This window comes from Eleginops maclovinus, chromosome 23 (assembly GCF_036324505.1).
Source record: "Eleginops maclovinus isolate JMC-PN-2008 ecotype Puerto Natales chromosome 23, JC_Emac_rtc_rv5, whole genome shotgun sequence".
NCBI classification, from domain to species: Eukaryota; Metazoa; Chordata; class Actinopteri; order Perciformes; family Eleginopidae; genus Eleginops; species Eleginops maclovinus.
This window is the reverse complement of record NC_086371.1, coordinates 15,454,046-15,525,729: the sequence shown is the minus strand read 5'-3', so window position 1 is coordinate 15,525,729 and position 71,684 is coordinate 15,454,046. Positions and strand designations below refer to the sequence as shown.

The following is a 71,684-nucleotide window of genomic DNA, read 5'->3' as shown; positions in this document are numbered from 1 at the left end:
ACAATTCTTGATGAATTAAAGAAAATGGGGTCTGTGTTTAACAACAGCAAAATCTCACAGAACTCTTGCAGTATAATCCAGGTATATTTTATCCGATCATATACTCTTAATCTCCCAAACAGTTTAATTTTTACTAAAATGTATTTAAAACAATTCCACATGCTACTTTCCATGCCAGTACTGTTTATGCATGCACGATTGATTTGACTTTTGATTACATTTAACAGTTGTTCTTCATGAAGTGATTGCTATGCCATTTTGAAGTCTGGATTTGGAAAGACTGTTTTTATGAACAGCAACCGTCATTTACATATACAAAGAAAGGCTCTTCAGGGTATCCAGGTGATATATTTGCAATGTATTTTGGAATGTATCACACCAAGCCTGTAGGGTCAATTTGAAACAGTATTTTTACAATGAAATCCCAAAACTTAACAACAAACTGTGGGCTTCACTCAAATTAATCCCCAGACAGTATAAGGGTAAAAAGCAAAATGTTGCTTCAAATATTTTTCAGTGTGGAAAGTGAAGCTACAGGCTTACGGGGAGCTTTGTTGATTAAAATCGTGACATTAAGACCATGAAATGTGAATTCTACTGCACAAGTTGTGTGACAGTCTGTTAGTTGATGTTTTGATATAGTTTTGCTGTTGTTAAACACGTCTCCAATTCATTTCAATTCAACCAGATATTTCTCTGTTTGGGTCTTCATTGACCAATGTTTTCTTCGAAAATTAAATGTAACCCGGGGAGAGTAATAGCTTATAAATGATATTCACCTTGGCCATACTATTACAGTTTTGCAATATGTTTTTGATATCTGTGTCCCAATGTTTTTTTTGCTTTTTTATATTCTTCCAGAAGAGGAGCTTGCCAGAGTGAGGCCTGAACTTGTGCGGAACATGTCGAGAGAACTGATCAATCAGCTGCTGGATGAACTTTTAATGGATCGAATGTTGAATGACGGGGAGAAAGACTCCATTCTTCAGAAGAACAGCACCAGGCCAAACAGGGCCCGCTGCCTCATTGACATGGTGAGGAGGAAAGATATTTTGTCACATTCAAAGCAGAGATCCTACACTCTCTGCTGATCTGGGGCTGCCGCCTGGCATGCCTGTTTAGCCACGTGAACCTTACACACATCAAATGTCAAAGTGTAGAGCTCATTTTGATTTTCTCTGAAGCCAAATCTTAACATTGAGGTCTGTGAATTATTTTGGTTTAGGGCTGCAGGAAAGATTCAAAGGCCATGTTTTATTGAGTGTTGGCAAACCAAAAAAGTATTACCGTACAATATTTATCTTTACATTCTGTTCTTGTATATATCATATTCTATTACGTGAATATCGATTTCTGCCTGCACTATTTATTATTCTTATTTTATTTTGTATCTTTTTTTCATTTTTGAATTAGATTTTTTTTTATTGTTTTATGTCTTATATAACTATGTTGCATTGTTGGAGATGCTCGGGACTTAAGATTTTCATTCATCATATGTGTTACTAAGGCAATAAACCTGTTTCTGATTCTGATTCTAACGGTACACATTCTATTTACATTTAATAAAGGAAGCGTTACAGACCAGCATTTGAATAACATTCTATGTTTATTCAAATCAACAATCACATTTTTAATCACCATATTCAATACTTTTCTCAAACAACAAACAAACAAACAAGATGATATCTGATAATTGTGCGCACAGCAGATAAACCAGGTTATACTTTATTTTCACAACATACCAACAAGTGACTGCAGCAGAAAGGTGATACATTTTCTTATCACACTTTTCACATGAGAAATTCTGTCAGTCTTTTTAGGGCTGAAAGGAGTTTTTATTTACAGCGAAGGCAGTGTTGGGTTACTGAAAATGTGTCCTTTTTCTTTCAAATGTCTTCCCTGTTCTCCTCCCAAAATGAATGCACTGGTGTCTTTCCTGTACCAAACAGGGTGGAGAACAGTGATTTTGATTAACTGTTTGAACCCCTTACTGTCCGTTGAGCGAAACTCTCTTGTCTATGTCGAAAACACAGATAAATAGGACAAAATACCTCTGATACAGCAGCATAGTCAATACTCAATTACCTTCACCTCACATTGACCACTAACGACAACAAAAAATCCATTGATTGATGAATGATCATTTACAGTGAATAGCGCAAAACTGGGAAATTCTACGCTCCAGCACTGCTATCGACTATAATCCCTGTGAGGAAAGAGTGGGCCAGACGTCAGCGACACTCAGTCAAACCTTGTCATCAGGCAACATGTCCTTGTTGATCTCTCGCTTATCTCTGTTTCTCCCAAATGAGAAAGAGAATATACCCCCAGTAGTCTCCTCAGATGGTTTCCCTCCTCTTACCTCCCCTCTCAGATCTCCCAGCTGGCAGTTTGCAGGGCTGCCGGGCAAAAGGTTGGGGGTGGAGGGAGTTGGGGTGGACCCCCCCCAGATGTATAACGTTTCCCCCTCCGGGCAAGGTGGGAGACCCTTGCTCAAGTAACTGGGGCTAGGGCTGGCTGAGGACGGCAGAGTACGCTGGCTGCCGTTTAAGCAGCTGGAGTTGTGATCCGTTGATCCTTTGCGCGAGTTTCCGGAGGAGCTGATGTTCGAGGAGCGGTAATTGTAGGCCCTCCAGCCGGGGTGTTTACGCTGGTGACACTGGCATCGAAGGATGCGGATGAAGGCCAGTTTGAACTCACGGTTGTAGCAAGGGTATATGATGGGGTTCAGGCAGCTGTTAAAGTAGCCCAGCCAGAAGATCACTTTGAAGACGACTTCAGGTGCGCGCAAGTGCCCATTGAAAGCACCTGGAGACATGGAGAAAGAAAATGGAAATAAAGTAATGCCAATAGCATTGGGTTTATCTAGCTCTTGACAAGAAATAGTGTATTTCCTAAAATGTCAAACTTGACATTTTCCCAACATGGACCTGCTACTAGCTTGTCATTGCAAACAAGTTCTAGTGGAAGTCCCACACATCATATACTGTATATCACACTAAATTGATAAATCATGCCACATATATATCTGCTATTAAAAGAGGGAGGGGGAATAGATGGGATCACTTATCTAGACTTTTCTCCTGATACCAATGCCTGAGTGATGCTGATGCAATATCAATGCTCTTCTTTCTTGAACTTAAACTGTGTACCTCTTACTGTGTGGAAATCATCAGAATAACTTTAATTTGTGGTGACATGAAAATACTCTGATGAAGAAAATGTATTACATTTCGCACATTGCATGTCACATCATAGCCATGATCTGTTTATATACAGAATCAGTAGATAATAACACTGTAGGTCTTGCAGGTTATTTTTAATCCAGTAGGGGGCAGCATTGATTGGGAACAACATCAGACTACGTGCTGATATACTGTATGTGAATCACAGAAGTCCCAAAGTGGAAAGCCTGTTCCACATGATTATAGAAAGACGTTGGATATAGAAAGGCCTTCAGAAGCTAATGAAGTGCTCCCTTTTCTAAAATCAACTTACAGTTCATGTTGGGAAATGTAATGAGAATACAGAAAGAGTGGGATGCCCTTAAATTCCTTTTTAGATAAATACACTGCGGAAGACACACTTTGCTTTGAGCAAAGGGTAAAAAGTTGAGATTAAGTTGCACCTTCTCGGTGTTAATGGAAGTTTCACCAGCAGAACAGTACAAAGAGATATGTGACACTAGAGGCAATTGTTCTGTTATAAACCCCAATTTGTTGAAAGGTTTTCATGCATGCTAATGAGTTGAGTTTAGCTGGTGTTTAAATTCATTAAAGTGGTGCATTTTCTCCTCTTGTGGCCAAGATTAACAGAGGAAGAATACCTTACACTTTAATGAGGTGAGAGGGGGAAGCCTGAACATAATAACACAGCAAGTGAGACATCAGTGTGAAAGCAAGACAGACTTTGTGTGTTTTTGTGTGTGGGCAGATTTGAGCAAAACTGTGCTTCTTTACACCAGCCCACATTCTTAAATTAATATCACATTCCTGAAAAGAAAAGAGGATGCACCATAATCTGAGACTTTCAAGTGTGAAATGACCTCTGGTTAGATATTATAGGCACACCTCAGCTAGCTGCCTCATGAATCACATCAAAACCTTTAACACTTATTTTAAGCGGCACAACATACATCATGTAATACATAGCAAAAGTTTTGTTACCTGAATCGTGTCTAACTGTTTTTAGGTTGAATTTATTTTTAAACAAACACATACTCTGCGCTTGTGAATTTGTTAACCTGGAAGAAAGTGATCGTGCATGATGAGGTGTCACTTCCAACTTTCATTTAGTGGCTCTTAATAACAGCACGAATGTGTGTGTGTGCATGTCTGTACGTGTGTATTAGTGTGTGCGTGTGTGTACGTGTGTACGTGTGTGTGTGTGTGTGTGTGTGTGTTTGTGTGAGACAAAACTAGAGACATCCAAATGTGCCTGGGCCTCCTGCACTTTAGATGAATGGTTTCTTCTTAGTGGCTGGTATTTTCACATGCTATTTTGGCTTCTGGACATCCACTTAGATGTGATTATATAACCGTGTGAGTTATGCTTGTGATTGGGATACATAGGGCGCAGTGGAATTAATACCATCTGTCTTTGATAGTAGTTGGTGTAAGTATTGATTAATGGTATCTTTTCTTTTCTTTTGGTCGATTAGATTACAAATGTAGAAAACCTAATGAATTACAGATGAAGCTGAGCATAGCATTTGTAACATAGGCCTAGGCGATATGTCTTAAATCTTCTTTCCCAATATACGTAATTTCATATTTGGATAACGATATATAAAAATGATATAAGTGAAACTATATAGAAAATGTATGTATAAATACTTCCAGCTATACACTGCCTATGATTATGCATTTGCACCAATTAAGGGGACTATTAATAAGACAATAGTTTGATTTAAGTTAAGTTTGATCAGTTTTTATGAAGAAGTTGAGTGAGTATGTGCTTATTATCAACAATTTAGACAATTTAAACATCATATTGAATTATCACGCGGCTCCACTGTAACGATGACAAATGACCGTCAGTTAAATTAAGCTAATTGTTAGTTTGCTTTATGTTAATCAATCAGTGATCAACTATTTATTACATCACTGGATAATTGTGTTACTTTTAAATAGTGCATTTTAAATGTAATGGTAATGCTTTTGAGTAAAAGTTGTGTACGCCTACTATGATCCCAAATGAACCAGTTTGTTTTTCTACCTGTTGGTTAATTTACAAACTTCTCAATGTATCCTTTTAAAATAGGGAACTAAATACGACCAGCCCCAAGGTCACATTGTTTGTGTTGTCCAACCAACAGTTGAAAAAACATCACAATCAATCAACTCACCTCAACAGACAAATCTTTACAATGTAGAGGCAGATACCAGGCAAGGTTTTAGCCTCTTTAAGCGCCTATAAATACTACATCTAAACATCTACAGGCGCCAACAGAGACCAGAAGGTACACAATACTAGCATGTTCCTGTGCGTCCTTTATACTCACAGAATAAAAGAGTAGGAAACACAGAAATAAATCTGGTTGTCAACAGACCTTCCTGTAGCCAGATGTGGTGCATGTTTGTATGTTTAAGTTTTGTGTGAACACGGACCATTTTTGTCCCCTGAAGAGTGTTTATGTTGTGAGGTTATAGTATAAGCTGCAGAGGATGCGAAACAATGGTATGGTGATAACTGTGGGAGGGTTGTTGTTGGTGGTCTCTGCCCTTCTGTTAAGAGAAACGTTTGCACCTCCTTCCTGAGGACAGGCACACACAAAAACATCTCAACATGAAACACAGGAACATCTTAACAAAAGAAAGCGTCCTGTTATTCTAACTAATTGGAAGAAGCATTGCCAATTCTGTGCCATGTAGTGCTCACAACACAGAATCTGCTCTCCAAAAACTCAAGCGTCCGGTTTCATAACACACCCATAACTGTGATTAATTTGTCTTGATCTAAAAGGACAGAAGTTATTGCCCTGGCAAATTGCTTTCAATGAAACCATAGCATGGAGCTATTTTGGGAAAATTGGGTTGACATACAAAGGTAAACCCCCCCACCCCCCGCTGCCCTGTGGCCCCTGCAGCTCAGCCCAGCCCCCTCCTTTCTTCTTCAAGGCTTTGACACTTAGCACTCTCATTATTTTTCTCCTTCAAAACCATTTCAATTACCCCCTAGTGCAGGGGCAAGCCAGCTCATGTGACAAAAAAAACAAACACATACACACTTGTGTGAGCTGCACACATGCACAGTATCCTTTCCAAAAAACACTTCTACATGGAAACAATTGGGTAACACCTCAAAGTGTTGGTTTTTCTCACACATGGGCACACTGCTTGTGCCAGTTGCTAAATGCAAGGCCTTCACAAGACATTAGTGCCTGTTCTGGGTGTTAAAGAGCCTTGGGACTACGTGTGCGATTAATAAGAGGCACACATCACTGAGGACTTGTGATAATATTTCCAGCAGAGTTGGGGGATTGGATAGAAAGAAACAGCTCATGGAAACATCAGAAAGTGGAGTACCTCAAATGAATCTTCATATTTTAGAAGTTAAAACAAAACATTTCCTAAACTTGAATGAATAATTATTTGTTTATGTTTCCTTTTCTTGGTTTAGCTATGTTGATTCTTTTACTTGTACATTGTTTTTATACTGATTAATCCATGACAAACGAACTGGCAACAGTTTTGATAGTTAACCAATAGCAATTGAGCGTAATTTTAAAGTGTGTTAACATTTCACTGGTTCAAGCTTTTAAAAAGAATTGATGCTTTTCCTTGTTTTACATTGATTCTATTTACTTGTTGCGGGATTTTTTCTGATGTGTCTTTGAGGAAATGTGGTGCTTATATAGAAAGTATTATAAATAAATCAAGAATTAGTTATTAAAAAGGAACTGAGCAAGCTAATCATTAATTACTGCTCAGAAATATCTTGTGAATCATTCCCATACAAATAGCCCTGTCCGTCAGAACTACTTTGCCATCAGGACTAGATTTGATAAAATTGTTCTCTGTTTCTAAACAATGTTTGTCCGCTGAACATACTGTATTATAATAGAGACTTTGTGTACCCTATTTATTTTCTGTCTGGCTCCTGTGATAAAAGAATATGTCTTCTTTAATACCAAACAAAGTTAAGTTAGGCTGTGTGTGAAATGTTGGTGCTGCTTTTTGTCCAAGGAAGCTTGCATGGACTCATGCTAACTTTAATGTCATGTTTATAATCCTGAAGTCTGAATACCTTTCTTTGCTCCAAGTTAAAGGCGTAAAAGGAGAAACGATGATTCAGGACCTGAAAAAGGAATTACTCAAACTCTGGGACTGGTAGCTACAGGCTTGGGCAAAAACAAAAAACATGGCATTTACAGAATTTGGATCAAATAATTTATGAAAGAAAGGGTTGACATATTTCTTTAAACTGCACATGTTTTTGGGTTGAGACTTCAGGGGTCAGAGGTCACAGTGACTCTTTCTGACAGCATCCAGTTTCACCTTTCATCCTGGCTGTAACAATGGTTTTACACTCTGCCACCACATTGATGCAATCAATCCAAAAACACATATAGTTTCATACATCTACATAAACACTCCTTTTTTTTTTAGCACTTTTCCTCACACATATAAACAAAACACACAAGTCATTCACTACTGGCACACACCTACACCCCCGATAGGTTACATATCAGTGACAGTGAGCAGAGGAAGGATCAGGCTAGTGTGAGACAGGAAATCCCACTCTGTGAGGCCATGGATGGAGCTAATGAATACTCAAGAGAGCAACATGGGGAAGGCCCTTTCACACTTTGAGTATTTAGGTTCAAACAAAAGTCACACAAAAGAACGGTAACAAACTTAAATTGAAAAACAATGATGTTACCTATAAACGGAAACACACTGCTGTTTCAATGTCCTGCCGTATAGGTCCACCATATATGAACTCCAGAAGATGAATCATGTGTTGCCCACTAAAAGACTGGTGGACTTTTTTGTAGGCTTTTCCTGCATGACAATCTGAAATAAAATTACTTTGTCATAGTGTATCAGCATGCTACACTAAAGGGATTGTACAAAGAAACACACCCTCGGGGGTCTCTCAGCAGTTTGTTGATTACATAAACAGGCCCCTCCTGATCCTCATGTCCCCCCTGCTCTGAGGCCGCTCAGATCTGTCAATCGGAACTTTGGAAAACTATATTTGTGACATGCTTTTCACACCAAGAACCCCCCCCCCCCCCTTTTGTGACCATGCAGAGCCTCAGGTAGTGATGTGTGTGTCCATGTGAGGATGGGCTGAGCTGCAGATTAAAGCCTTGGGCATCAACACATTCCTATTTGACACCATTAAAAGTATACACACGCAGGCACATGACAATACACACACTCATATACTATGACTTACAGTGGCATATGGGGATCAATGCATTGCCAGTCTGGGGAACAACAATCTAAAAACAGCCGCCATGTTTGTAGTTTACTCCTTTTTGATTGAGTCCTTTTGTCTAGACTCTATCACCAAATACTGACTAAATGTTACCTTAACCTCTTTGCCACAACACAGCCTGCAGCACAAGCATTCCACCACAGAATATATTGTTCAATATCCTCTGCAGGTTTTTAAACAGCCATGACAGCGGGGTGTTAAATGCTTGCCAGTCTCGGCGAGCCCCGGTAGGCCCCACAGGCCTCTGAATAAACCGACCAGAACAGAGGGAGGCCACCTACTCTCTTCTTGGCACACTTGAAGAGTGTATTTGTTTCACCGGCGGATTAACTGACACTCAGGGAAAAATTCAAAGAAAACACTAATAATGTTTGATAAGCTTGTGAAGAATTCCTTTACAGTCTAGGAAAAACACAATGTGTCCCATATTAAGAGCCCTGAGTTTAGAGACCAAAACATCAGTGTTAGCTTTGGCTTTGTGTTGGAAAAATGTTAAAGTTGGCCCAAATAAAAAGTTGTGTCATAAAATACGATGCAATCTAACTTTATTATCTAAATCGAGGCTGTGAGGTCAGAGAACTGTTATGTAGATCCACCCCTTCTGCACTATTTATATTGAAAGCTGCAATACCGGTGATTTTTTATTCCTGCAGCATGAAATACCTCTATGGGTTTGGTGTCAATTCAAAGCAGTTGCTTCCCAGGAGATTTCCCTAGTGCCAGCTATAGATATGGTTTACAAGGCCTGCAGCGTCCTACAGATATTAAGATGGCTGTAACATATTATCTGCAGGTTTCATTAGCTAATTGAAGAGCATGTCTTTTATAAATTGGAGAGGAGGGGGAGATGTGGCTTTTATTTTTGTAAATGTTTCATTTCTGACAGTGTAACAGAGCACAGTATAAAGGACCTATTGAACCTACCTATGGGTAAGGCGAGGAAGAAGGGCAGCCAACAAAGCGTAAACATGCCGACCACAACTCCCAAAGTTTTTGCCGCTTTCTTCTCCCGGGAGAATTTCAGAAGTTTCACCGTAAGGGAACTTCTCGCTTGATTCGCTCGGCCTTTACCCGCGCCTGCACCGCAGGGCTCTTCGTGCACCTGAGAGCCCTTGTGGATCCGGAGGGTCAGCTCACCGGAGTTCATCCTCTCGCGCATCACACCGGCCTCAAGGTTCTTAGTGGTGCGTTTGGCAACTATGTACACGCGGCAGTACATGACCAGAATAACGATGAGAGGGATGTAGAAGGAGCCGAGGGAGGAGAAGAGCGCGTAATACGGCTCCTCCGTGATAGGGCACATCGTGTCGTCTGGCGACGGCGGCTGCTTCCAGCCTAACAAAGGTCCGATGGAAATGACCACCGACAGCACCCACACCCCGAGCATGGCCAGAAGTGCTCGCTTCTCGGTCACGATGCCAGGGTACTGCAGTGGATGGCTCACTCCGATGTAACGATCGATGGATATTACGCACAGGCTCATGATGGACGCGGTGCAGCACAGCACGTCCACCGCCGCCCAAATGTCACAGAAGATCCTGCCAAACACCCAGTAGTTTAAGATCTCCAAAGTGGCGGACACTGGCAGCACAGTGGTACTCAGCAGCAGGTCCGCCATGGCTAGGTTGATGATGAAGTAGTTCGTCGGTGTCCGCAGGTGCCTGTTGCACACAACCGCGAGGATGACGAGGATGTTGCCCGCGATAGCGAACACGATGAAAGCCCCCAGCACCATGCCGAGCGGGATGGCTTTGGTGAGGTCCACCTCCGTGTAGTTCCCACCAGAGCTGTGGGTCAAATTGACCGGGGAGGACGCGCCCGAAGTCCCGCCGAGTTCCGAAGAACCCTTTTTCCACAAGTTTGTGACATTGTCAGTGCTCAGACTCATTTTGATTCAAGAGGTCCCCCATAGCAGGCTTCAGATCACTTGTAAATGCAACTCACGAAAGAGCTTTACTAAACAAAAAGAAAAACTAAATATCCAAAGTCTGCATGGTTAAACTGCGGGTTTGCAATTGCATTTCCAAATCTCTGCTGAGATGTTTTGTCAGAAAGAAGCGATCAGTACGCAGCAGTCCCCATGCAGTCCTCACTCCACTCTCCTGAGAGCTCAGTGGAGAAGTGAGTGGGGCAGCAGTCATCTCCTGCCTCCTCAGCACCACACACAGCTCTCCCATGTCGCCTACTGACCAAACATACCTAATCACGAGTCTATAAGTATACGCATGACGCATTGTTACATGAAAACCAGTTACTTCACAGAAAACAGGCTAAAATTGCATAATTTTACGCAGCTGCGCGCAATGAAACTGTTTGCTGTCTTTGTCTTTCCTCACTGTGGGAGGGCACTTAACTGGTCATTTATAAGCGAAAGACTTTTGTAGCAAAACCACCTGATCTTTATTGTCTGCCTTTACAGGGCACTATGATTTAATCAGTTGAACACATTATAATTGAGCTTAAAACACAAAAACGTGATTTATGTACTCTTAGTCCTTGTATAAATAAGGAACATTTACTCAGTTTCCAATGTGTGGTCATTGAAAATGAATTAGGATGTTTAGGCAGGCAACTCAAAAGGTTAAGTCTTAAAGGTCAAATTGATAAGGTTCAAATAGATACCAATATCCTCTCTTCTATCGCAGGCATTTTTTGCTAAATAGTTTCCTATTTGGGTCATATTCAGGAGTTCCTCAAAGGAACATCACATAAGATCTGAGTTTTGTTAGTGAGGAATGACTGATTTAAGGGGCTGAGTTCAGACACAAGCACATTCCTAATACTGAGGGTCCGTCTGTTTAAGAGCTTTTCCCCTTCATCGTGATGTTACACTGGTGGAGGACGGAGCAACGTTTTTTCTTTAAGATAAACTGTCTGAATTGCAATGATCAAATACATTCTTACAACATATTTAAGGCTTAGTGAAGGTGATTTGTATTGCAATTTATAGTCTTTATCTGCATTTACTTTATTGGCTTTTCCCTAGGAATGTTTAAAGGTTAATTTGGAACAAAGTCATGACAAAAGTATGGAATGTTGTAAAAATAAGAAATACATTTATTATAAATCAGCATGTGATGGTTGTTTGTATTTGGTTTTCAGTCCTTATGTAATTTTACACCTCTCTAAAGAATTATTTTGAATTACAAGTGGGCTTTTTTTTCCAATGAAGATGTTTTCTTTTTTTACATAATTTCTCACCTGCACTGTGACCTTACGGCTGCTCTTAAAGTATCTCCGCGTGTCATTTGAGATATTGCCTGATAACTGATGCTACTTTATATTTAATTCGACACACATTAAATGATGAATGAAAGGTAATGCACTAATAACTTAAATACAAATAATGTAATATTATCTGGTACTTCAAATGGCTAAATACAATTTGGAATTCAGGACTTTCACTTGTAACCAGTGATGTCGTTACTCTAATCTGACCACTTTTTTTCATTACGAATAATCTAACGCGTTACTATTTCCAAACCAGTAATCAGATTAAAGTTACTTATCCAAGTCACTGTGCGTTACTATTTTTGTTTTCCTTAGTGAAAATATGTATTTTTGCTTTCTTCTTGCGTCTCGGGGAGTGACGTCTATTTTTTCAGCATGAGGATAACTCGACACAAACGTAAACAACAAAGGGAGGAGACAGATGCGCGTTTTCTAGCTGGAAATACAGTCACTATTTTGAGTTTGTGTCAGTTTAAGATGACAACATTAAGGTTCGTTGTACACTGTGCTGGCAACAAAGTGCTATCTAGCTTCAAAAACACTGCGTCAAATTTGAAGAAACATTTGGAGTCGCAGCACGGCACAGTCAAACTTACAGAACAGGTCCCAACAGGTGGTGCAAGGCAGAGAGCTGCGACTAATGCAGGAGGTCCCCCACCACCCAAAGAACAAAAGCTGGATTTCGGTGCAAAACCAGTAGGCTAAGTGGGGGAGAGAAGTTGGTCGGGCAGTATGTTGGACTAATTTTTATGTTGAGGCGGCGGGGTTGTTGTCGGCAGCTGCTGAAAGTAACTAATAAAGTAACTTGTAGGCCTAATCTAATTTAGTTACTTTTAAAAATCAAGTAATCAGTAAAGTAACTAAATTAGCCTAATTTTTGAAGGAGTAATCAGTAATCGGATTACTTTTTCAAGGTAACTGTGGAACAACTGCTTGTAACTGAGTATTTTTACACCGTACTATTGCTACGTTTATTTAAGTGCATAATCTGAGTACTTCTTCCACCTCTGCCGGTGACACAAATCAAACACATCCAGGATTTTGTGGCCGACAGGTGCATGCCGGGTGGCGTGTGCAGCTAGCTACTAGCTAAACATCCTCGTGGGGAATCGTCCAGCGGGGACTTCTTCATGGACAGCAAACATTTACCTTCAGAGAGGCCTTTCTGCTGCCTGTGACATTGCAGAGGAAAGAGAGGCTCGGATGGTCTATTCTGGATTCAGCATGAACAAACTAAGACGATGGTGGAGCAGTTGGAGGAAGACTTCGTTGACGTGCAAATTGATTTCCAAGCAGGTGAGTGCAAAATCAAAACTCACTCATAAACAAAGGTGTAATAACTAGGCTACTTAGATATTGTACTTAACTAAAAGTAGAAGTACTAGACTGTAGGAATACTCGGTTAAAAGTACAAATCCTGCATTCAGAATGTTACTCAAGGAAAAGTAAATCAGTATTAGCATCACAATATTTAAAGAACCAACAATGTAAATACTTATCATGCAGATTGGCCCATTTCAGTATAATATAAATGACTGGTTTTGATTATAATAATTGATGTGTTTATGAAAGCAGGTAAGGCTAATACCTATATGCTTCAAGTCTTGTTGTTGATTATATCTTACATCATTAAACAAAATCTGCAAAGTAACTAAAGGTACAAGATAAATGTAGTGGAGTGAAAGTACACGATTTACCTCCGAATTGTAGTGGGGTAACAATCCAAATACTTAAGTATAGTACAAGTCCCTCAAATTGTACTTAAGTACAGTACTTGAGGAAATCTACTGCTGTATCACCCTGTACGGACAAAAACTGAACAACAATTGTGAAACATATCGTCAGTGTGTTGTAACCCAGGTTACTAACATTGTCCATAAACTTGGCAACCATGTTTGTGCTTTAACATGTGTGTGGATGCCATTCATGTCAAATACTTTAATTTCTGTGGCCTAATATTTATTGTTGCGTCTGCCGTGGTGCCCAAGGCTGTTTTTGTTTATTGTTGGTCCTTGAAGGCAAACTATTTGAGGTTTTCCTCTTTTTTTTCTTGTTGTAAGGCTGCTCTAAGGTGTCTTTGAATTGATTTTTGTGTATTGGATCTTTGGCTGTGAGGTAAGAGTGTTTGTCTACTGTTCTTGGGCAATATACTTGACCCAAAGTTGCCTCCGATGGCGTGGCCAGTGCGGTGTGACTGTTAGTTTCCCTGAGCAGGTGACCCCATGTATTGCAGATTCCTGAAAGAAGAATCTTTGCACAAATAAATTGTAAGTCAAATATCTTGTTCTTCTTTGTGTCATTGTAAAGGTACAGGTTGTTATGAGTTTATACAGTAGGCTATAACAAATGTTAGTAAATCCTTAAGAGATCCCTACATTTTTTGCATTCCTTTCAAAGAGTATCCGTCATTAGACACACACTCTGTCTTTCAACCCTTCAACAGACGCCAGGGTATGAGGGTATTATGAGAATATTTCTTAAAAGATAATCGCCAGGAATTATATCATGTCATATCTGAGACAGATTTTACTGCTGGGATGAAGTACATTTCATTGCTCATTTCACTTGATTGAATACACTGAGCTTCCACATAACATGAAGCTCTCTGCTTCTGTGCAGCTGAGCTCTCTGGACCAGTTGCATATCATTCGGCGTGCTGCAGTCGGAGCGTCCTCCGTCTCTCTGTGTGCTTCAGTGGTGAGAATTTTCTTTGAATTCAAAAAGATCAACTTCTTCTTTGCAGGAATATAAATATTGAATTCCATAAAATGAGACAATTTTTTTATTTTTTTAATAGGGCTCCTAGTTTCTATTTAACATGAATCAAATGAGATTGAAAAAAGGAGTTGGTTTGTTTAGCCTGCAGATATAGAGTTCATTTAGAAACATTTGTTTTGTCAGATACGTATTTATTCTGTTGAAATATTTATATTTTAAGGGTTGCTTTAAACTCAGGGAACTGAAGGAGATTTTTAGTTCGACATGGCTGATTGTGGTGGAAAGCAATAGTTTATTTTATTTCAAAGTCCAGATCTTGTGAATTACCTGTTTGGCTTCAGCCGTTTTGTTTGAATGTTTCTCCTGCTGTGAAGAGTTAAAGGTCTTCTATTGTGCAAAATGCACTTTTTTCTGTCTTTTATACATAAATATGATTGTGTCCCTGGTGTGCAAGGAGACTGACAAAGTGTCAGAAAATAAAACCCTCTCTCTTTTCCTCCTTACCCACATCTCTAAAACAAATGGTTGGGTTACAAATGAGCTGATCAAGATTTGCTTCGGTTATGACGTCATATCGGAAATGTGGGCTGGTTGTACACTGAACCATGGCAACGTCCCGCCCACGTGACACGCCCCGACCTATCGTCCCCAATATACAGTCGCGAGCCGAATCCCCTCGCGCAGCTCTGTGTGTCTGTGTATTCAGCAGGGTGTCTGCAGGAGGGACCTAGAATTTTTGTATAATACATATAATGTCACTGTTCTAGTGGTAAACACTGAGAAGTGTTTCAGAAATAATGCTTGATGTGGTTTGGAACATAATATGGGGTTTAATCACGGCAGCGTTTAGCTAAGTTTCTCCTTTGGAAACTTCTCTCTTTAGAGAGAGATCATGCATGACGGCGTGGCCAGCTTCAGCTCAGCTCAAATTTACAGCGACAGTCACAGAATCAGCACTTCAGGAACAGGGTTGAAATATGCCCCTTTTCCACCAAACCAGATTCGGTTCAACATCCGATCTTTTGCTTTTCTGGTTCTAGCCTGTAGCACCCCTTGTGTTTCCACCACTCAGAGGCTGAGTGGAGCTCAAGTGAAGCTGCGTCATTGCGTCATGATGTAACCATTTACATGCCCTTTCATGACTGATTCATATTCAATGTCTGACTGTCACACAAGCAGCTGTTGCATACCCCCCCTCCCCATAAGTGAATGTGTTTCAGTCTGAATTGACGCTGTTTGGCATCACAACGCTGTTATGAAAGTGTCTCTGGCATTAGACAGGTGATGTTAGCATAGCAAGCGAGGCTACTCTGACTATATTGACTACTTTGCTATCCCTTTGCGGCGTAAGCCGTTTTCTACAGGCATATTTTACTTCTGATGGCAACCTGTGTAGCCCATATATTGATTCCATCCGATAGCTGCAATAAGACAAAACAACAGGAACACGTCTGCCTGCTCTTCCCAATGATCAATAACACTGAACGATGGTGATTAAAGTAAGTTAAAAATAAGTTTATTGTTGCCTGACTTTGTAAAGTGTGTGATAGCGTTGTAGTCACTTTGCTCAGCGCTACTGCTTGTTACAACTTGTACTCGCCATGAACTGCTATTGCTCAGGTTAATTTCCCCCCTTCAAAGTAAGCGTGACGTGTTGGATCTAGGATCTTAACGGGCAGTGGAGTCGGGCCAGAAAGATCTGGTTTTTCGGCGCTTAAAGCCGGCGCCGCTGCGGTGGAAACACAAAAAAACAGATCTTTATAGACTCCAGCTACGGCTCCGGGTTGGTGGAAAAGCGGCAATAGAGGGATATGAGACATGGCTACAATGGGTGATCTGTTTTGTATTTTGAGCAAAACATTTCACAGACATGTTTTGTATAGATATTGCCCTACAATATATTGTTGAAATATAGCATAATAGGAGTTCACAGTTTCCCTTTTGACCTTTTACTCCTGTTCAAACTGCCAGGTCACGCCAGCGCTGTGGTAACCGACCCCACATGTTCAGCATTATCCAGTTCAACAGGAGACAAACATCCTTATATCATCACACTAAACTCACAGGACTGATTTAGGAGCACTATGGTCTGGGATGAACTGTGCTGCAGAGGTGATTTACTAGTATCACAAGTTTGAAGCAGATGATGATGAACCCGATCTTGTGTAAGTTAAATTAAGTAAAAGTACTAACTTTTATTTATGTAAAAATACTCTTTTGGGACTAAAAGAGTCAATACTAACAGTCCTGCTCTTAAAATCACACTTAAGTAAAAATTAAATAAAGTATAATCAACAAAATGTTGACTAATTAAAGTAGCAAAAGTAAAAAACATTCTTATTTATAATTGGTGGTGCTTTTTTATAGTCAAATCCGTGTTATAAATAATAGATAATACACTTTTTGGCCTCAAACCGCTATTTAAGTGAAAACATCTGTTTAGAAGTAATGTCTTCTTGTTGGAACATTGAACTGGTACATCTGAAATGTGGCTTCAACTAGAAACTACTTTTTCTTTATCATATTTTTGTCACTGCCATTAAAGGCCAAGATTAAAAAATAATAATAATTACCTCAAATATTTTATTCATGTAATCACTTGTCTTTAGCGTTTGACAACTAATCGAGTACCTGTGATGCAAAAGTGTGGAAGATGTTCACCATGAGCATTTATATAAGCCAGCGTTTCTCGTTTTAGGGCAAACTCCTCTAATGTTGATGTTTTTATCTCATCGATAGGCATACAGATGCCAGCTGCTAGTGAAGCCCACACAGACCGAATCTATAGCGGCCCACCTGAATGCGTGGGCTCGAGCTGCCTGGTCGTGTAGTCTCTCCAACTCCATATATGGATGATGTTGTGTAATATGCTCAGAAGTAGAAAATACTTTTGGTTGTATAACTGTTTTTTAGGATTAGTAATATGATTTTGTAAGGACCATAAATAGACTCAAGGAGCCAAACTACAAAGATAGAGAGCACGATTGGCTCTTCCACTTTTTTTGAAACATTTATCTCAAAGGGAAATGTTGGCCCTTCGAAACCATGAATAACATGATACACTGCGTCATGCTGCCTAATGAAAGGGCTGAAGCTTGCACGTTTTGGAAGTTTTATTTTTAGCATCTTCAATGTTCTGTTGATGAAAATTACATTTATGTGTGTACCTTTGTTGAAAACAAATCTTTTAATAGCAATACCTTTTTTCAGCATTTCCTCATACTGTTGCTCTTTCTCTAAAACATTGAAGTAAAAAAAATTCACTGAATCACAACTTTTCAACTTGCATACATCTTGTAACTTAACTTAATACATTTTGGTTACCCTCATCTTCATTTAGGTATGACCTTATAACAGAAGGCCCTTCATTCAAGAGGAATGATCTCAAAATGTTTTTATTGCTTATCACCAACATCAGAAGTCTCACCGTTTGAGCTGGTGTGTAGAGTTTTGGTGGTTTTGATATATCTCATACCGAGGACAAAGAACATGAGAACAAGACCTGAGCTAAAATACATTGGTAAAGGAAGTCCCCATTAGCACACTCGAACACTAAAAGAGCACCACACAATAACAGGCATACACACTCATTCAAACAGATGCACACACACGCAAACACCGTTTGTCTCCTTAATTGACCCAGGCCGAGGTGATCCGTCACACTGAGCCATGATGAGACCAAACCCCACCTCGCTGACCCTGGTTTAAAATCTGTTTTCATCCTCCCCGCTCCTTGCTCATCTCCCTGGACAGAGGTCAAAAGGGGAATAATATCTTTGAAGCATGGCTTAATGTATGTTTGGCGTGTGGTTAGGATGTACTACTAATGATCATAGGAACATAATACAAAAAGAAAAGCTGCGATAGACCTATTGTACACAACCTGCCCAACGTACAAAACATCAGACCGACACAGGTGACTGAATTTAGATGGTAAACTTATCAATCATGAAGATCAAAAACGGCAGTAAAAGTGGCAGAATAATTCACAGAATGCTCTTTTAGGTAATGGTCACAACTTGAGATTTTTTTTGTTCTATTAATTCCATGCCACTTTTATTCCATAGAGCCTCCCATAGATATTATACTTTGGCTGCACAGTAATATTCTGTCTTTCAACATCTTAACTCGTCCTCAGAAAAACAAGGCAGATCCCATCTGGTTTCCATCGAGGCAGCAGAGGATTCACACCTCAGCCCATGGATGGGACAGTCATAGCCACCTGGTAGCACATTTCCCACAAACCACAACACAGAAACCAGATCAGCAGAAGCTGAGGTCAGAACTCCGTTTCCCTGACAACAGACATCTAAAGCTGTTGGTGAACGTTTCTTATTTAGAATAACATGAAACCTTTTGGGCGAGAAATACACATATCAGTCCGAGTCTGCAAGATTTGTCATGAAATGGGAAGTGAAGTTAAACTGTCTTTTGGGAATTTGCTGGGAAAGATTTGAACGGGCAGTCAAGCATAACATCTTCAGAAAACCTTTGAGAGAAACTCAAAGTAACTGAATTCATTTTCTTTTTTGCTAATGTTTTCTGAATTATACCTAGACCAGAACGACATTTAAATACTAATATTTTAATTTGAGCAGACACACTTGTCTTCTTCTAGCAGCTGCAAAATAGATCCTTCCTGACAGTTGCCAGCAATGGAGGATTAGACTGATTATTGCTTTTCTGCCCAAATGTACAAGAGATGACTGGAAACTATTTTCCTCCTTCTCCCCACAAGTCAGACTGCTGATTTTAGCAGTTTGCTAATGTTTTATGAATGCAGATGTGCTTATGTTGCTTTGCAGGTGCCCTGTGCGCCAAATACCTGCTTTGGGTATTATGTTCACAGCTGACTAGCTCTCATTTGATGTGCTTTACAATGTGTGCATAACACAGTGCCATCCCAGCTCTGCTTGGCCTGTGTACCGGAATTTGTGTGAGCAGAAACCGACAATATTCTTAAATTTTTCACTTCTCATCCAGCTTTTGGGCTTCATCACTTGCATCACAGTGGAGTTAAAGGCTACGAGAAAGGAAAAAAAAGATTTCAAACACAAAAGTGCGATCAACATCAGTGTTGTCATAATGAGTTGAACAGTGTCATGTTTCTTTTAGTCAATAAACCACGCTTACATTAGACCCAAGTTGTATTTATATTAACTGCTCTGAAATGTTTTTGTTACTGTCATTATTATAACCCAGAGTATGTTTGCTTAACAGTGCAGTGTGTCCTATTATTTCTGGCAGTTGCTAGTTATTGTTGTGTGTTGGTTACATTGTAATGGGAACTTCCTCTGCGAATGCCTGAACTTGGCTATAAACTGGAACCATAAAATCCACAGCAGCAGTGTTGTTGACACAATGAGCGTTATCCGTCTAATCAGTTGTGTTCATTTGTTTCTGTCTGATGTTAATCAGAGTCATTTAAACTATTTGAATATCACACTTGTGGATCTTGGACCAGAGCAGAACAATAATTTAAGATCCTGGTGGTTGCATCACAGCTTCAGGGCGGCTCAGCAGCAGGTATCAGCCAGTAGAGAGTAATAAAAAGAGAAGAAAATGGATTTCATCAAAGCTGCTCAGCTGCCAGTGTGCCAGATGAGACAAAACTGTTTTGGCTGCACAAAAGAGCAGATGAATAGGCTTTCTCTTGTTTGTAAAGAGCTTGGGGCGTGATTGAGCTTATCTGGTAGGAGAAACCGTTAAACCACATCTTTTATCTCAGCTTCTCTCTGGCTTTCACATTGTCTGCTCCCACCTCTCAGCCTCCCCTCTTTCTGTAGACATCACTGGCCATCCACGATAAGTTATCATACCTCTCTGCCCACACATTAACAATAACTGCTCATAGGCTACACCATGCAATGGGACATTTACCACACATCGATATTGTACCTGTCCTGCTGGCAATGCACAGCTGGCAGAGCAGTGATTTCTTTCCTCAGTGGAAAAACTGCACATCCTGCACTTTCTTAATTACTATTTATATTTGACAAAAGGGTATCGAAGCAGTGAAGCTGAAGCCGCATCACTTAAATTTGATAAAGCTCTTGTAGGGTTCTTTGCTGACCCCGTCAGAAACGCTCATGTCTGCAAAAATCTGTGTGTTACTGCAGATTGTCTGACAAAAACAGGACCGGGGCAGGGATGTGTGGGCGAGACTGATGGGCCGTATGGTAGTATTGAGTATGAGGTGCGTTCATCAGAGGGTGAATCTTGGCTGATGATCCTTGAGACAGGAAAGGGCCTGGCAGGAGCCCAGGCTTTACATGCAGAGGACTGCTGAGTGGACACTCTAGCAGTGCGGTAAGCCCCAACCATTAGATGATTGGTGCTGAGGTTTTGTGAGGAGAGTGAAGCTGGATATGTTCACTGGTTTCCCTGCAGGGACATAATGACGAAGCCTTTTATCCACCACAACATACTTGGAACTTCTCTGAATTTTTTCTGATTAATGCAGACGAAATTCCAATAGACATTACGCTGTGGTCTCAGATGACATTAGCCTTCTGGTGATTGTTTGGTATATGGCATGTGAATGAAATTGCAACATTGTTTTCCTAAAAAATCAGAGAAATCATTTCCAGATCAGAAACGTGCAATTTCACCTCCAGTGACAGGTCGTTAGCTCTGCAAAGATGTTAGTAGCTGCATCCGGCTCTCCTTCATCTAAAAAAGAAATGTATATCAAAGTAATTTTGATCAACTCTGAGCTGCACATCCTCATTTCATTTGAATACTAGCAGTCTATTTGAATGCAATCTTATTTCATTCACTAGCAATTTGTTCTTGGAATTGTTTTTCCCTTATTGATAGGAATGTGTTTGTGTGTGCCTCTTCATGTTTTTATAACTTAAGATTGATTGTCACTTTGGCACAGGCTGTGATTAAGTAGTGTGTAGCATGGTGACAGTTAGTGCGCATGTGTAGTGCGTTTTTTGTCCTAGGTTCCTAGTGACTCAAATGGCGCAGACAATCTAATCTTGACTTGACAACAAGAACAGCTCAGATAAATTATAGTGTTTCAGCTTTCTTTGTTCGTCTTTCTTTGACACCAAACCTTTAGTGGATGCAATTGAAATCAAAGTAACAACATCACAATTTAGATTTTCTCCATGACTAACTTATATTTGGCTTTCAGCATGTGTCTCTCAGCCCATGAAAGAAAATAAAAGGGTACAACAGGGATGAAGGCCTTTGCAAATCGATTGTTAGTTAAGTTATTCTCTGTATGGTAATCAATGTAGCGCCACAAGCTAAATTTAAACTTGGCGCTGGTCCTTCAGAGTTAAATGAATGGCCGTCAGTAAAAGTCACTCATTCAAATGATGCACTCACAATATATGAAGGAAATGTTAATGTCGTCCTACTTGTCTTACAAAGTAACATGAAAACACTTGAGCTTGAGGAAGCAAGACAAAGAGAAAGTCACACATTACACACATTCACGTCAGTTGGTTGGTCTTTCCTCCACTGTCTTAAATATCTCTATTATTAGATTGGTTGCCATTTTAGTTTGATTGGACTTTTATGGTTTCCAGAGAATGAATCCTACAATGACTTGGGTGATCCCTTGATTGCTGTTTGAGTGAATTGTCCCAACTATTAGATGAACTGCAGGAAATATAGTAAAACACGTTCTCCATATTGGGGATTGTAAACATTGGTGATACCTCCATAAGGTAAAAAATGTAATTTGTCACTGTTTGGTTTATGAAATTCCCATCAGTCCCTGCTGTGCTTCATGTGTCTGCTAAATAGCAAGGTAGCATGCTATGACGTTAACATTGTTCAATGTTTTATAAAAATGGAATAACTAAATAATTATAATGCAAAATTGTGGGTTTATATTAATCATCTGATTAAATTGACTTAAAGAAATTCAGAATTGCATTTTGCCTGTAGATTTTCTTATGAATTTCTGTTTTGGGTTCAGGATATTGGTCGATGTTATATATATGGTTGAGGTACTCTTAGCTGAGACAGCCTTCACAGTAATCTGCCTCTAATATGTGCCATGAATCTTTGTAGAAATTGGCTGACTTTGTTGGATTCTGTGGCAGTCCTCTGTCATACTTCCCAATCATTTAAATTTCGTATCAGCTTAACACTAGAACCGCCAACATTCCATTACTCCTACAACCTAAAACCTAGAACTAAAACATTTAATTTATTCCACTTCATCAGTTCCTTATATACTAAGTAGAACTCAACAAAAAAACAATTTAAAAGTCAATAAATTGGGTTGATTTTTTAATTGTTTCAGTTTATAATCGTAACAGATAAAAAACTTTCATTTTTCAGTAAATCCATAAATGGTGTGCTTCGACAAACAAAAAAAACCACCTAATTAATAGATTTAAACAAACTACTAATGGTAGATTACCTACATTATTCGAAATGTTACAGTAACTTTGGACAATAACTAGGGAATAATAAACGGATCGCTCTCTTTTCTTATTACGTAGCGCTCCCTTTTCCTCTCTCCCGTCAGTATCCGTCTCATGCAGCTCGCTGATCCAGTAATTAGTGACTCGACAGTAAAGAATAAACATATTTCTAACTAGTTTAGCTTTTTCCAGAGGTAGATAAAATACTTAAGTGTCTTAGCCGTCTAACTGAAGTTGTGTGTTTTGCTCCGGTCACCACGGTGGAGCTAAGTGTTCTCCGTCAGCAGCAGCTGATCCTGATCACTGATCTCTCTCTCGGGTCAGATTATACTTCACTCACGTTTATGTCCATATCGATCAGATCCAGCTAGTTCTAGCTAATGATATGACTGCCTGCTAATCAAATGACACCTAAACAACAATAAGAGTTGCTTGGCAACGGGGTGTGGTAGTGAAGTATAGCGCAGCTTATGCATTTGTTTACATGAGGGGTAAAAATTACGTATAATTTAATTAGGTATAAATCTCATATTTTTTTTCTCTTCATTCACCACGATTCAAAATCCACTAGATGATAAATATACCCATTTTTGGAAAAGTCACAAAGTTTGAAATGTATGGGTTCTATATTTATAGAGTTGCACATATTTCAAAACGCAGGGGGGTAAAAATGACCCCTGAGGCGGTTCTAGTGTTAAAATGATCCATGATGAATGGTAATGGGCTTTTTTGCAAAAAAGTAGTTGGTAATTACTAGGGATGCACCGATACATCGGCAAGACATCGGCATCGGCCGATGTTAGCCCTAGTTACCACAATAGACACATTGGTAAAATAAGGTGACATCACCGATGGCAGTAGCCGATGTTTATGTTTTGCTATGTGACCGGGAGAAGTTGCGTTAGCGTCGTTATTTTTAAATCTGACCGACCAAATCTTAAATCAGGGCATCATTTTGAAGGATTGTATCAGTGACTGTGGGTCTGCCGTAACTTTAAAGTCATTCGGGGGTGGGGGGGGGGGGGTCTCCTCTCCTCTCCTCTGTGAGGAGCTACTGCTGCCCACTGCATGCTGCAGGACTTCCGCCCCGTGTAGCAGGTATCTGCAGGATCGGTAAATTAAATCCATCATTTAGTGTTCTCGGGAGGCCATTGTTTATATTTGTGACTTTGTTATACTCGCTGCTACTCCCGTTAACTTCCAGAAACTTGCTATGGCTCGCTCTACCTCTCTCGCTCTCACACATGAACACACGTATCCCCCACTCTCTCTCTTAAAGGGACAGGCTGCCTTATGCTACTATTACAGTTTAAATAGTAAAACATCGGCAAAAATTGTTATTCGTAACATCGCCCGACATTTTTGCATCAGTGCATCCCTAGTAACTACGCATTCAGAGTCAAGAAATGTGCAAAAACAAAGTGGACACTGCGCAAATGATTAGTTAGGGTAGCTTCCTCCCAAGTCTCTTTTGAGAAAGGTTTTTAATTTCAATCTTTTTTATTTTACACTCAAAAAGTAGAAAACAACATCTTGTTTGTCAGTATAGACGATGTGCCCACTGCACATCAGTATATGTGAGGATTTGCTTGCTGAGCAGAGTATAGTGAGCGGTTCCATTTCAGATCATTGATCCAGAAGAAAACAGAGCCAGTATGGGTCAGACAACCTCAGCTCTGAAGCCTTAATTAAAACCTATTGAGTTTGGGTGAAGTGAGGGTGAGTCTGCCTGCGTCAATGACACTAATTTTCTCAGAACATCCTGTAAAAACTAGTTAATGCATCTCTGGGCCTGGAGTGTTATACCAAGCTAAACAAACAAAGCAAGCACTCAGGTGTTACAACGTCTCCTCCACAAGCAAGCAGACAGGTTAAGACAGATGAGCAATGACCTGCTGAAGCTGTCTACTCGGATCCATTTCCTTCTATGAAAAGGAGGAACATGTTGTCCCTCTCTGGGTGGAGGTACAGTGTGCTTTTCTTTCACTCTTTTTTTCTATTCTTACTTGAGTTCATTTTAAGCATTTAAATCCAACCAAGGCTTCCTTATGTAAAAAGTCTTGACATCGTATCTAAATCTAAGGGTGGAATTAAATATATGTATAGGGGATAATAAGCCATTTTCTATGGGAAGAGCTTTTATTTCTCATAGTAAGGCTTGTTTGGTTAGCCCGAACATCTGTCATCAGAACATTTCTTTGAAAGCAGCAAGAGGTTTTTTGATGATATGACTGTAGCCCTGTGCTCACAGAGGTCACACCAGACCCCCTGTGTGGAAACAAAAGCTGTCGGTATATAAAACATGCTTTTTCTCATCAAACATATTTCTCTTCAAAGCCCCTGCTGCCTTTACTGTATGAAAAAAAATCTACAACACAGCTGTGGTTCAGCTCGAGTTGAAGGTTGTTGCCCCTGCAGGAGTTTTCCATCACATCCCAAGATCAATCAAAAATACTGTCTGATTTTACATTGTGTTGTTAAATTAGAATAACAGCATGCCTTCTATAAGGAAGGTTCTGATATTAATTGTTACCCAAAGCTTTTCTGGACACTCTTTAATGTCTTTTCACCTCTCGAAGTACATATGTAACAAATGCTCATTATTGTAAACAGCTAGCTTGATTGCCCTTTTCTCAAAGTAGTCCGTAAAATAAATTGTTTAACTTTTTAAAGTGCAATATGCAGATATTGGCACTTGAAGTCAGCATACATTAGATGTAAACACAAAAATGACACATTTTAAGCTCATATGACGAAACTTTCAGCAGACTGTTGCCTATTTACACGTCCAGCAGAAACTGCCCAGCATAAGCATTTATTTATTGGTGTGTGTCTGGCCACCCGATTCATTATTTTCACTTTGAGCTCAGTTTGAGGAGAGCAGCTCTGTTTTGCTCTCCACAACTCCTGAGGGAAATATCTGGCTCTTTAGCTTCTAAATGGTCTACTACCTGGTAGTTGAACCTTTTAAGCGCTTTTTGGTTATGAGAGCAGTGAAAGTTGAGTCATTGTCTTGCTGCTCGTACCCTTTTTAAATGCTCCAACTGCAAGTACAATTACAGGAAATAGCTCCTCCTAATTTAATGATCGAAAATGTTCGTTGCATTAGTCTCATTATTCAGAATGTTGTTATTATAATACATATTGATTATATCTGCTTTAATAATTTGGTTGAACCTTAAAGGGCTGACAGTGATTACTCCGTTGTATTCTACATTGTTTTTCTGGAGTTGCATCTCCCTAATCCCTAGACGGTAGAGTTAATGAGGAGATGGAGATTGCAAAGTTATCACCCTTGTCAAAACAGCCAAAATGATAAGAAACAGACCTGGGTAGCATAATACCAGAAATATTCTTGATATCTGGTTTGTAAAGGATGATTGGATGTTGAGTGAAATACCCTCAGTTCTATCTGTCAGATGCCTTAATGTTACAGAGTTCAGACAAACTCACCCATGGTTCACTTTTTGGGAGCGTTATTTGTGGCTCAGATAGTTACTAAAAGGGTGCACTGCGTTGTGACGTTCCCTAACTGCCAGCTGGAGGACCTCATCACATCAAGTCTGAGAAGAGAGATGCTTTCCTCTCTGGAAAGAGTTATCATTCCCAAAGGTAGATGCTATATTTATAGGGGGATATGTTTTTGCTGCTTTTATAAATCTCAGCTCTCAGGATCAAGTCCATCCTCACAGCGGAGTCAATACTGGCAATAGATCATGTGGATTTGCTGCTGTGAGTAATCATGAGCCGTGATGATTATTTGAGTGATTTGTAGCAGTTCCAACAAACAGGAATAATTCCTGTGTTGCAGGTGTTTACATAATATGCAAAGAAACATGTGGACACACAACATGGGCCCCATAAAAGTTTGTGTGAGTCGTTGTTATAATCTCAAAATCTTTCGTTCAACTTGCCAAAAAGGGGAAAAAGGCACAAGCATCAAAATAAACCTTGCATGGAAGTTTGTAAATAAGTCCCAAAATAATGCCTAACAGATAGCTCTCTTGACATTGACCATGGCCAAACCTCTGTGAGGAAGGGGATATTTTCATCCTGAGAATTGTTGTGGACCATGAGATCCCGTGGCAGTGAGGAGTATTCCTGTTTATGATCGAAAAATAGATCTGTACTTATTCAAAGCCGCTGAGAGATGGATGAACAGCATGTATGTAGAATTTCAATTTGTGAGACGGGAAGAAAAGTTTCCAAATTCAGCTCCCACTGGAGACTCATGTCAGGTGCTAGATATCTAAACCATTTCTGTTCAGTGCCATTTATCACTTGATTAATGGCTTACCCGGGAGTGAGGAGTGAGGAAAAGTCCTGCGGCCATGATAAATATATTCTTCATCATTTTTCCTTTTGAGGACATCATGAGAAGTGCATCCTAACAACTATCAGATGGGTTTTTAGATGTGAAACTGAGTGAGCGCAGCACATAAATATTTAGGAAAAGCTCAGATTCTTCCATGTTGGGAACACATGGTTGCAGTTACTGCTGGGGGAGATAGCAGACATGTACAATGACAAATGCGTTTGCATCGGGTATGTTTTATTTATTCAAGCCTAAGTGCATGTGTGTGGCGTGTTTATGGGTACAGTATGTGTATGTACTAGTGGTCATAAGACTCCATATAGTCCGATTCATAACATCTTGTTACACAGCAACTTGTTATTCTCACACTTACATTTTTGGACAAATTAGACAAAAAAAGACATTGTGTTTGTTAGTGAGCATTAGACATGATGGTGTGTGTTTTTCCTTAGCTTTGGACACAGACAGACAAAGTAGTTATCCCCAATTTCCAGTCTTGGTGCTGAGCTAGCTGGCTGCTTGTAGCTTGATAGATATGTATAGACGTGCATGACAGTGTTATTCTTTTGGCAAGTGAATAATTTGTTTTAAAAAATGTCCAGCTTCTTCTTTCTAATAAATAAACAAGGAAATATGTTTGTTATGCCTTCCATCATCAACTTCATTTAGCTTACTCTCGGCTGGTTAATCTGGATCTTTTGATTGTACAACAACAATTGCTAAACCAGTCGTGCCTTTACAAAACACTTTCAATTTTATTTTCCAAAAGTCTGATGTAAATGGAGAGCTCTGTGTTCAGTCCTTACAAGCCTCCTATATTGGAAACACCGATTGAGCGCATCTCGCCTTTACCTTTTTCAAATTCCCTTTGGGCTATTGTGCAGAAAGAAAATAAACATAATTTGCTTGACCGGTGCCTAATCAGGAGTACAACTCTGCTTTCCAACATTTTTATTTCCATTTCTCCCTCATTCTCATGCTGTTCCCTCTGTAACTCGCACTCCACCTTCTTATCTTTTCTATTCAATGTTTCCACCATTTGGCAGATGTGTGCTTATGAAGCTATCTTCTTAATTGGAGTGAAAAAGTGCTGTTCAATTTCAGCTCAGGTAATGGATAAATGCCCTGGATGATAGCGTAGAGAAACAGCTAATTTCAAGGAACATTGGGTTTTTCGAGAGCCGCAGCCTGAGCTTGAATAACTGGAAATTCATTTTCATTAACAGCATGTTAGTGATGAATATCTGAGTGAAAAATAAATAATCACACATTGCTTCCTTTTAAACTTTGTCGAAGAGTCTGATGTTGACTGGGAAGTCTGCCGGATTGATCTTATGAAAAATGTATGTCTTGTTATTTTTTCTCAACAAGCGTTAGCCAATGGACTTTATCCTCCTTTTTTAATTTGCTTTTACATTTCCACAGGCCAAGCAAAAAGACACTTTTAAACGGGCATGTTCTGAACTGGCACCCATATATTGAATTCATTAATTATAAAAGGACATAATTAGTCCAAGGCTACTGTTTTGCAGCTGATGAGCTGTTGCCGACCTCTACCTACCAACGCCATTTGGATGCAAGACATGAAAGAACCCTTCCTGAAAAGATAGCTTCTCACAATGATTGTGTCACAATGTCTTAACCATCTAGTCATTGAGATCTCTTTCATCTCAGAACTCGCCATTCACTCAGCTCCCAGCAGTAGTCCCCTTTGTGTTTGCACCTTTCACCTGACCTCACCAAAGACTTGCTTACCTGCTTCAATTCCCTTGCTTACTTCTTTGGTTACCTGTTGTGATAGCCTGCCTGTTGCCACAGAAGAACGTAAACCTTAACACATTCTCTGTAAACCCAGGAATTTTAGTCACAGTATCACCCTTTTCATGAGTAGGAAAAGCATTTGGTGTTCACGATTAAGTGAAGAATGACGTTTTTCCATATATCTGTTTTGGAATCGTGGTTTCCTGTCATTGTCACACTTGTTGGGAACACCAACTTAACACTGGATTCATTTAAACATTACTGCAGACAAGGAGACCAGCTGCTCTCAAGGACTATACAGACTGCTGCTGTGATTGGAGACAATTAATATAATGCGACTGAAGACAGGTGAGACATTTGAATCAAATATACGGGCGGATACCTTCATACAGGATACAAGGGGTCAATGAAGGGTTTGAAAATCAGGGAAATCATATGCTATAGCTTTCACGCAATTTCTCAACCTAACCGAACACCTATTTAAGATTTAGTGTTCAAGATTAGATTTCCAACAACCACCACAACATCAAATGAGAGAGTATATTTTGGCAAAATGGTGTTGATCAAATGTTGAGAGACTTAGAGTCTATGATAAAACACATTGACACTGTTTGCTTTTACTGTAATTTTTCACTCCACTTTGTATGAACTGGTCCTGAATTACACAAATTAGGCCCCTAATTGTTTCCAGATTGTAGAATATCATTAGGGTTTTGAGTAATCTCTTATTCACAATATCTTGAAAACTTATTTGAAACAAAAATATAAGTAACAAGCACTGCACGTCTGAATAACTATCCATAATATTGTGTTTCTGAAATTGGTCAAAATTAAATGAAGCCAGTAAACTTAATTGCCATGTTTAACATCTAGTAGGAGCTCTTATTCTAGACCAAAGTGTAGTAATAGCTGTAATCTCTGTGTCAGAGTGAGCCAGCAGTAATTGCTTCCAGACCTCCACCACTGTGGTTGACTGAACTCACCAGACATGGCAGCTGCTGCTCCATGGCTCATATTTGGATTTTCCCTCTCCTGCTTGTCTTCTAATGGTGAGCCAACTCAATCGTAATCTCAGCCCAGTTCTCGGGCCTTGGCCCTTCAGAAGGCACTTTCTTGTGCTTCAACTGTTTTCACAACCGTTTTCTTGTAGGTAATGGGCTGTTTTATCCAACACTGTCCACACCAAGTAGTACATTTTCACAGAAAACACCCTTTAATCCTCCCTAGCTGCCGCTAAGATAAAATAACACAACCCCAAGGGATCAATCAGTTTGGTTTCCCGTAGGAACGAGAGATACTGAAATAGCATCCGGCCCCGAAGTACGGAAATTCTTATGCTTGTTAAGCATCTGTGTTCATGTTTATGAAACCTATTTTTTAACAACTGGAGGAGACTGAAAAATCTGACATGCATCCTTCTGCCTAAAACTGCAACAAGCACAACAAGCACTATGTGCCTCCATGTCTACTACATGCACAGTGTCGCATCAGAGGAATAATTTGCAAAGCTTGAAAGATGCTCTTTGGAATGATCTGTCTCCAGAATCACTCTGTCCTTGCAGAAAACGTTGCTTTAGAATGGGAAGATTACTCTCTACCCCTGTGGATAACAGTGTGACCTCAGAAGCTCTTTGACTCACTATAATGTTTCCTCGGCATGATGTTTGAGGAGATAAGCTCTCTGCCGCACGAGCCTGTTCGACCCTTAACCCACAAACATTTTATGTAAGTCACTCAGGAGCAATTTGTTCTTCACAACTACACAGGCAAATTCATCTTCAAAGTGCCCCTGGGAAAACATAAAATGGGATGCCTCTTCAGTTTGATTTCACCTGCAGAGAGTGTACATGCACAGAGGCACTGATCTTACATTATTTGGAAATGTGTTTACATGCACAGCAGTGGTCCATGGCTCTAGGGGCATCTAACCGCTCGCCCTGAGGCTGAGCTTGTACATGGACAGTCTGGTATGCCGAGGCCATATAAACAGCTTCTGTTCTCATTTGTTGCTTCCTGTCTCTCCCTGTCTTCCTCATAAGTCCCAACAACATGCTGCTGTGAAAAGCCTGTCAGTGTTCCCATGTGAAAACTGACTAGGCTTGCCAAGAAGGCCATTGCTCTACTCAGTGGGGATTTTAGGTGGAAACATTTGTGGGGCAACAACTACTTGGGCAGTGAAAACCAGTAAATTGCACCACTTTGCAATTTGGTATAATTTACTTCTTTATATTTTCCACACAATTTAGCACTGGGTCAATTCAAGTAAACTTGGTTTCCCAATTTTATTTGCGCTGTCGATTTGGGTGTCTATGTTTTCTCTGTGGAGAAAGTCGATTTTACTTCAATGTCCTGTTGCTTATATCTCTCAAAAACATACTTGGGATCCTGAAAGCCTGATTTTTCTATCCCCTCTGAACAACACAACAGTAGACAAAAAAGCGTCTTCTATTAAGAGCTTAAAGTTTGCCATTTTGTTACTGGAGAGCCATTTTCCTGGTACAGTGCCACTTGAGCAGCAGCCTTATTACCGCACTCCTACTCAGCTGAGTAGTTTCTTCTCTCTTCTCTTCTATTTTTATTTTAAAGCATTCAAATAAGACAACCCGAGTGCGCATTCATAGTCAATGGTGAAGAAGGTTAATCAGCATATTTGCCACATTTCTGACTAAATAAATACAAATTCATCAGTCTGATTTAACTTAAAAAGTTGTTAAAAGGGACAGGGCAAGGAAGCCATCATTTAAACTTGAGCATCTTTTACCCTGCTTAATGGGCATCTAAAGAAAAGCAAATCATTATAAATGAGCAAAGCTGTTAGGCTTGTATGGTAACTCACTGAATTCTATTTGGTGGTTTATGATACATTTTGACCATTTCTATTTGATGACATGGAATCTGGAGATGGCACATGCTTAAATGAGCAAAACCAAGTGTAGGTATAATTGAATTATTTGTTGTGAGAGCAACGTTAAGTTTATTAGACATGGTTATGCTGAATGTGCAACAAGCGGTTAGGTCATTAATGCCAGCTTGTAATGACAGTCACTAGTAATATGCTAAAGGCCTTTCTTTCACACTGGTGACTCTCTTTACAGCCACTTAAGGGCAGCATGTCTTCCTTTATCGGCAGTCTGCAGTTTTACACTTTACTATTGGTTAGATGAGTGTTTTTCTCTACGGTCCAGTTTTTGCTTCTCGGCCGCAGGTTTCTACTTACTGCCACTGCGCTGCGCAGTCCAGCTGTCACAGTGGGGGGTCAGGAATTGTAATTGTTGTAAATCCTAATCAGCATTAAACTGTTTTAAAATGGCCACAGAACCCCTTATGTGCACATCAGCAAAGGTTTTTGGGTAGAATGACATTGAAAACAGTTCAAATTGCTCCACAAAAAAAAGCTTAACTATCTAAAAGTTATCGCACAGTTTATAACTAACTCTTAAAGTGCCTCTGTTATCACTGTATACAGCATTAGAACGCTTGACAAGACTACAACAGTAACTGAAGGGGTAAACCTGAAGCATGTAAAGGGTCGACTGGTTCATTGGAGCATCATTCGAGAGCTGGAAGAGCAAATCAAGGACCAACCATTTATGTCTAGTTTTGTTGTCCGAAGTGACATAGGTCATTTAGACTTGACCAGCACTGACTGTTGGGAATACCCTTTGAGCACCCGGCTGTGTGAAATTAGGACAAAGAACAGCAGGATGCTTTTTTTGTTTTCTTGCCTCTACTCTCCTCATTAGGTCCAGCAATGTAAAGTCACAGAGGGCCCTGGATAAAGAAATACCAATTGCTAAAGATGTTTGTCACACTCATGATAGAGCGTATTTATATTGACTTTTTGACATTGTGGACAAAGCTAGTGTATGCTATTCTGTTTTGTCGCCGGTCAGCAAACAGTTTTACCTGGTAAGTACTGATGCACCCTACGTACAGGGCGTTTGTGAGAAGTAATATCTGAAGAAATAAGGCTGTATTTCAAAATAGAGTTTGCAGAGTTTGCTCAGACTACGGAACCCTGGAGTTATTATTGTAATCCCTTCAAAAGAGTTTAAAGAACTAAATAAAGATGATAAAGAGAAGAAATATGAGAGCTGTTGCTGTTGACGATATATTTTTATATTTGCTCTTTGTAGTGATGAACACTTCAAAAGATATACGCATGTGTCCCAGACCACCTGCGCAAGGGATTTGAGGGATCGGATCAAAATGAACCTTGGTGGTCCTTTACAGGTTTGGCACAGTCCAGTTATGATCTGATCGCCCATGAAGCATGTTAATGTCGTGTGTGTACAGCGTCTAACATGCCTGTGTAAACAACCCGCCTATAGAGCATGCAGCCTGATCCTTCAGTTCAATGTTAGGAAGGATATAATACTGTATGCCATTTATCACTTATGTCTTCCCCTTTCTGTATATGACATTAATGTGCTACTGTTTAGCTACTGGAGAGGAAAGTCAAGTGCTTTATGGTGCGCAGCAGAGCCTCAGACAAATTGCCGGTCTTGGTCAGAAAAAGCAAAACATGATTTAACGATACTTGCTTTGATTAGGAACAAAAATATGATAATCCGGGTGGTTTTCGCTGTTTATTGTGAATAGCAACACTTAAATAACTGATTTAAATCATTCATATTTCTATTAAATATTCTTAAAGTGTGTTGCCAAGAGGAGACAACAAGGGCCTCCATAAAGCAGATTCAAATTAGACCATTCTCTCCCATAAAGTTAAGAATCTTGGACAGTAACTCTTGCGTTGACAGCTTTTAAAACTGCTTCCACTCAAATTCGAACTCTGACTTCTTGAGAGTCTTAGAGGAAGTGTTTCACATGGCTGATGCATAAATCTGTTGGACCAGTGCTCCATTTCATCAAACTTATGATTCAGCGTGAGTTTAAAAAACGTGTTGTCTGGTCGTTTATGTATTTGCTATTGATGCTTTCTCTGCACCATAATCTTATTGTTTTCAAGTCTATCAACGGTAATCCTGATCAAGATGCTTGCCTGCAGCTACAGTTTGAGGTGGTTTTCTGTACAGCTCCTTTGTTGATGAGCACATCTTTTTTAACACGTCTGTTAAGAACGTCTTCGAGATATCTAAAACAAATGCACTGTAGCTCAATTTAGAATCTTCTTTAGAGATAGTAATGTATTCACAACAAGTATTTGGGCCCCACGTTCCCTCAGGCAATAAGCAAGGTGTACAGCCTGTCCTCACTTTGTCATGCCCCTCGGGCCCTGAATACAAAGCAGTGAAGAACGGGCTGTAACATTGCTGTGTGTTTAGGTGCTTCACTGTGTGCACAGTGGTTGCTGTGTGCTGCTATCGGCATGTCATTTTGACCGAGCAGAGCCATGCACTCATGCAGAGCTGACCGGCCACAGAGTGTGCTTTAAATGCATCCATTCAAAATCTGGCCCTGTCCCACAGCTTTGTGTGGGTATTTGTGGTTTAGTATGTAACTGTCTTGAAACAATCAGAAAATAATGTTTTATTTCTCAGATTCATTACTTTATTCTAGCTAATGACAGTTCACACTCAAGCTCACTCAACAACCACTACTCTGTCTCTCTCATGCTCCTTGAGCCCTGGAGGAGGGGCCGGCTTTGAATGCTGTGTGTTTACAAACAACTGACAAAGCCAGATTGTCTACCTTTTAGGATTGGATTCCTACAGACACTGTTGAGGCCAAGGCTATTGCATTTAATCTTAGAGAAGGGCTGACCTCTAATAGTGACATTGGAGAGCAGCAAATCAGTCCCTTGGAGTGTGTAAAATATATCTAGCCAATAAAGGGATCCTATGTCAGTTTGTATTGGCACAAAGGGAGTTATAATTCTGTTGTGTAACAAAATGAGCAGCCTTCCTGTTCTTAGACACCGGCTGACAAAAAAATACAGGACTGCACATTGCAAACCATCTGTGGCAAATTAGCAGGTTATATTAGTAAACATATTTCAAAGGGAACATTAATCTTTTAGATATTAGATCCTTTAAGATTCAAGCATCATATAACACCGTTTAAGTATCTGTATTAAAAAAAAAGACAAGTGAAAATGAATTGTGCATGTTGGTGTGGGGTGACTGCGATGTGAAGTTGAAAAAAATCCAGGTTGTTTATCAGGAAGTGCTTTATATATGAACAAAAAGCAGTGCCTTTCTTTTCTCACAATCCAAACCTATAAACGATGATGCATCCCATAGCCATGCTCAGATATAAACCTAAAGGCCATATGATGGACTGCATTCAGAGGTTTAAAAGGTAGTACATAATTCAGTTAATTACATTACCATGTCATCTACTGCTCTGTCAAAATATTTACATACTTGTATACATCCATGTTATGCTTCTACATACTGTCCTTTATAAAACTACTTTTGCTTGGACAGCTTTAGTTAGTAGTAAGTGTGCAGGTTCATATCCTTAATAGACAGAAAAATCAACAAATGGATTGTTACGTATTAGATTATTGCCCAGCAGAATATGAATTAGGTAAAAGTAAGCCCAGTATTCAGCAGCCATACATTAAAGTGATGGTTACACATTCATCGACTGCATTTATAAGCCAGCATGATGTGAGGACGACTGAGGAGATGGCAGTGTGTGACTTTAGGTTGGTAGTTATCCACAAGAACAGGCTGAACCTCTACAAACACTCATTCCTGCTTACGTCCATTGAGCTTCTCCACCCTCACATGTAATGGAATATGGATTAATGGCCACGTTGTACATTAGGTTGCCCTTGTTGTTATTATTAACATTTACCCTTTCTTGGTTTCATGTTGATACTATTAAAACAAACATGGCGCAGGTTGCTTTGCTGAAGATACTACAGAAGAGATGGTTGTGTTTCCTTTCTTTTAGATTTTGTTATTTGCAAAATCCCAAAATATCTGATCAGAGTCTCAGCAGCACACACTTCTCACAGGCTAAAAACAGAAAGTGGTCTATTTATTTACTCGACTGGAATGTGTTTCTTATGTCTGCAGCTTGTAATCCTGTAAAAATAAAAAAAAACTGTCAAAAATCTAACTTTGTTCATCCGGCAGGCTCTAGTGTTGTGGCTGCCATGTTGCACAAGGAGAAGATAATGATGTACATGCATATTTAACACCCCCCCCCCCCCCCCCCACCCACCCCCCCCCCCCCCCACCCCAACGAGGAGAGGTTTATATTTGTAGTTCGTTTCTCCAAAAATACCAAGCGAGAATGTGCCTTTAGGTTTTGGCATTTGGTGAACGTGATTTTTCCGAAGCTGTCTATGTATTTTTTTGTAGGGCAATCATTTATATAAACAAACAACAGAGGCATGGTTAATCCAGTTCAACATTTTGTCAAGAATAGATGCTTTTTTAAAGCAATATAAAAATGATAAAAATGCAACAGTCCTATTTATACACCCAATTGAATTAGAGCATACACTATACGTATAAAGCATGATATAATTGATTTGACAAGACATTCCCAAATGGTCGATCTACTGTCTTCATCAGTGAATGGAATCTGCTTGTTGTCTCGGGCATTGATCTGTTGACCTTAAAGCACGCTGTTTTCCTCCATAGCACTGCTAAGACTCCCACACAGCCTCTGACAAACTTCATATGCTCAAGAAAATAGTTTTATTTGTTTTAAAGCTCTTTGAAAAGTCAGTAAATGCACCTTGATTTGGTCTAGTTCAGTCTAACATCTATTCCTTCGGTCAAGAGCGAACCCTTCTGTGTACGATGCAATTTGAAGTACTGTACGTTTAGAAATGGGGAATTAATATTATGATGAATAATAATAATAGTAGAATGACTTTCATCATATAAAAGAATCATTTTCTTATAAATGATGAGATAACTCACACTTCATGGTGCTCAAATGAAGACTATAGACATGGTTTTTATGACTACCTTATTGCGATCTTGTGTTACTGCTTAATGTTTTTTCCTGAACATCCTTTGCTTATTAGTGTAGTTTAATAATTAGGGTGAAATGATACATTGCATAGTACATAAGACTCCAGACCAAGGGGTTATAAATGTTGATGGTTGTTGCTTTTGTTACATTTCGCTTTTAAATAATCAGCATTAGTAATTGAGATGATAAAACAATTTGCCTGTAGTAAATATGTTTTAATAATTGTCTTCAAAAGGAAGAATGCAGGATATTGTCAGGCCTATATACTGCATACCACCAAAGATTTATAATTTTCCCTTTCCGAGTATCACAAGCACATGATTATTCTTAAGAAATTACTCAACATTTAAAGCAGTAACTCCATGGGTTGAATGTTACTCTTAAGACGGAAAGATGCTAGCTCTATAGTTTTTTTGGATTGATAATAGCAGGGGTCATCCAAGACCACCAGAGGCTAAGTTTGACTTGGCCGCAGGCAGAGATTTAGACCATCTGTTATATACAATGTAAAGTCCTTACAAAAAAACACTGCAGTGTTGACTAACAATATAAAGGGAAATTCCACACAAAAAACAATGCCATTTTTTATGACAAGCAACTGTTTGTCAGTTAATGTTTTCAATGGTTGGCTCCGCAAACTATGTACAACCTCATGACATGAACCAAGAAAGAATGTATGTTACAAGTAAAGGATAACAAATTGTTTAGGGGAACACTTCATGCTACAACCTTTCTGCTGCTTTATAAAAAGAGCAACAACATGCATGTTGTGTTTTCTACAAATATTCCAGTGTGTTTGTCATAACACCTCCACTGTATAGCCTGCCTCTTTTAACCTTGTTTGCTTTTTTGCAGTGTCATCCCAATTTATACAACAAATGTACTGCTAGCGGCTTTTTTTTTTTTACAAGAACCTAAACCTTGTTTATCAAGCCTCTGAATGTTGTTGGCAAAGCAAAGAGACGGATTCATTTAACTTTATAATTTAGCCTTCACAATTTGGGGTGTAAAGTTCTCGTAGTGTATAGGGTCCTTTCTCCACACCCTGTTTTAGACCATTAAGTTGCGGGACTCAAGGAACAGGAGGTTTATATCACCATCTCTTTGGGGAAAAATAATAATATATTTCAAACTCCAAAATCTTCTTCTTTAAGCAGCATTTGAAAAGCCTTTGGGAAAAGTGGAAACCATGTTGTGAAAAATAAAAGTGAAGTAAAAGGATGGCCGGACTGTACAAAATAGTCCCAGATTAATATCAGTGACCGTCAAAGGGTGTCTAAAATCGTAAATGACTCTTAAGGAAATCATTATTGTCATACAAACAAATGATACAGTATACTGTATGTTAATAGCATGAAGTGTTAGCTCTGCTGTCAGAAAGAAATGGTTGGTACTGAACTGATATGATGATTTACTCTACATGTTTAAAGGGATTGAGGATGTCATTAAACACATAAGATGTCAATGTAGAATCTTCAATGAACCTAAAATAAAACAAAAAAACAACAATCTTATTACATTAGGGAGCTGAAGAGGCTGTGTGTGTACACATAGCAAAATCCAAAGCCAAGAAATGGGAGAATTTGTGGCAGCGACAGATATTTAATGAGCTGTGCTGTTTCCATATCTCTCATAACTGAAGTGCCCACTCAGCACACAACAAATTAGCAAGACTTGCAGCTGTTCCATGGACCCAATTATATTTATTACTTTTATTCTATAATCTATGCAGCATCCGAATAAATAATATGTCTCACCGTGTGCACGGAGCTTCAAGACGAGCTTAGAACAAGTCAGATAAAAACAATAACTTGGCATTTATTTCATTTATAAGAATAGATTTAGATTAGATTCATTTTTAACCCATTGTTTGTCAGAGATTGTGCGTGTGAGAAAAAATAACTTTGAAATTGGGAAGTGTCTTTTGCTATGTATCCGTCTGACAATCCACACTGTATCACACAGCCACTGACACCTCATGGTGATTACTCTCTCCCTCACATGTACACACACACACACACACACACACACACACACACACACACACACACACACACACACACACACACACACACACACACACACAAATGCGCACACACACATTGGGCATTAAAAAGTGCTAGCAGGCCATTTGAGAGTAGAGTTGCGAGTTGCTGTCTTCTCTCGGTTTTCGTCCAGACTCGCACAGTATTCGGGGTAGCTGTTCCCAGGCCCGGGCGCCTCTCTAAATCATCAGTCATATTCAGCTCTGTTGAGCATTGCTTGGACAGCATGAGGCCCACAGATTTACAGCATTACCTTATCACAGTCAGACTGTATCTGCTTTAAAAATGAAGGCTTGTCGGCAAGAAAAATATGTTGAACATTTTACATTTTGTCATTTCCCAGAAACATTGGAGCTGCTTTTACTGCGTTCTCCTGCCTGTCACATATTGCAGTTTCACATTCAAAATCCATTTGTGCTCAGTAAAAGCTTGAATGATTATGAGGCCTTGTCTTAAAAGCTCAACATTGACTGTTAAAGTAATAATTGTGATTCTCTTTTTAAATATATGCCTCCATTTTTGCAGTATTCTGTTGGGATTATGTAAGGCGCCATAACCATTAATCTTCTTGGGTTCAGTCGCCATTTGGGAGCACAGTGAAATCCGTCTTAATCAATATAAATATAAATGACTTCCTCACACAATTATTTGTCATATTCCGTTATGATAATGATCATAAACACCTGTGTTTCTGCCAATAATTCAGATACTGTGATCGACACCACATTCCCTGTAACATAAGCCCACCCCATATGTATGACTTGACTCCTAAAATATGTTTATTAATTTAACTGTTAAGTTACATTTGCTTTGTGATATCCCTTAGTGATCTCTAATTTAGAGCCCATTTTGAAGTTGAAAAAACTTTTCAGTGCACTCTGGTGGGAAAACTAACAAATCCGATGCTACACTGTTTCTGTTTGGAAACTCCCTCAAAAGTAAATGTTCTGTTTCTTATTGGCTGACATATAGCCCAATAATGGTTCATCTCTAGTAGGCTTGTATCTGTTTGATGTAGCTGAACTCTCCTACACTCGTGGTGGCATGCATGTTAGCTCAAAGGAAGTAGCCATTTTATTGATGGATTATTTCCTGCAAATATGTTAAATGTGAATATTTGTGGATTTATTTCAGGAAATATTTTGTGTGCATCAAAAATACATGCAAAATGCGTCTGTCACATGCAAAGTATGATTAATCAGCCACCACATGGGTGTGAACTTGGGGAACAAAGCCGTCTTTGAAGCACGTTTTTGAAAATCAAACACATTTTCAGCATCAACATCATGGACATTCCTTTCAATCCCATCCTGCGTAATGCGGCCTCTAGCTCTGCTCATCTCTTAATTCACATTCGGTTTTCCAAAGCCACGTGTTGTGTGCATGGTGTGCCTCCAAAATAAATGTCATTAAATGATGCATCATTTCCATAGTGAGTGGCAGAGAGAATAGGATTTAAAATTAATTTTAACTTCTAAAAGTGATACAATCATTTAATTAAAGAGGCAATCAATAACTTTTCAACATCCCCTTTTCTTTAGAGCGTAGCCTACTACTAGTGACTCATTTAGGCCATTAGGAGAAAAGCAAGAATTTAATTACATTTTTCAATTCATTGTTGATGCTGCTCAATGTAATCACAGTCCATGGCTTTACTGCCAACATCAGAGGGTCTCTCCTTCTTCTCCTGTGACGTGCAGAGACAGACTCTCCTGCACTGGGATCAACACAAACCAATACGTTTTTATACAAATTAATGCGTATCGTCAATATGCAAATGAGCGTTTGATACCAACAAGTGCTCCATTTGAATTGGAAAACAATTGACAACACAGCAAAAGACATACTGCGTTTTGTCTGCCACTATTTTGTGACTCTTTTGATCTAGTCTTCATGCATAGTGAAAGGCTCATAGTGAACAATCTCAGGATATGGTTTCATTATTCTGCAGCTATTACATTGTTCAATCAACATTTTCTCATAATGACGGGTTCAAACGTTCATCTTTTCTATTGCCACTTACAATAAATTAGCAGTAAACAATTTACAATGTATTGTTCAGATGCTACATGAAGTATGACAGATATTTTACAATCATGTCAAGTGCAACCCTTAACAAATGAGTCATTTTAAAATACATAATTTAAACATCAACACAGACAATTGCATTAATTATTCAATAATATAATTTATGAAACCTTTTTCTAATCAAGATATGTTTTCATTGTAAAGATTTGCATGACTTATTGTCAACATAACACAATACACAAATTAGTTAAATAACATATTTTCTTTTCCAGCAATTTTGTTTTGCTTCTACAGTGCAGTGCTGCATTTAGCCCATTCACAAATTTGCATCAAAAGAACGTCTCGTGAGCGTCTTGCCTTAAGCTGAATCTGATGTCCAAAATGTTCTGAGCAGAAATACACCATGTAACTATAAGTTTCATGTTTGTAATTCCTATTTATGAAAGAGTCACAGATGAGACTCACTGCAGCCTCTCAGTACAAACATTGCTCTTTTGAAATCCACAGAATCCTGCCAGAATAAACAGCGATACAATACGTACCAAATCATCCTTCATTCACAGTCGCTCCCCCTCTGCTCTTATTGGCAGCTGTGTTTATTATGAGAAAGGAGGTGGAAAAAACATAACAAAGTGTAGTTTTGACAGATGTAAGAAATACTGAGCACACCATGTATATATCTCCAGGGAAGTTTGTGCTTGTAAGACAAATTAAATAGTTATGGAGAAAATGGGGAGTCATTTTTCCTAATCTCTGCTCTTCTTTAATATCTGAAGCCATAATCAGGTTGTTTCCTGAGGCCTTTCAATGATAGAGATACATCATTCTGATTTGCACTGTGAAAGGATAATCTATAGTCATGTTTAGAGAAAAACTACATCCTTTTATGTACATTAAAAAAAATGTGGTTTTCTGTCTCAAACAAGAAAACATCTGTTGGGTTTTCAAATAGTTTCCAGGGTGTCTTAAGTGGAGGTATTTTTCTTGCCTAATTGAAATGCCACAGACGTCTGTGAGAGACTCAGGCCATACCTCCAGACCCGGGCCAAGTGAGCTGCACAGTTGCAACTACAGTGTTTCCAAGGAGATGGCAGTGTGAACATAAAGAAGTGCCTCCGTGTTTTTACACCGTCTACAGGGTGCAACACAATGCAGCGGAGACATGAGGATTTTATAACTTAGTAGTAGTTTCTCTGATTGGACCCAGGCTGATCAAGTTTACAAAGAGGCAGAGAGAAAGGGAGAGCAGGCAGGATCTGATAGAAACTTGCTTAAAAGTAGCCTTAACTCTTGGCTGGATGACAAGCTTTAAATCACTTCGTATCCACAAATATTTTTTAGCACTATACAGAGATGTCTGTGGTACTATTTATGGTTGGTACATGCTATTTTTATATTAAAAAACCCAAATGTTACCATATTAGGTCATTTTGGAATTACACTTTGTTTATGTGTTTGGTATAGTATGAAAATTGTTATCATGCTATATTTGCTAATCTACTGCACCCTATAGAAAATGATCTCCACCATTGTTACATATTTATATACAGGACAGAGTTTAGCTTGGGTTCCCAAGGAAATATACATTTTAATTTACACAGGGCACTTTAAGAACTTCTCATCCATTTCATGTAAATGTTGACAAGCTGGACATTTGGACAACTGCACAAACTCCATCTTCTGATGAAGATCACGTGCTATGACTGAACATTCGGGACAACTAAATGATGTAAGATTTTTAGGTGCTTTGTCAAAGGTCAAGAAAGAACTTTAAAACTCAAAAAGTTAAATGTTTAAAGTAATCCTGTAGATCCTGTATAGCTAAACGATGAAGTAGCTGCACAGTTTTATGACGCGGTAAATCATTTCAATGGACATTTTGGATGTCTTCATTTCTGTTTTCACTGGAGATTGCTTAAACTGTCTGATATTCTGACAGCTTGTTTTTCCTACCTTAAGAGACTCCAGAATGTTAATCTTTACTCAAATCTTTCCCAGAATGAATTGGTGAGTAAAATGTACTTTAATTTACAGAAAAAAAAAATAAAGGCATCCCATCTACAGTACACCACACCTCCTTATCTTTGATGTCCGGAATTTCACCTTTGCTCTGTCAGGTGAGTATTTTTCCTCTGACACAGGGCTCTCTCCTTCTGCTCCCCATTGTGTCCGTGCATGCAGACGGTGCGTTTCCTTCCCGTCTTTGTGTGGGTTTCCCATATGAATCTAATAAACTGGTCATTTGCTGAAGATTAATGATGTACCAGTAGACAAGAGTGTGTGTGTGTGTGTGTGTGTGTGTGTGTGTGTGTGTGTGTGTGTGTGTGTGTGTGTGTGTGTGTGTGTGTGTGTGTGTGTGTGTGTGTGTGTGTGTGTGTGTGTGTGTGTGTGTGTGTGTGTGTGTGTGTGTGTGTGTGTGTGTGTGTGTGTGTGTGTGTGTGTGTGTGTGTGTGTGTGTGTGTGTGTGTGTGTGTGTGTGTGTGTGTGTGTGTGTGTGTGTGTGTGTGTGTGTGTGTGTGTGTGTGTGTGTGTGTGCGTGCGTGCGTGCGTGCGTGCGTGCGTGCGTGCGCGTGCGTGCGCGCGCGAATTCCAGAAATGCCTCCAGTAGGTAAATCTCTCTTCCTTTTCTAACCTCGCCTCCCACGCAGCAGGCTGGGATGTGAGAATTTACAGTACAACACAATGGCAATGTTCGAAAGGCTATTTAAATCACTGCTCGATGTCATATCCTAATATTTACTCTTAAAACTCTGAAACATCTCTTTCTCTTTAAATACCTTTTGTAATGCGGCTGGATTTAACCTTTGACCAGATGTGGCAGTAAATTGTGTCCTGAAGCTCCTTTCAATCCTCCAACCTTAGTGCTCGACTTGTTAGTTCATCCTGATGATTTATGTGGAAGGTAGGTATGTTAAGTAACCTTCCGTCTATGTCTGACTTTGAAATAAAAGAGTTGTAATAAATTAGCCCACCCTTTGTCTTTAACAATGACCCAATCAAGAGGCCACTGGTCGGGTCTTAAAGATTGAGAACTGGCTGGACAGCAAACAGAGAAGCCATCCATCTCAGTCATCCATCCATGTATCGATCCGACTGTTCTTTGCTACTGTTTTGGCCTGTGGCTGTGGGTGAATATTAAAAAGGACAGAATTGGATTTCACAAAGTCAGGAATAAAGTTTAGAACTTGGCAGAAATGGGCACATAATTAATGCCCAGACACTGGATCATGTGATGGCTGCAACTTGGAAAGCGCCACTTTGCTGATTCAAGCAGTTTTGTTCAGATCAGCTCAAAGGTTTATACATTTAGTAAACATTTAATAGCTAAGTAGCCAGGACAGAGTTGTCGGATCATCTGTAATGATAAGGATTTCTTTTAACATGCGCTGCACATTTCAAGTAAAGCACGACCCTGACAAGCTCTTGCCTGTCAGGTTTACTAACTGCTGACTATTATTACATATAGAGGCTATTAGGGGCTGCACAAAAGTGGGAAAATAAGGTAGAATTAAGACAAGGTTTGTAGTTATTGAGATGATTTGCATTGGTTGTATTTCCATTGTAGTGATAAGATACACCTCTTAAAACTAGAGCTTGCTAAGCTGTTTTATCCATTTTATACAAAAGGTTTTATTTATTTCAAGATCAATTTGGTTTTGTGCTTCTCAGACATGCAAACGTATCACCTTTTTATGGAAATGATCCATTCTGAATCCACAATGGATATTTGGGAGAGCCTTTGAGCTTATACAGTGGTATGCAAAAGTTTGGGCACCCCTTAGGAAAACCACTGCATCAGTTTGTCACTTGCTGAGCTTTTGAAGCAGCAACTTCATTTTAACATATGTTATACCTTATGGTAACAGAAACATCTCAGTAGTGAAATAACTTTTATTGGTCAAACAGAAACATGTTTATGTGCATTCAAACAAAAATAGGCATGTGCATAAATTTGGGCACCCCTAAGAAATAATTCCATTAATATTTAGTATTGCCTCCTTTTGCTGCAATAACGGCCTGTAGACGCCTCCTGTAGCCACAGACAAGTCCCTTAAGCCTGGCAGGTGGTATTTTGGCCCATTCTTCCACACAAAACGTCTCCAGTTCAGTCAGGTTTCTTGGCCTCCGTGCATGGACAGCCTTCTTCAAATAAATCCATACATTTTCAATGATGTTAAGGTCTGGGGACTGGGATGGCCATTCCAGAACATTGTACCTGTGCTTCTGCATGAATTCCTTGGTGGATTTTGATCGGTGCTTAGGATCATTGTCCTGCTGAAAAATCCAACCCCGGCGTAGCTTCAACTTTGTGACTGACTCTAGAACATTCTTGTCAAGAATCTCCTGGTACTGTAAGGAATTCATGTGGCCCTCAACTTTAACAAGTTTTCCAGTACCTGTGCTAGCCACACAGCCCCATAACATGATAGATCCTCCACCAAATTTTACAGTGGGCAACAAGTTCTTTTCATTGAATGCAGTGTGTTTTTTTCGCCATGCATACCTGTTCATGTTATGACCAAATAACTCAATCTTGGTCTCATCTGACCACAGTATTTTGTTCCAAAATGCTTCTGGCTTGTCCAGATGTGCTTTTGCATACCTCATGCGACTCTTCTTGTGATTAACACTCAGGAAAGGCTTTTTGCACATCACCCTTCCAATGAGCTCTTCCTGGTGCAAAGTACGCTGGATTGTGGAACGGTGAACAACTACACCATCAGCAGCCAGATGTTGTTGTAGTTCTCTGGAGGTGGTCTGTGGCTTCTCTGTGACCATTTTCACCATCCTTCGCCTGTGCCTTTCCCCTATTTTTGTCGGCCTACCACATCTTTCCTTCACACGGACTGTTCCTGTGGCCTTCCATTTCACAACTACGTTTCTGACTGTGGAGACAGACAGTTTAAACCTGTCAGATAATTTTTTGTACCCTTCTCCTAATTTATAATGTTGGATTATCTTAGCTTTCAGGTCAGTGGAGAGTTGTTTTGAGGTCCCCATCTTGCCACTCCCTAAGAAAGAACCTAGGCCAGGCACAGCCAGCTATTACCTATGTTAAATAGCCTTTTTCATGATTGGTTCCACCTGTCTTTGTAATTGAAGGTCTAATGAGCTAATCAAAGCAATTTTGTGCAGCAACCTGTCAGCTATAAATCCGTACAGGTGTTGAAATGAATGCTATTTATAAGGGTGCCCAAACTTTTGCACATCCCATTTTTTGCATTTTATTTTATTATAATAAAACTATGTAATGCTACCCTAAGAATTTTGGTCTGGAAAACACTAAAACGTCTACATCTTTGTAGGAAAACAAATGTTGTTGCTGTGATCTTCTATTATAAAGGAAAAGCAAATTGTCATGAAATCTCAGAGGGGTGCCCAAACTTTTGCATACCACTGTATGTATTCTTGTTTGCATATGGTTGTCAGTGTAACGAGAGATAAGAACCCCTCTGTAAATCCTGTCTGTTTTGAATGGGATACTTTGCATTCTTGTTTGAGAGGCTAACTTACCCTAAGGGGGGAATCTTGAAACTGCCACTGCACAATGTAGTTAAACGATTTGCTTTAGGATTTCTTTTGGAACATGAGACTTATCCATGAGAAAGTGATTCAGACATTGGTTAAAAAGGACCTAGATTACTAATGGTGTAGTTAAACAGGAGGCTTTTGCCGTAGACTAATTATGTTGCTTGAGAACTGGGCAAATGCCAAGCTCACTGAAGATGACAGAAGTTGAATAATAATGTCCTTTTGACTGATTTTATTTTAGTTGTAGTGGTTGTGAAATCAATTTATGAATGTCATATTTAAAGAGCTGTAAAGCTTTGGCTGTAAAGAGCAAAAACCACATAATTTGTACTAGCTGCCCTTTGACTACTGTTCTGAGGCTCCTCCATGATCAAGGGAGGAAAATTATACATTTTATGTCTATCTATTTACTTTGGTCTGTTTAAGTTGGTGTTTATATTGTCATGATGTTGTGCTTGATGTGCAATATGCACTGTGTGTGTGTGTGTGTGTGTGTGTGTGTGTGTGTGTGGGTGTGGGTGTGTGTGTGTGTACACACTTCTTCAGATATGGAACACACATTTTCTCATGAACTTTGACTCTTGCCATGTTTAGCGGCCAGAACTCGTGGCCTTGGGTTGATTCAAAGTATTGTGGCTGAGTCAGGCTCTGTCTGCTTGGACACACCGACAGGAAAAAAACACTGATAGAAGCCGCTGGGGTTCAGCCAACAGGATTCACACTGCTGACTGCACTTTGCTTAACCTGTTTATGTTACTCTTTATCCCTATTCTGAGCTTACATTTGACTTGAAAGGGTGCATTTAAAAAGAAAACTTGAATGTGTGGCCTCAGCTAACCCAAACCTTTAATAACGACAAATTCCAAACATTTGAAATTACTACCGCTAGGGGACTTAGTACTCCAGGATACTCTTTCCTACTACTCATGTCCTCACATGGTTTCTCAGCATCTCTGTCCTGTGTTAGTAGTAGGGGTGGCCAGGCCATGTGAGAAATGAAAAGAGGACTTTGTTTCCCAGCGGAGAGAAAGAGTTGGAGCCTCGGGTCAGGAGAACTTCTTCTCTTCTGTACATCTCTAATCATCTTTCCTTTAAGGGCATGTTTATGTTAGCACATTTTTCCACTTCGATTGAGTCGAAGGAGACTGAACTCATGAGAATGATGTTGGCGGAGTATCTGCATATGTCAGTGGCTCCTTCCTCACGTTGTGTTGGCATGGAGGCAGGTCTCAGCATCCTACCTTTCTCACGCCCATTTTTAGGCCACTATCTACAACAAAGTACACAGCACAGATGACAACAAGCATATTCAAGTGGTAAGTCATGGATCCAGAAAAGCTTGTTTGTGGGAAAGCTCTGTTACAACCCTATCTCCCATAATGATGCTGCATTGAGCAAGAGAGACAGGATTCATGGCAGTGTCCCAACACACTGTGTGTGGGAGGGGGAAAAAAGCACTGGGAATGTTCGGACATTTTTTGTTATTAATTAACTCTCCGTTCTTTCTTAAAGAGTACAGTTTGAATACAATGTATTAACCTGAGGCGACGTTACTGATGAGTTTAAGGTGTATTTCTATCTTGGACAGATCTTCACATGTTGTACTATGCCAACTGCTCCTTCTTCCTATTATCATCTCCTCTTCCTTCACTGTTTCCTCTCCTTATTCACGCTTTCTAATCCTCTTTCACACATCCAGATTCTTTCCCCACTGGACTTAATCTGCGTCGCGTCTGTTTTTTTACTCACCCTCACCCAGCTCTGTGTCTTGCAGGAGTGTTTGGTGGTGTTTCCGCTCCCAAACCCCCCATGAGCTCTGGTCTCCCTTGTGGAAAATTATTAAGAGAAAGGAGGGGGAACATTGAGACATACTCCCAGTAGGGCTAAGGGTGGGAAGTAAGAAGTGGGGAAAGGGTTGGAGCTCCACAGCCGCCGGCAACGGCAGCCATAAATCCATCATGCACAAAGTACACACACATAAACTGATATATGCACACATAGTAGAATATGTTCTTGTAAGGGAAATAAACAGCTAGAAGAATAAGATTAGCTGACTGAGAACAGACAAATACCTACATTATGAATAAACACTATTAAAGCTCTCAGTCTTATTCATGGTTGAAAAAAGTGACCAAACCAAGAATATTATAATATTGCAGTAGGCTTACTCTTTTCATCACCTTTATAGATAAAGTGATTCCATTAAAATCTCATGAATTTATTGAAGGATTGTGTAGAGTTTAATGCTGGATTTATATTTGATGCAACATGCAAGGTAAATAGGATTTAACCCAATGATGGCATCTTCGCATCACAGGACAGGTTGATTTGATCAGGCTCTCTCATGCTTTTATTTACATTTGACTCACATTTTGATATTTGATGGAAATGTTTGCCTTGTCTCTTTACTGAATTTGCTGCTTTGCTGTGCTCTTATCGTATTTATGCATTGGGCTGTCAGAAAAAATGGCTCTGTTGGATGTTTGTTAATGGACCTGCCAACCAATCACAATACTTGTGTTCCTTGTGTGGTGTCTCTTTAGTGCAAATATTTAGTAGCATTTTGGAGAATGCATACCTCAGCAAGAGTATGTTGTATGTATGTGCAGACTCTTTAGAACAACACATTGAAGTGTTTTGTGATCTGTCGCCTCTATAAGCAGAAGAATTGTGTGTGATTTGGTCAAATCTAGCCACCAAAAAATACTTAGTTAAGAACGGACGGTCATGGTCACGTACGACAAGAAACAATGTTGACTGTCTGTTGGAAACAGAAAATGAACAGATGTGTCATTTTTTAAAGTCTGATGTTTTGTTGACCCCTCCATGGCGACCTCTTCCCTGTTCAAACTTAGATGCTCTATAATACCATCAACGACTTTATTCTGGCTCCTCTCATTAATACGGCCACGATAGAATTTTGTCTCTTAAACATTCCTCACTTGATGTTTAGGCTACAACTCGCACTGTAATGCACAATACTGTAAACCTATTAAAACACTTTAAGGGCCTCAGCTTTATATTGCACAGATGACCGCAATATAAGTAAGGTAATATTTACTCCAGGAGCTGAGTGGTGGTCTTTGTGGTCCTTTTATCTTATCTAGGTAATACTGTTGAGAAGTGGAGGCATACACAAGCTGTCATCGGAGGTGAGCAGGGCGGATACAACCAAAATATTTGTTCTACATGGTGACAGAGGGGTTTTCATCAGTGCATCAGATGTTGAGTAAATGAATAGATACATTTCACATTGACTTTTGCAGCATTTCATAAAGATCTGCAGTTCACATAACAACATTATTTGTCAAATAAGTCAACTATTTAGCTGTTTTTATATACAGTGTTCATTTTCCATTAGAAATACCATGTGACAGTCCCCTTCTTGTTTACGTGCATATACACAAGTTCTACAGACATCAAATAGACAAATCCAAGAATTACAATACACCATGTCTTCCCTCAGGATATTAGGACATAGCTTGATATTCAGTGTCAGAAAGAGTGTTAGAACGCTGTATTGACAGAAGCATCCGCAAACACCCATTTGTCCACAAATGCCTCCGGGGTATCTTATCAGGAAACACATTTAGGCATTAGAGGTCATCTGAAAGACCGAGGAGCTATTTGACAGCTCAGCAAATTTGCTTTGAAGGTAACAATGTATCGCTTAGTGTCAGCAATACTGCAAATTGATACTTTCTGTCGTTTGTTTGCTATGATGGATCACTTAATTAAACTTAAATTGACAGAAAATGAAGCTGTGATCTATGTATTTTATAGGTATACCCATATTTCTTAATTTTAGAGGGGTCACACTGAAGCTCAGTCACTCTGTGCTTCAGTTCCTCCATAATTGTGCTGACCAGGCAGCAATACTTCACGGTTTCAAAAAATGTCGTTTCGCTTCTCCTTTTGTGTTTGCTCTTTCGTTTTATCAGACATCAGCAAAAGTCGCCCAGCCATAGATTTCTTAGAGATGACACATTGGCCTCGCACCAAACCAGTTATTCATTTTTAAAGACCATTTTTAAACCTTTATCTGTACAGCTTATTGACAAAGGCTCCAATGTGAACCCAGACAGGAAATCAAAGTGAACAAGGCTACGGAGGGATCACTGACCTTACAGTCCCTGCTGTAGGGCAGACATATTGCCATTTATTTTCAAGATAGTTCTTAAGAAAATAAATAATACAATGGAGAGAAACTTGATGTTATAAGTTGTTGAACGACTTCAGTAAACTGCACTATCATATTTTCTGTTTAATTAAACAGTTAAATAAACAAGATTCAGCAATCTGTAAGTAAACTTACCACATTTGTGTGGATTGAAAAGCTTTACATTCACATGTTGTTAGCTGTGACTCAACTCCAAGATTGTTCCAGACAAAAAGAAGAAAGAGAAGTGACAAGGTGCAGGATTTTGTTGTGGGAGGACAGTGATCTACAGAGCTCTGTAGCAGCTCAATGCTGGCTGACTGTGTTGACAGGTGGAGGTGGAAACGGGCCGGTCAGGGGTAAGCAGGGGGCAGACAAATCTCAGGGAAGACAAAATATGTTTTTTAGGCTTCTGTCTTCGCTGACGCACACACACTCACTCTTCTTTCACATTAGTATTAGTCCTATAACAATGACCAAAAGACACAGATACATGTGCACATACATATAGACTCATCAATAAAATATGTCTGCTTGTGATATTAGAGGCAGCCAAAATGTATATTGGCATACTTGTGAGCAGCTACGTTTTTTTAAAATTTATTTTTACTTGAAAACTTGACAGAATGAGAAAAAACAAGAACTTGGAGGAGGAAGCAGCGTCGTGTTTATAGACTGTAAATCAAGATCCATTAGAAAGAAACTGACCACCAAAGAGCTTTTTTACAATATAACAAAATGGAATCACTAGGTGGTCCTCAGTATCGTAAGGGTCTAAAATAATAGTTTATTACTCATTTTGAGGAGTCTCTTAAACCTTATAGGATTGGGCTAAGGGTATTGCTTTCACTGGTGACGTTTAGCAAATTGGTAACGTTTTTTTTTAACACATTAGTTAAATATGCTGCACTAATTGTAATAAATCTAACCAAGCTTCTTCTTCAAAATAATTCATTATAGCCAAATTACAAGAACAATGTTAATTTTGCTTCCTCATTTATAACTGCTACCCCAGTTATCACTATCACTGCTGAAGATCCGATAAAAGTATAATGACCCTCTGCAGCAAATTGGGGACTTGGAAAGCTGTAGTCAGTGCAAAACAGTCCAAGAGCAAACAGTGACGTACGCCTCTTTGCTCACAGACCAGACAAGCTATAAACAGACAAGGAAATACAGCTTCCTAAAAACGGCTTGGGTTAGTATATGACATTAGATCACCAACATTTCCTGTCCTCTTTTAAACGTTCCACACTAGAGCTGCATCGATCAAAATAAAAATCTCGTAATTGACTTTGAACTATTGCGTTTGTCAAATTTTTAATGGAGAAAGGCAGAACATGCTCTTTCCAGTGTTCCGATATGAAGGTTTCCTGCTTTCTTTAAAATGTATAACCATTTTTTATGGACCAAATCATTATTAATTAAATCATTGGCAGATGAATCAATAGTTATTAACTGCAGCCCTACTCCGAATACATGTGGGATTGATGCACACAGTACATACAAAGTATTTTAACTTATCTTGATAGAGTACCTGTAAAATGATGTTTATATGGACAATGGTAATGATGTTTAAATGGACAATGACAACTCAGATTAGGTAATACCAGCTGACTGCATATGAGCTCTTTGCACATCACAAGAAGCCGGGCTCAAATGTAGACATGACAGGCATTCATTTCCTTCCTAATTTTCAGAAGGGGGAAGTTGAAGCTTCCGTGCGTAACACCATCCATACCGTGTGTTAGGAGAAGTTTATCTATTCTCACTTCAGTACATTGTTGTACATTAGCCTACACACATGCGTGGTCTTTTTTATTTTTGCCTCTCTATCCTGACCCAAGGTGAGTCGATACTCTCGCTTTTTTGTATTCTTGTATTTGTAGTGTGCCTGTGGGTGTGAGAGTGATGGAGTCTGTGTGCTTGCATGTGTAGATGCAATCGCGAGCTTCACATTTATTCATTACAAATGCAATCTGCATCGTAACATCCAAATTGATCAGTTGCTGTCCTCCACAGTGTCTTCCAGCACCTTTGAAGTCACTGGCCTCGTTGGGCACAATGTGACTCTGCCCTGTAGGTATGACCCCAAAACTCACGGCGTCCTGAGTTTCTGTTGGGGGCGAGGTAATCTGCCCAATTCCCAATGCTCCAGAACCATCCTTTCCTCTGAGGATGGAACTGTGCTGATCTTGAAGTCCTCCAGGCACCAGCTACGGGGCAGCTTGTTGGACGGAGATGTGTCGCTGACCATCCTTGACGCTCAGTGGAGTGATGCCGGTGTGTATGGCTGCAGGGTCGAGATCCCAGGGTGGTTCAATGACCTGAAAGTCAACACAAACCTGCTCATGAAGGAAGGTAATGCTCATGAAACCCATCCAGTGTGAATATGAACTGTACCTCACAGCATTAAGGTGTTTTCTTTTTGCCAGCTCCTGTGGAACAACCAGTAACTCCGGACTGGAGACCTACTTTTGGTGTGAGACAAGGTGAGCATCATCTGTGAACAAATGCATCAATTAGTAATGTTTAAAAAGTTGTGTTGTTGATCAGATGTTTATATGTTGTTATTCATTATGTGTTTAGGCAGCAATCTTATAGCATTGTTCGGTATTCGGGATAGCATTTCATTATTTGTAATTGTTTTTTTGTTTTTTTAAGAAATAATAACTTGTGGTCTTTCCTCCTTAAAGAAACATTGACAATATTTAGTTCTTCTACTGAAAATGAGGAAGTTCATTTTCTAGCATTGGATGTAACTGGAATTCTATCAACTGAGGTGTGGTATTATTTTTTTGCTCATTTTACTATATATTATTTATACAATATGATATTAATAAAAAAAAGAGTTTTACTTTTCCCTACTTTTATGTGATTTCAATAGCAGCTACAGTGACTAAGTAAAGGAACATATAGACCTGAAGTGGTGTTTGCTTACAATACGACTTTAAAATAAAAAAGAAACTCTAGTGGAATCGTTGACAGGTGACCGAGTCCTTCATGATAAGGTTCATTTATTTTGCAGGAAAAACTCAAGGCCTTCCTGGAGGTTGGGAACATTGGCAGAGTGGCAGCTCTTTTCTTCTTCGCTATCATCATTATCCTCGTCTTTGCTTTTGGTATGCTTGGAATGGATTTTAGTTTGAGTCAGTGCCAGTCAGATGAATTTTTGCACATTTAAAGTGGGCGTCTATTGAGTTGAATTCACTGAGTGGGTCTTCCTTTTATTGACTGAGTGTATAATTTAATGTTTGCTTTTCTTCAAACCAGGGAGAAGACTTCTGCCAAAGAGGAAACTTCAAGATGTCAACATCTCAACTGCTGAGAACATTTATGAAGTGCTATAATGTTTTCCATGTGCAAAATTGATTAACATGATGAGGACAAAGGCGTCTCTAAATAACTGCTTGCTGAATGTGTGTGCTTGTCATGGGTTTACTCTTTCCACCTCTTCAGCTTTAGAATGAAACCCTTTGAAGCCCTCTTCACAGTAAAGCAGCTTATAGTTCTCAGATTGCTCTGAAAAAAGGCAAATGTGTGACTGAGAAAATGCAAAAATATCCTGAAGATTAATCAATTTGCTGTTTGTCTGGCAAAATGAATTGCACGGGTCTTAAAAGCGTGCGGATGGTTTATACGTGTGGACACAATGCCACCTATTGGATTTACTGCAATATTATCAAGATGATATATTTCTGCTAAAATGTCTAATCCTATTCAAATGTTTTTGGAGAAAGTTGGATTTAATTTGATATATTGCAAAACAGTTGAATAAATTGTATTATAAAAGTACATTGTCTGTTATATGAAAATCCTTTTCTTCAATTTGCTAAATTTTCACCTATAGGCCCAGAAACTACTGTTTTAGTAATGTTAAAATTAAGTAGGTAGATGGCTGAACTTCACATTGAAACTCTGTGTATTCTCAGTGAGATAAAATACGTTTTATTTTTGTATTATGAGACATTCAAACACCAATCTTTCTCCTGTTTTCGGACCTGAGTGTGCAGAATTCTTTGGTCATTTTGTCATTACCTCTACCTTGCTGGAAGCAAGATCAAGAGAACAAAGCAATATTTTGTCAAACATATGCATTTGAATATGCTGCATGTTTATGGAACATATATAAGACTATGTGGAAATTAAAGTTGAGCCAGTCCCTTAAGATAAGCTTCATTTTTATTCAGGGAACATTTCAAAGCCTTCTTGGAAATGGGGAACGGTTAGGGCGGCATTTTTTTGTTGTTGTTGAAATAATCATAATCCTCTTTATTTTTCTAAATTGTGGAATGGATTATAGGTTGTGATTTGTGTGTCAGATTATTTTTGTCCATAGGAATGCAGTCTATACTGGAGGGTTTGCTAAATTTAAATCACATTCAATGCCAACATTGAGAACCAATACAGGAAGCACAGTGCTCTTTGTTTAGTTGGTGTGGAGGGCAGCATGTCATTTTATCCCATCAGATTACAGCAAAACAATAAATTCCACTAACCTTCACCAAGTGTTATTGCTTCCTCACCTTAACTACAGGCCTGCCGTACTTTATTCAAAAACATTAAACAGACACAGTAAAGCTGTAAAAACAGTTGGCATTAGATATTCTAAACTATGTCAATGATGTAGTCCAGTTCTGCAGAGGTTTGTAGTATGAACTTGTAGTCTGCTGATAAGGTTTCTCATTTTAGACTAAAAACATCCCCTAATATCTGCCTAGATTTGGGTGTGAAGCTCGTGTCTGTCATGATATCTGTAGACTTTTTTTCGGCTATGTTGTCGTCCTTGAAGGGAACATTTTTTGACCTTTTGACCTCCTCTGTTACTCGAAATGAAAAAGAAGAGGAATCAAATTTAACAGCTTACACTCCCGCTCCTATCAGAAAGGGTTTATGTGTGTCAAGTGAGGCTCAGAAGATGCAAATGATCCTGCAGATTCATTATTTCGCTTTCTTGGTTTCTTCATTTTAAATGGCAGATTTAATCTTGTTGTATTAAAAACAGTATGGATGTTTTATACATGTGGACACACTGCCACCTACTGGATTCAACGCGGTGCTATCACATTATTAGAGAAGATTACAGAATTCACAACTCACTGCTTACTCTGTCCATCAACCTTTTAACCCATTTTCTTCATTGACAAATTGTATTCATCTTGTAACATTTCCATGTTGAGCTTGTTTTGAAGAATTCGCTATAATCCCTGTACATTAAGGATATCACTCTGTGTTCACACAACGAGGGAACGTCGCTTCCTCTGTTTCTGTTGCAGTTCCGGTTTATCTGAATGTAATGTTGTAAACAGTCACTATAGAGTAAATGCTGATTTTGTTCATGTTTTGATGTTGTATTCTTTCTATATAGCTTATCAATGTGAATGTATCCCCTAAATTAGGGGAAGGCATCTTTGCTAAGAGAACTGCTTGTGACAGTGTTCACAGAAAGTGTATGACTGATGTGAGAAAACCATCTAGATCAGAGGTGTCCAAACTTTTTTCACCGAGGGCCACATACAGAAAAATATACGGAGAGCTGGGCCACTTATAGAGGTACATATTGTCACAAAAGTTAAGTTATAAGTTAGCAAAAAAAAAAAAAAAGGCAGAGGGCCAATTCAAAATGGCCTGCGGGCCGCATTTGGCCCCCGGTCTGTAGGTTGGACACCCCTGATCTAGATTGTGACAAGTCTGCATGTTTCCTTACTGTTACGAAGTAAGTAACTTTTTATTTTATTACTTTGTGAACCCACATGCATAAGGTAAGATACGTTTATTTATATAGCACATTTCAGACACAGAGGCAGTTCAAAGTGCTTTACATCATTAAAACACAATCAGAAGACAGAACCAAAAATAATAATAATAATTAAAACAAAATGAAACACAGTATTTAAACACAGTGGACTAACAAATTCATAACAACCAACATTATAAATCCACAATAGGTGTTTAAAAAAGGGTATGGATGACAAAAGTGAAATGATATCTTTGTACGCAGCTCTGAAAAGAAAGGTTTTTAGCCTTGACTTAAAAGCAATCAGGGTTTTGGATAAGTAAAAACGTGTCGGTCAACAAATATTTTAAATGACAAAATAAATCTACAGCTTTTTAGTATTTTGAGGTAGCTAGCTGTACCGACCACACATTTATGGGACTGATCGAAGAGGAAGTCCTTTGCTCGGTTACTTAACCTCCAGCAGACCCAAATGTTTACTCAGCAGTCTAAAAACAGGGGTAAATGTCCATTGAGTAACCCAGACTTTCTATTTTCTACAGTGGTTTATTTAAGGACAAACTTTTGGAATTGAAAATAAAGATTACATATCTTTAATTTTGTGTTTATGCAGGCTGACAATAAAAGTTAGCAGTGATGTTACATACATTTATTTCAATTGTAAGCACATTTACTCTACATCTTGATGCAAAGCTGCTCCTCTAGTTAAGAAGTTTAGAGTTTTAATGTTTAACACTTCCTAAATGACCTTCTGTCCCTATCAATGACTGAGAACAGCAGAATTGAAGACAGAGTATCTCCATTTGGTCTCTGTCTAATCATCAAAAAGAAACATTACAACTACTAGGATAAGGAACCAAAACCACAGAGAAGGAAATGGCTCTTTTTACATTCCTCTTCTGCCAGCAAAGTTGTTTGTGTGAGCATTTCAAGGACGGCATCATGTGATTTTGAAGGATTTCAAAGCAGAAACCACACTGTGGTTTGGTTCAGTCTCCTGGAGCAGGTGGACCCAATTGTCAAATTGATAGAGACAAAGAGAGTAAAATGTTTTCTTTAGGCAGGAGCCACCTCTCTCTGTATACTAATCTCCTCTTTTGTCTACACTTCGGTAAGGTCATGACAATGCATTTTTATTCATAAATTCTGATTCTTTAAACTTAATAAAACTTTCCGTTCTGCCTTTCCAGGTTGTGTATTTGCAGAGAGCATCATAGCCACAGTGGGGGAAGATGTTACTTTGATATGCAACTATGATGCAAAGTACAACGGCAAGCTTCCTGCATGCTGGGGTCGAGGAGCCATCCCTAACCGTGGCTGTGGCAATGAGGTGATCAAGTCAGACGGGACTTTGGTGATCAGCAGACTGTCGGAGCGTTACCTGCTCAAGGGTAATATTGGTGAGGGCGATGTGTCGCTGACCATCAGGCAGGTGGAGGAGGGCGACTCCGGGATATATGGATGCCGTGTGGAAATACCTGGCTGGTTCAATGATCACAAACACCAGCTGACTCTGACTGTAGTGGCAGGTGAGACCCGGAGGCAGAAATTATAATCTCTGTGGGGAGTATGTTAGTGTCTGTTGGAAAAATATTGCTCGAAACTTCCAACAGACCAAGGCAACATAAAAATGATTTCATTTAAGGAGCTGCAGCTTGCTTGATAAATCACTTGAGCCTTACATAAATGAACACATCTGTTTTAATATTCCACACTGTTTTAGACTTGTTGTTTCAACAATGTTTAGCATTTAACTAAGTTTGTACTTATTTTCAGTGCGCCCTAATCCCCCAATGATAGATATAAGAGAGGTGAAAGAGAGAACTGTCACTGTCGGCTGGAGCCCTGTGTTTGATGGCGGTAAACCCATTACAACCTACAGGATTGAGCTAAAGAACCTAGAGGGTAAAATGAAAGCACAAAAAAAAAAGCACTCTGTATTAATAGAATCTGGACATTTCACAGCTAATTTTATCATTTGAAATATACGTCCCATTCACACAGCATCCTCACTGTCGATAACTGAAGTCTATAATCCTCAACTGACTCAGCTGACTTGTGTGGATTTGCATCCGGCCCAGGCCTACAGCATCCGCATGTTTGCTATCAACAGTGTGGGCGTTAGCGAGGCCAGCGATGTTCTGACATTCAAGACGAAAGAAGCAGGTAGTGTCACTCATATGCAATGTTTTTAGAAATCATTTGAGATGTGTAGGACTCAAATCAGTTTTGATGGATGACTTGTACAAAATGTGTTTTCCCTGCAGCACCAGAGGGTCCTCCCCTGGATATGCAGCTGGAGCCCCTCTCTTCTCACACAATCAAAGTCACTTGGAAGGTAAAGCCACAGGTTTTGCGTTTTGTTTTGCACACAGCTTCAGAACATTCTCTAAATGTTAATTGATTATTGGTTACTCTACATGGCATAACTTTAACTCAACCGGACATTGTGTTGGGACTTAATTTATCATTCATGTTTATGATATATCTAAAAGAAAAAGAGTGTAAAATAACTTATTACGCTTTTCTGTTGTCCAGCCTCCGAGGCTCGAGCAAAGAAACGGGGTTCTTCGGAGTTACAGCATCAGCTACAGAGAGTACGACCCTGCAGGCAGACAGTTTAAACGGTGGCAGCACTTGAGTGTGCCGGCCACACGGGAACTAGAGAGCGTCATCCTCAGCAACCTGAAGCCTTCTGCCAAATATGGCGTGATTATACAGGCCAAAACCAACGCAGGAATAGGACCTGCTTCAAATGCCCCTCTCTGCTCCACTCTGGATGAGGGTAAGACGAGACACATGAGAGTCTACCAAATGATGACTAATATTTAATTATTGTTATCATCCCAGTACGATATTAAATTAAATACCGTCAAATATCAAGTCTTGTTCCATTGCTGTCACAATTTGGATTTGGATATTGTCTGGATTATTTATCAACATTTTGAGAGCTATAGAAATAAATACATTGCAATTAAATATTTATTTTCTATTCTGTCCTAAGTTTACACAATTTCAACAATTGAGGGTGTTACTGCTGCCACTGTCTGGAGAGAAAGCACCACAAGCACCACAGGCACCACAAGCACCACAGGCGTCACATCAGGTATGGAGTTTCTTCACTGACATTAAATGAATAGTAATATTTATTCCCTTATCTTTTGAATCACATTTTATCCAATTTAACTTTATTTAAATCTATAGGTCTTCCATTGTCTCTCATACGAAAAATGCCCACATGTAATTTAGATCTCTTTGTACTGTTATAGTGTCACTGAAGTGTAGATTCATTTTTCACAACTGTGGCGTGTTACATGACATGATCATTACAATCTATATCTGCAGAAGAAACGTGTTCAAATTCCCAAAATAAACTGCGCTGTACATAAAAAACATTGCTGCATGTGTCATAGTGCCCCCGGATCCCCCAGTGGTTGAGTTAAAGGAAGTCGCAGGCAATATAATTTCCATTTTATGGATACCCGGGTTTGAAGGAGACTCTCCCATCACTGGCTATTATCTGGAGTCCAAATCAGTTAACGGTATGAGGCATTTTTAAAGGAATAAAATAATCCCTATAATTCTACTCTAAAAGCTGAGTTCACATTGCCGCTGTAATCCCACTGCTTATGTTATGTGAAATCGTATTTTGTTCCCTTCTTCACAGCCTCCTGGGATTACATAAGGTCAGTTGTTGACTTCAGCCCTAACCAGACAGAGGCAACAATAATAGAGATGAATCCCTCCACCTACCACATCCGCATGTTTGCCAAGAACAGTCTGGCCACCAGTGGAGCCAGTAACGTCCTCACCATCACCACTGGAGAAGCAGGTATCAAGGTTTTCTAAGTTGTTTAAATTACAGTTGTTGTGTTTTGTTTTTTTAATGTATGTGGTACACCATCTCAAGAAACCATAGATAACTTTCATAATAGTTTTAAAATAATAATATTAGTTACCCATATTTTGCATCATAATGTTCTTCAATTAACAATGCAATACATTGCTTGAATCTTTAGTGATACATTTGGTTTAAAAGTTCAAGAAGTGGCCCTTACTCACACTCTCAGATTTGTTGTCTGATTCCTTTCTTGCTTTTGCACATTAAGCAGTTTTCAGAAAAACGTCCTTCTAATTTCCTTTGTGGGTGTCTGACAGGTCATCAGAGGGTTGAAGTCCTTACCACTATTTCTACTGACACCCACGCTGCTGTAAGTATGAAAACAATATTCTATTTTTTTTCCTTTTGAAATTAAGAAATAGCACTGCTGTGTTACATTAATGAATTTGGTTAAAGTGACAAACCCACTGAGGGTTCTCTTGTAGCTCATTGATTTTATTTTATAGCATACATTACATTTACTCTGTGTTTGAGACTGAGACTCAACTGTGGTGGAAGAAGTACGCACTAATAGCACCAGTTTAGAAATAAAGTTAGTCCTGCATTAAAATGAATCTTTGGTTAATTCAGATGTGTCACATAACTGGCTTATAATTATGGGCGCATCAATGTAAACACCAATAATGTTGCAGCTGGTATAAGGACTAATTCTAGTTGATATGTAAACTGTCTTGTGGAGCAGTCGTGTTTAACAATAGCTATACGTTGATACAGTAGTATACTCAAGTAAAATACAAGTAACTCACACACAAGCAAAGTAGGAAGGTCTTAATTAAATGTATGAAGTTAGTTTACACCTCTGCTCATCATCCCCAGTTTAAAAAAATGAAAATCCACCAAAAACAGAAAGTGAAAAAAATGCTATATTTCTCAGGTTTGAGTAAAGACCAAAAAGGAGCTTAAAGGATGAGGCGGCCAGAAATGTGACTCCCAATTAGTTCATTTTCTGTGTATCCACATGGTGGGAAATTGGGCAATTGGTTTCTAACTTATAAACTACATTAGCTGGTGACTGTTAGCTTGTTTTGATGTTGATGAAAATCTTTTCATGCCAGTTAATTCAGGTGAGATATACTATGTGCTGTGAATATAAGGGTAAACCTATTGAACCCCCTCTGTAGGCGAGCGTTGACAAGAGTCAAGGTGGTCACCCAGCGGCCATCGCGGTGCCAGTGCTGCTGGTGGTGTTGGTTGTTGGCATCGTAACAACATGGAAACTTCTTCGTGAGTATTCCGAACAAACTAAACTAAAACAATCGATAGGTTTTCCTTCTTTATTCTGAATCTTTCATTTTTTGTTTATAAAGGGATAAAACAGAAAAAAGGCAACCTGAGCATGTGAGTGGTTTGCAGCATGTGACACATATTTCTAAAGTAAAATAAGCCTCACATTTTTTCTCATTTACAATACCTTTTCTTGTGTGCAGGTGGCTGACCAATGGAGCGCTTCGTTACAGAGGCGCTGAGTCACTTCAAGAGATGTAAATCTCTAAACATCCTCCAAAATGAGGCCTATATCTTACAAATAAACAGTACATTTTAATACTCAAAATAGAATAGAATGTTATATGTGTGTGTGTGTGTGTGTGTGTGTGTGTGTGTGTGTGTGTGTGTGTGTGTGTGTGTGTGTGTGTGTGTGTGTGTGTGTGTGTGTGTGTGTGTGTGTGTGTGTGTGTGTGTGTGTGTGTGTGTGTGTGTGTTATGGTATTGAGGAAAGAAATTATATCTACTACAACTTTATATGTGTGTTAAGTTGATTCATAATAACCAAAAGAAAAACAAAATCAAATTTGTTAATCATTAAATAAACTTTAATCCCAACATTAACGCAAATGGACTTTTACTTTCAAACCTTCCCTGCCCTTTTTGCATTAGTTCATTAGTCGTTTTTTTCCTTTCTCATTTTAACACAATGTCTGCTATTGTTTACATAAAACTCAACAGAAATCAAAGGACTTCTTATATTCTGATGTGAGTTTGCTATTTTGCTTTAGGCTATAAATATAGCCTAGTTAATGACCCAAGTCATCAACATGTACTTTATTGTAATTAGTTAAACATTTTGTGTCATGTAGAAAAATGAACTAATCAGATTACCCTATAGATTACCAACCACAAGCTGTCGGATGTATCAGCCTTCAGTTTGTTCAGGAAACAAAATAAGATTTTGGTTTATAACAAAAAAATATTTACATGCAGAAAATAAAAGTTCATAATAGTAAAGGAAAACCTTTGGATCAAAACAAAAACGTTTATCGTCACAACTACTGACCGTATCAATACACGACCACCAGAGAGAGCCAGAGTCCCACCAGAGAGATGCTCTAAAGCTCTGCAGGCTCACTCAGATCTCACCTCCTCCTAAGGGACAGGCACCAGAGCCAGCTGGATTTCCATCCATCTGTCCTGTAAATCTCTTAATTGTTCTAATTAAGGAGATGAGGAAGAGGAGGAGATCAGATACCTCTGTGGAGCTTTGAGACAGCTGCCTGCAAGGGAGTCTGTTACTAATGGGGGATCACAGGGGGATACTCGAGCTGGTGTCTCAGAGGGGACAACATGGCACAATAGGGGATGTATATATGAGTAAATGGGTGTTTAAAATGGGTTTCCACTTCCTTTTTCCTTGTTTATTGTTTTTGAAGGATGCATGTGACTTACTAAAGGAACAGTTGTTAGTGTTGCTTCTGTATTCACATGCTAAAGTGGTACACTTCCTGAGGAGTTGAGTACTTTTCTACTGTAGTATAAATATGTCTTGATTATTCTTTTGCAGTGGTAACCCATCGCAAACTCTGAGTGCTGACACACAAAGCCACAGTGCCCTGTGTGACTGGGGCCTGTAAACACAATTCCACCACATCCCACAACCCTCTGGACATGCTCTCATTTCTGGACCCCTCATTTCCTCTGCCCGCTGCCCTTCTCCCTCTTTCTTCTGCCTCCTCACTTTGGCATGGTGTACACAAACACTGCTTTACTCCATCTCCACACCTCTCCACCTTCTTTTACTTTCATCCATCTTTCTCTCTGTTCAAGCCCTGCTGATTACACTGCGACGAGTTACATAAACAGAGGAAAAGAGGCAAGGAAGGTTGTGGGGAGCACTGGTTTAGTGACTTTGAAGAGGTCCCTTTGATTGGCCACACAGCTAAATTCTAGTTTACCTCGTAGCCACCTCACCCCCACTTTTCCTGGTTCCCCCTAAGAAATGCCTGCTACTCGTAAACCTCACAAGGCACCAAGCTAGTTTTCAACACAACAAGTTGGGAACACAAATGGAAACAGCTGATCCGCTTAACAATTTGTGTCATAGTCCCAACAACTTTGTCACCTCATCCACAGCATGGCACCCCTACCCTCTTCAAACAACTTCTACTGAGGCCAAACATCCATTAAGGCAACAACATAATCACACGAGCCAGAGCTGTGTCAGCTGTATCTGGTAAAGGGTTCAGTGTGCGACTCCAGGTGGGAGATTGAGGAAGGAGGAGGGGAGTGTATGGTCATAATAATGGCAGTATTAGCAGTGGGGACAGAGTTAGTACTGTAATAAATCATGCACTATGGTTCTGGCCACATCAAGGCACCAGCAGTCAGGAAGTGGAGACTCTGAATGGTACCACACACACCAAAGGCTGAGCTCAACAGGAGGGGCTGGTCTCCAGGCCTCCTTGCCCCAAAACGGATGCACGGCCCTGGGCCTAAGGAGCCTCCAGATGTTGGCCCTTCTGGAGCTCCTTATGCATTTGGCTATCAGCAGATGAGGGTATTGAACAGGACAGAAAAAAAAGGGCAGTTTGTTAAAGCATGCCGGTGTATGGCCTATTTGCTGATGAAAGGCAAGTAATTGAATCAAGTCTGTATTTGAACCCACTGCAAACTACGGCAGCTCAAAGGGAACTTTTCATCTTGTTTAAGAAGTAGCATGCGTTAGTGTGAATAAAAACAAGTAGCAATCCTAAAATCAGAACCACAAGTTGTGTGAGACCTGGAAAGAAAATTCAGAGGTTACACTGACTAAGAACAAACTTGGATGATCCATTAAAATCACAAAGAGTACCCTTCATTCATGATGAGAACTGACAGTGCATTTACGTATGTGTGTGTTGATCTGATCTGATTAGCAAACCTGAGTCAGATGGAAAGCAGCGCACATGTTTGAAGGTCAGACATAACAGTTACCATGGAGACATCACCAAGACCAAGTAAACCAAGTACAATGTTTCTCTGCACTGTCGCTTCCCCCTGCAGACCTGCATCAACCCGTGTGTGTGTGCGTACAGTATAAGCCTAAGTAAGAGCCTTTTTCTGACAATTTATAACAATAATTTTGCTTTATGCATTTATGCCTCTACTGTACATAGGTATTAATATTAAGGTTTCTTACTGCTCCTTAAAATTGGCAAGAAAACTTGCAACATTGATCACGTTTTCTATGGAAATGTACCTTGTGTTGTGCTTTTGACAAACAAAGATTTAAAAATGAATGTATTCAAATGTACCTGCATGCTTTTGAATTAAAAGCTTTTGTATGTAAAACACGTTCGACAATGTGTGGATGCACATCGTTTTATTTGTGTGCAGATGTAGACTGAACACACATCGTGTAGATTTTTCAGAGCATTTTACTATTGAGCAGATCTGGAGCAAATTTCAACCTTCTCGGAGGTCTAAGTTTCCATAGAAACACAAGACTTTATATTGATGTAGCGAGTTTATCAAATGTTGGAGAAAAAAAATGCATTTGGCAGCAAGTCATTGAGGACAGAAATAGCTATACTGACATGCTTGTTGCCTCCCTTTGCACACCCATAATCCTTAGTGCTTGCAGATATTTCCATAAACGTTTGAACATCCAAAACCATATCTTGTACGATTTATATCACACGTCACCTCTCATTCAGGCAGCATTACGTGTCAGAGCTTTGAACAGAGGCATGGGTCTTAATCTGTTTAAATGTGCTTCCTTCTCTGCGCTAATACCACTGACTTTTGCTATTTTACACACCTGCCCAGAGGCGAGTTCTAGTAAGGAGAGGCGTCAAATTGGAAGACCTCCATCGTCCTGGCAGCTGAACACAGTGGAAGTCTTGGATCTGTTCAGGGGATTGGACCAGCTGAGCCCTGCCATGGAAGACAAGTGGCTGGCGCTGCTGAATGGGAGGAAGAGTGTGGAGCGATGGAGGGAGAGGGGGAAAAGTAGATGAGCAGAGAGGGAGGGAGGGAGAGGTAATCACATCAGGGGATTAGTGGCTGTTATTAATGGAGGATAAGGCTCTTTGCTGTCACTCTCTCACTTACAAACACACATACACACACACACTCCTTTCATATCCGTCCGTTCATCTATCATCTATCCATCCATATCTCCAAATCTTTATCACTTAAATTAAATTGACTTAATTGGCATGACGTTATAAATCAGACATGTTGCAAATAAAATAGTTAAATATAAACTATTTAATGTACATAGTAAATCATATATTTACAAAAAAAGGATAAAGAACTGTTCATTGAAAAGTGTCTTGGGAGTTTGAATTAGTGTTGTAGAAGTGTGAAAGTCTAAGGTATTTTGGTAAAATTGTAATATTTGTGATAAAACACACAGATGTCCCAGCCGTTAACCAATCTTCTCTTTTGCCTTTCTCTTTCATGATGACCAGGTTCAATGGTGAGTATATGGTCACTTATTCTCTGTTTTCAGAGTTTCATTTAAGTTAACTATTTTCAAGTTAAATTATATGAAACTCTACACATTCAAGTTTATTGATTTGACTTCTGTTTCTGTGTGTGTTGACTGTCAGTATGTTTTAACAGAACTCAAGATGATCTCTTTCAGCTTTGATCCACTGGTCTTCTTTGATGGACAGACCTCCAACTTCCGCTCCATATAAAAGGTTAAGACCTGTCCGGAAGGAGTACTCATTGGTCCTAGGTATGTTTACGACATTGTATAATTCTATGTTGTGTCTCCACAAATGTTTTTTTTCTGTGAAAGATAAGTACATTTATTAGTGTGTTTCACGCTCCCTGAGTTTTATCATAAAATAGATTTCCTCTTTTCCCTTCAATTCAAGTTGAACGGCTGCTGTGTTTTTTTTAGCAGTTTTGATGATTGGTCAATGTAATGAAAGTCAAAGTCTTTGCCACCAACATTATGGCACAAGTATAATGTCTATTTAAATGAGTAAATATTTTGTGAGTAAATATCTGATCTATTGTTCTATGTTTGGGTATAAAACCAATTAAAGATCACGTCATATATTTCTATCAATAAGGTATGACAGTGTTCTTGAATTCAATTAACTAAAAATAAGTGAATAAAAAACATATTTGGATATACATTGTCTCTTCTTTAGAAAAATAGGAATATTCAGACATAGCCTTTAAGTTGCAGGGTATTTACTGCTTTAACATATAACTGTTAATAATTTAACTAGCGCCAATTTCAGTTTGCTGCAACTGTTTCAACATATCTGTACTGATACCATCACCTATTTTTCTCATATCTCTTGCATATCAGAGACTGGCGAGGCATTTTTTTGTGATAATTTTAAATTGTCAATTGCGTATACCTTGTGTGTGTTTAAACCACAGTGTTCTGGATTTTAATACAACTTTGAGAAGTAGTTGTTTATTGCAAAGCTATCTTTATATTTGCTTGAATTAAATTCTCCCTCTCTGTTTCTTTTTCCTCTCATTTCTCTCTATCTCTCCCCTTGTCTGTCACATAATTCTATTACACAGCTGCCTCTCCTCTCCTCGTCCGACCTCTGGCCTACGGCAATGCGTTATGATTTTGGTTTGTAATATCCTCGCTACCTACTTCATGAGGGAGAAAAATGATCTGCTCCCGTGTGTAAATCTGTGTGTGTGTGTGTGTGTGTGTGTGTGTGTGTGTGTGTGTGTGTGTGTGTGTGTGTGTGTGTGTGTGTGTGTGTGTGTGTGTGTGTGTGTGTGTGTGTGTGGGTTTGTCTGGCATGCCACCCCTTGAAAGATGGCCATTCAGTGGTGAACAAACAAGACATTTGTCTAAAGTCTTGCATCACCTCAGGGAAGACTCTGTGGAAATGTGCTTTGCCAGGTTATCTTTCGCTGTTATTTCCAGTCTCCCTGTGACTCACAGGATTCAAACTTCATGGCAGGATTTGTGGAAAAAAAAAATCTTTTCCGACACCTGTCTGTCAGTTGTGCCACATACACTGAAACATAATTTGACAAACTGTCTAACCTCTTCCTTCACTCCAATGCCTACACACATGATTTAACAATACACACATATACGCACATGGATATTGTGGTGTGTGTGCACCTGTGAAAGTCTATCAGAAGTGAATGTTCTGGACTTTTAAAGACACACACACACACACACACACACACACACACACACACACACACACACACACACACACACACACACACACACACACACACACACACACACACACACACACACACACACACACACACACACACACACACACACAAGCACACAAGCACAGTCAGATGACATTCACAATGGTCTCTCAGTGAGATGATGTATGGGCCGGGGCTAAAGAGGCACATTTGCAGGCACTTTCATCAGTGAGTATTCGCCTCGGCCTCGCAGAGAGCCACAAAGACACCAGCATCCTACCGTGAGCTGCACACACAGCTGCACCGCTGTTTCATCATCTGAATGGAGTTTCACAGCAGTGGCAAGGAAACCAAAGTCCCCGAGCCCTTTCACATCACCCGAGGACCCTGGAGGTGCGGCGACATGTCAGAGGAGCTCAGAGGCAATACAAATAGGTAAATAGACAGAATCCACATGCGATGTGAGAAAAAATGAAGGCTTTAGAGTTTGATGAGCAATCAGACGTTTCTTTTGCCCAAGCATAGATGCAGCAATGAAAATATATCGAGGATTGTGGACTTGATGTTTTTCGCTCTCTTTTGAGACCTTACAGTAGATAAACAGAGCAACTGAACTTGTGCATGAAACTTTTCCACAAACGTGAATTAAGATGCAGTTACTCAAATAAATTGGCACTTTGTTGCAGTATTCTCCAAATAAGTAAACAATGCTAAAAGTACAACTGCCTGCATGTTTTTACATGGCTCGTGTTTTTTAAGTTGGTCCCGAAGAAGAGAGGGAACCAAAGGACCTGTGGGGATACACACACATATCCGCAGACACACACACACCAACCTCTCTGTCTGTCAGCTCTGCGCTCATAATCACAGCCTATCCCCTCGTGTTCCCATACACACAACCCCCCTGCTTTGCTTCACTGTAGAGGGAGAGAAATGAGAGATCCCTCCAAACGCTCTCTAAGATTAAGGCTTTGTGTTTTACATGTGTTATCGTTGCTTGCCTTCGTTATCCCCCTGCTTTTGTCTCAGCCTCCTCCTCTAATTAGAATCTTGTCCCTTTCATTCCTCCATGCGCCTTTCTTACACCTGTGAGAGCGAGGAGAGGAAGAGCAAGGAGAGGGAAGAAGAGGAGAAGAAGAATGAGGAAGGAACGGGTAGGGGAAAGATGAAAAGCGCGCCACACGGAGCGAGTGGCGGAGCGTTGTGGAATGCGACGTCTGAGGGGAGGATGAAGGCGCTTGTCACGTCTCATCACACAAGCGTACACACACACTCACACACACACACACACACAACCTGGCTGTGGTGCAGCAGAGACACACAGTCCCGCAGAGCAGAGCTTTGAAAAGAAAAAAGAGCAAAGGGAATGAAAAAGAAGAGAGAAGAACAAGCAAGAAGAAGCCACCGTGTTGGATGTTTCATTTTGACCCATATTTGTCCTGACGCATAAATCAAACAGGCGCTGAGGAGCCCGGCGCATCTGTCATGACAGGGCGTTGGAGAAAATATCTAAGCAGATCCTCCCGAATGCACACAGCGCTGGTGGCATGAACTGCAATTAGGAACAGCAAATAATAAGAACAATAGAAAACATACAATGTTAAGGCAAGTCAGAATAGATGCCACAGTTCAGTTTTTTTCCTCAGAAATGTGAACTGCTCTAACAAGCATAAACTCATCGCCTCATGCTCTCTTTCCTTCCCTCCTCCATACGCCCTCCCCCTCTCTCTTCCCTTCCCTTCCCTCCAGCCAAGTTCAGCGCTGTCCATCCCCCGGCCCCCAGTGTGGCCTCCTTGGCTGTTTATGTGTGAGGTGAGGGCAGGCTGGCACTGCGCCTCCGAGTGCGGTCAGGCTGTGTTTACATCTGTCTGGCCCTGGAGCCTGGAACCTGGAGCAATGTGCCGGTGCATCCTGGACATCACCCAGAAGACTGTGGCAGGACCCGGGGACCGACTCTCACTCCAGCTCTGACTGTGCAGGACTGCCTGATGAATGGCCTACAGTCTCACAGATCCATGTCCCTTTGCATAACTGACCCCTTTTTCCAACATTGCTCTTAATTTTCTACCGCTTTTGTCGTCCACTGCCTCCAACTACATTCCACACTCTCCCCAGACTTCCCAGTATCTTCACAAAAGTATAAGGAGCTTTTTCCCGCATGTTAAGAAAACTACAGACTCCCTATCTCTGATTGATTGTCTATATGTGAGTACTTAGGATTTGTGTGTCTGAGATATGTTTAACATGCACTAATCCTCCAGAAGCAGCAAAGAAGGCAGAAAATTGAATAGCGCTGGTTGCAGTACATGACAAACAGTGTGATCTGCCTTTTGTTTTTGATAGCTGATGAATATGCATGTGGACCCGGGAGTGACTGAGTTTGGGGTGGGGGCTCAGAGGAGCATGTTAAACAATGGAATTACATCTCTGACATGCATCCACCGCAAGGCTGAGATTAAACACAGCGCAGAAGGAAAAAACAGAAAATAGGGAAGAAGGGAAAGAAGAGATGGAGAGTGAAGCGATAAAGAACGGATCTGGTGCTTATCTATTGAAGAAATGGGGGCCTCAGGGAGAAGAGGGGAGGAAGAAGATGAGGAGGGAGGTAGTGGTGGTGAAGAGAGGGGATGGGGGGAAGCGGGTCGTCAATCCGATGTATTTAATTTCTTTTGCTGTTAGTGAATCATCAAGGGGATGATCCAACAGCGGATCAAAAGAACGAGCTGGGGAACGGGAAAAAAGCAGATTAATGCAACAGAACAAAGGAGCAGTCTCTTCAGGATGATCGCAACTCCTCTTCCTCCATCATCCACTTACTCTGCCTCCTTCTCTGCCCGCTCTCATCCCTCTATCTCTTTCTGTTTTCCTTCACATGCAACTTTCATAAATGGTATGAAGACAATGAACAAGACATGAGGCCATTGACAGGAGTTTATCATGCAGTGGGAACAGGGTTGACACTGGATGTTCTGGTCCTCTTAACAACTCCAACATATTTTTGATTGACAAATCTAGTAGCATCTGTTCCATCTTTATGGCCTCATCTGTGTCTTGTCATGTTTCGGGAGCAGCTTCCCACCAGGGCTGCAGGCAGACCACTTGTTTAGTCTGAGCCCCAACAACTTTTATGAAAAGCCCATAGATCAGAGTTGCGGATTTCCAGGCAGTGTGTCCGTTTTTATTTTGAATCCCAGAGTCTGCTCGAACAGTGTTAATGTTTAAAGTAAAGCCTTAATATGGACTGTTGTATCCCAGTACAGCCATAGCATAGTTCCCCTTGAGTGGCGTTGGTTTCAGGCGGTGTCAGGAGTGTTTTATGTAGTATTGTTGTTGGCCCAGAGCTGCTCCTACTGTCTTTCTGTAAGGGAGAGGAGAGCATTATGGGCCATATCGCAGAGGTTCCAGCCTTAACTACAACACTGTGGTGATCTTTTCAGTGGTGTGTGTGTGTGTGTGTGTGTGTGTGTGTGTGTGTGTGTGTGTGTGTGTGTGTGTGTGTGTGTGTGTGTGTGTGTAGGAAAGGTGGGTGAATGGTTAGCCAGGTCAGGCTTGAAAGGGGCTCTAAAAGACAAACGGGCAGCCAAGTTGGTTTGACCGCATCCAGTTAAAACAAACATTAGAGGCATCAGTGATGCTGTTATAATCCCATTTTACATTTCCCTGTACACACCCCCCCCCCCCCCACAATATCTCTTTTTCTCGCTCGCTTTCTCTCGCTCGCTCGCTTTCTCTCGCTTGCTTTCTCTCTGTCACCTTTTCTGTCACTCTGCCTAAACCGCTGCAACTCCCACACAGTTCACCATGAAGCCTCCTCATACCTGCCTGTCTTCTCCAGATGGCAGGCTGAGAGTGGTGCGTGTGTATGTGTGTTTGTGTGTGTGTGCTTGCATATGGGCTATTAAGCCTGGTATTATTCCTTGCCCGAGTCCCCTCCCCTGACTTTCTCCCTCCTCATGTTAAGCTAGAATGAACTGCAGTCTGAAAAGTCAAGCGATGTTCAGCCAAGCTCACGGATGGTTGACAGTCAATATTGACCCACGGCTCCATGTCTCTCTGTGGAAACGAGGAATAAACCCCAAGCCCCCCCTCTTCATGTCACCTTGATTCGCTCACACACAGATAGGACCAAGTTGCCGGCAGAGGGTTGACCCA

General features: G+C 39.8%; 3 protein-coding genes across 4 annotated transcripts; 2 read left to right on the top strand and 1 right to left on the bottom strand.

Moving 5' to 3' along the window:
• Nucleotides 1–1,587: 1,587 nt before the first annotated feature.
• On the bottom strand, nucleotides 1,588–10,767 carry LOC134860280 (alpha-1A adrenergic receptor-like). Its single transcript, XM_063877204.1, has 2 exons — nucleotides 9,373–10,767; nucleotides 1,588–2,808 (listed from the first exon to the last, which is right to left on the bottom strand). The coding sequence occupies exons 1-2, from the start codon at nucleotides 10,334–10,336 to the stop codon at nucleotides 2,246–2,248; spliced, it is 1,527 nt and encodes a 508-aa protein (XP_063733274.1). The 5' UTR covers nucleotides 10,337–10,767; the 3' UTR covers nucleotides 1,588–2,245.
• Nucleotides 10,768–12,749: 1,982 nt separating this feature from the next.
• Nucleotides 12,750–54,330, top strand: LOC134860312 (hepatitis A virus cellular receptor 1 homolog). Of its 2 annotated transcripts, none has more exons than XM_063877254.1 (6): nucleotides 12,750–12,975; nucleotides 52,558–52,896; nucleotides 52,971–53,027; nucleotides 53,232–53,317; nucleotides 53,564–53,657; nucleotides 53,809–54,330. In XM_063877254.1, the coding sequence occupies exons 1-6, from the start codon at nucleotides 12,921–12,923 to the stop codon at nucleotides 53,883–53,885; spliced, it is 708 nt and encodes a 235-aa protein (XP_063733324.1). In that variant the 5' UTR covers nucleotides 12,750–12,920; the 3' UTR covers nucleotides 53,886–54,330. The 2 variants fall into 2 exon arrangements, with proteins under 2 accessions (XP_063733324.1, XP_063733325.1); XM_063877255.1 differs by lacking the exon at nucleotides 12,750–12,975 and adding an exon at nucleotides 52,236–52,382.
• A 2,855-nt stretch (nucleotides 54,331–57,185) lies between these two features.
• On the top strand, nucleotides 57,186–61,994 carry LOC134860277 (cell adhesion molecule DSCAM-like). Its single transcript, XM_063877199.1, has 13 exons — nucleotides 57,186–57,383; nucleotides 57,463–57,801; nucleotides 58,049–58,177; nucleotides 58,277–58,438; nucleotides 58,540–58,610; nucleotides 58,811–59,057; nucleotides 59,277–59,378; nucleotides 59,686–59,814; nucleotides 59,940–60,104; nucleotides 60,431–60,483; nucleotides 61,295–61,397; nucleotides 61,481–61,511; nucleotides 61,601–61,994. Exons 1-13 carry the CDS (start codon nucleotides 57,320–57,322, stop codon nucleotides 61,656–61,658), a joined length of 1,653 nt encoding a protein of 550 aa, XP_063733269.1. The 5' UTR covers nucleotides 57,186–57,319; the 3' UTR covers nucleotides 61,659–61,994.
• Nucleotides 61,995–71,684: the final 9,690 nt, after the last annotated feature.

What these genes read in the sequence shown, in the direction of transcription:
- LOC134860280 (XM_063877204.1), bottom strand. Translation starts at nt 10,336, where the DNA reads ATGAGTCTGAGCACTGACAATGTCACAAACTTGTGGAAAAAGGGTTCT. An exon ending in CTTCCTCGCCTTACCCATAG is followed by an intron (nt 2,809 to 9,372) that starts GTAGGTTCAATA and finishes CCATGTCTCCAG; the next exon opens with GTGCTTTCAATGGGCACTTG.
- LOC134860312 (XM_063877254.1), top strand. Translation starts at nt 12,921, where the DNA reads ATGGTGGAGCAGTTGGAGGAAGACTTCGTTGACGTGCAAATTGATTTC. An exon ending in GCAAATTGATTTCCAAGCAG is followed by an intron (nt 12,976 to 52,557) that starts GTGAGTGCAAAA and finishes TGTCCTCCACAG; the next exon opens with TGTCTTCCAGCACCTTTGAA. An exon ending in AAACCTGCTCATGAAGGAAG is followed by an intron (nt 52,897 to 52,970) that starts GTAATGCTCATG and finishes TCTTTTTGCCAG; the next exon opens with CTCCTGTGGAACAACCAGTA.
- LOC134860277 (XM_063877199.1), top strand. Translation starts at nt 57,320, where the DNA reads ATGTTTTCTTTAGGCAGGAGCCACCTCTCTCTGTATACTAATCTCCTC. An exon ending in CTACTGACACCCACGCTGCT is followed by an intron (nt 60,484 to 61,294) that starts GTAAGTATGAAA and finishes CCCCCTCTGTAG; the next exon opens with GCGAGCGTTGACAAGAGTCA. An exon ending in AAAAAAGGCAACCTGAGCAT is followed by an intron (nt 61,512 to 61,600) that starts GTGAGTGGTTTG and finishes TCTTGTGTGCAG; the next exon opens with GTGGCTGACCAATGGAGCGC.